This window comes from Tachypleus tridentatus, chromosome 10 (genome assembly GCF_004210375.1).
Source record: "Tachypleus tridentatus isolate NWPU-2018 chromosome 10, ASM421037v1, whole genome shotgun sequence".
Classification (NCBI taxonomy): domain Eukaryota; kingdom Metazoa; phylum Arthropoda; class Merostomata; order Xiphosura; family Limulidae; genus Tachypleus; species Tachypleus tridentatus.
The window spans coordinates 191713523-191785611 of NC_134834.1; the positions used below are offsets into that span (position 1 = coordinate 191713523).

A 72089-nucleotide genomic window follows, 5' to 3' on the forward strand; every position below is an offset into this window, starting at 1 on the left:
GGAAAGCTAAAATGTATTCTCAAGACGGCTGGTGTGGGTGTTAAAACTTTTATTAAAATAAAGTACAGGACAACGTTTCGACCTTCTTAGGTCATCTTCAGGTTAAGAAGATCGAAACGTTGTTCTGTACTTTATTTTAATTAAAGTTTTAATATCTATACCTGCCGTCTTTGGAATACATTTTTACTTCAAGTGGGTTTCTCGTCATCATGAAACGAAAGGTTAATTTTTACCGATTATGAAAAATACGATAGTTGGAGTCGCCTTCACGCCTGTAGAAATCACGTTCCATTTCAGTTAGCGTTATTTTCCTTGTTATTTGTTTTTATCCAATATTTTTAACGGAGTTTTTCACCGTCTGACATACGCGCCACCTAGATAATTATGGACTTATTTTACGTAAAAAAAAAAAGCTTGATATACTTATTCAAGTTCGATTTGACCGCCTGTTGGCAGCTTCTTAAAATGGGGTGTGGCTCGTTTCTAGGCCTTACATTTGTCCTTAAAGTGAACAAAGAAAAACGTTTTCAACAACTAATTAGTTCACAATAGCGCCATCTCAGTAGTTTAAGTGTACGGAATCGAAAACTAAAAAGAACTACTCATAAAATGAGACCTGTTTGTTGTTACACTTCATGTAATACATGCATGCATAAAGTATTCTGCAGACGGGTCCAAGGTCTCTTCGTAACTATACTAGTTTATTGTTTGGAATGCAGGCTCTAAATACGATTGCAATAAAAACTCGAAATTTATTTTTCCAATATTCAGTTTCCTTCGTACAAGTCCTTGGATGAAGAAAAATTACAAAGATTCGACTGAAAAAAAGTTTTGTTTTTGGAAAACTGGCTCATGATTGTAAAACATGTCATTTTTCGATCACGGAGACGATGGTTTGACGCATTTATTATGTTGGTTTGTTTTTTCACTAACATTAATGTTTTTATTTTTGTGAAGTAAGTGTCAGGTAATTATTTGTGTCGCCACTTCTTTCGTAAGTTCTGAGAAAACACTAGATATACAACTAAGTTTCGGAACTAAGGGTAATTAGAGTTATGGCGTAGATTCTTGTTTGCGGTTTGTTTATTTTGAATTTCGCGCAAAGCTACACGAGAGCTATCTGTTCATAATTTAGCAGCGTAAGACTAGAGGGAAGGCAGTTAGTCATCACCATCCACCGCCAACTCTTAGGCTACTCTTTTACCAACGAATACTGGGATTGGTCATCACATTATAAAGCCCTCACGGCTGAAAGGTCAGGCATATTTAGTGTGACGGGGATTCGAACCACGACCTTCAGATTAGGAGTCGAGTGCCTGAACCACCTGGGCATGCCGGGCAAATGCAGACTTTTAGAGCCACGTGTTTATTACCACCAAAACTGGTTTGGTCGTACGTTTTTCATCAAAAGAACAAAATGTATCTTTTCCTGCTCAAGGTGTTTCATAAATAGTTGTATATATATATGTGACTATCTTCTATCAGAATGAAAATACCAGACTTGAAGTTGGTGAGATGTGGTTTACGAACTAATTATTGAACTAAACTCTTAATAAACTCTAGTTCATTACAGAGTGTAGTGCACTCATTAAGTCTCATTACACAGCACTATCATATGACTGCAATTTATATTAATACGTTACTTTCCAATGGCCGCAGTTCCCATTATGTCTAATACTTTCCTGAAGTCTGGCAAGCACTATGTCTGCGGAGTTACAACCCTAGGAACCGGGTTTCGACACCCGTGTTGGGCAGAGTGTAGATAGCTCTTTGCGCTTAACCACAAACAAACAACACTTTACTGGTGCCTTCCCATCTATTTATTTTACCCTATCTGTTTGGGTCGAGCGCAAATCCTCGTTTAATGTATATAAAAATTAATAGGCCCAGCATGGCCAAGCGTGTTAAGGCGTGAGACTCGTAATCTGAGGGGCGCTGGTTCGCATCCCCGTCGCGTCAAACATGCTCCCCTTTCAGCCGTGGGGGCGTTATAATGTGACGGTCAATCCCACTATTCGTTGGTAAAAGAGTACCCGAAGAATTGGCGGTAGGTGGTGATGACTAGCTGCTTTCTCTCTAGTCCTACACCGCTAAATTAGAGACGGCTAGCGCAGATAGCCCTCGTGTAGCTTTGCGCGAAATTCCAAACAAACCAAATCAATTAATAAAGACACACAGAGTTTTTCTAGACTATGCTATTGATTTCGTATCGTAATGGATAAGTTGTGAAATTCTGTAAGTTAACAATCAGTGCACAATTTAGAGAAATCGTCTTTCAAAATCAAATGTAGAGGATGAGCGAAATTCAAAACAAAAAAAAAACACAATAAAAATTAATTCCATTTTCACTACTGTGCTGTTTTCTTTACACTTGAAGATTTTGAAGATAAGATGTCATTATTCATCCTTCTCATCATTTCCTTTTGAAATTTTCCCACGCTTTATTTGGGTAACATTGTTTTTTCCCCTCAATACAACTCTAATACATTACCTTGCAAGTGGTAAATGCAAAGTTATTATGTTTCGAGCTCCCTTGGCCAATGCCTGAATTTCTAATGAATTACAATGATAATGATAGATGATAAAGTGCTCAACCAATAGGCCTTCAAGTCGAGGAACTTAGTTTGCAGTCTTAAGCCTTATTTATGTTTCAGTAATACTCACAATATACAATAATATACAAAGGTTTGGAATATAATCTTCCCCGAAATGCACATCAACAGTATGTGCATAGGATTTTTCACTGAGTCTTGAAATTAGTAAAATGTGTTTCAAAGATTTACTATTGTAAGGTACACGGTATACTGACATTTAATGTGTGGAAGTTAAAATAAACACGTTTTCACCTCTCGGGATATATATATATATATATGTATGTATGTGTCCGTTTCTCGTTTTCTTGGCACAAATAATAATAACAATAAAATGCGTTCCGTGCTATGGGTGTGTAATAACCATGATGGTTTGTTTTTAATTTCGCGCAAAGCTGCACGAGGGCTTTCTGTGCTAGCCGCCTCTAATTTAGCAGTGTAAGACTAGAGAGAAGGCAACAAGTCATCACCACCCACCGCCAACTTTTTACCAATGAATTATGAGATTGACCGTCACATTATTATGCCCCCACAGCTGAAAGACGAAAATATTTGGTGTGATGGAGATTCGAACCAGCAAACCATAGATTGGGAGTCGGGTGCTCCCTAACCACCTAGCAATGCTGGGCCTTGTTCACCTGTAAACATTTAAAACAATGTTTAGAAGGGATATCGTCTGAAGATAAAGCCACGTACAAACATTAAAATTCAATATACAAACCAGAATAAAAAGAATACTGTTAGTTCCAGATTTTCACATTATCTTACTATAATTTCAAACTATTGCTCACATAAGAACTACCAGAATACACTACAGCGCCACCTAAGAATTTAATATTTTTCAGACGTTTACAAGTTTCTTTATTTTTGAATTCCGCGCAAATCTACACGAGGGCTATCTGCGCTAGCAGTCCTCAATTTAGCAGTGTAAGACTAGTGGGAAGGCAGCCAGTCGTTACCACTCACCGCCAACTCTTGGGCTACTCTTTTACCAATGAATAGTGGGATCGACCGTAACCTTATAACGTCCCCACTGCCGAGAGGGTGAACATGTTTGGTGTGACGGGCATTTTTATACAGCTAAATTAGGGACGGCTAGCGCAGATAGCTCCTTATAGCTTTGCGCGAAATTAAGAAAAAACAAATCTAATTCGGTTTATCCAATCAGCCAACAGATTTTTTTTGTTAATAAGTTTAGTCGAACTCTACTTCCGTTTCTCTATCACTCAACTCTATCTTGAGAAACATTTTTGGTTTTATTTTATGAGTTTTGTTTTACGGAAGTTTCAACTGCACTTGGGCCGCTCCTGTAACGAATATAAAAGATAGAGAAGAAACAAACCGCTAGGTGTCGGAGAGATCTTAACGGGACGTCACTGAATTTAAAAATAAATAATATTTAGTGGCGTTGTTTTGCTATCTGAAAATAGTATAACTTAAGGACAGTACTCTACTTTCGTGAAATACGTCACGATATCAGATTACAGATGGAATAATATCATTATAATTTTATAAATGATACTAAAAATCAGTACACGTAGTACAAAAAATGTTCTTTTATGGTAATTCTGGGAGGCTTCTTTACACAAACGAAGATAATCTTGTGTTTAAAATATATATTTGTGAAGAAAGTCTAGTAACAATATAGTTGGGAGCGCGAAGTGCCTCTGAAGAGCTCTGAATTGCTATGCTGGCAACCCTGGTTCGAACCGTTACAATACTACAGAATATTTCCCTCCCACTTTAAGCTGCGTGTGTTATAAGAGTGACAGTCAATTCCTTGGCTTGATGAAAAAAAGAAACTTCCCTAGCTTTGAAGTAACAGTCTAGAGGGAGGGCTGGTACTCAACGACGCCCACCATCCATTCTTGAGCTACTTTACCAAAGAAAAGTATAATTGACTGTCACTTTATAACGATCCCACGACCGAAAAGGCAAGCACGTTCTGTGAAACATATAAACTCTCAGAGTTGAAACATAGAGCCATAACGTGCTGGAAGACTTTGCACTGAGGAGGTTTAGGAACCACTGGCTCAATGCGCAACTAGTGGTGCTGCAAAAACAACAACAAACGAATGTGCAGTAAAATAAAATTTAGTAAAAAAAACGAAAGTTAGTTAAATAACATCCTCAGCTTCCTAAATAAAAGAAAATGTTTAAAAAATCGCCAAGTTTTTGTCTTTATTTAAAGAGGATGACGTTATACACTAGAGTTTGTTTTTGGTTTGATTTTTGCGCAAAGCTATACGAGAGCTATCTGCGCTAGCCGTCCCTAATTTAGCAGTGTAAGACTAGAGGGAAGGCAGCTAGTCATTACCATCCACCGTCAACTCTTGGGCTACTCTTTTACCAACAAATAGTGGGATTGACCGTCACATAATAACGCCCCCACGGCTGAAAGGGCGAACATGTTTGGTGCGACGGGGATTCGAACCCGCGGATTACGAGTCGACTTCCTTAACCACCTGGTTATACCGGGCCTACAAACTAGTGCTTGTCGTCAAAATTTTTGAGGACGAGAAACCCACTTGAAATAAAAATGTATCTCAGAACAGCTGGTATGGGTATTAACACTTTTAGTGATAAGCAGAGAACAACGTTGACCTGAAGATGACCTTGGAAGGTCGAAACGTTCTCTCCTTGTCAATAAAAGTGTTAATACCCATACCAGCTGTTCTGAGATACATTTTTATTTCAAATGGTTTTCCGTCATTAAGAATTACTTCACTACGGGGATCACGCGAGTGGTATAAATCATTTCGTGTTTTTTTGTGTACTGTATTATCGGTTTAAACTTCAGTACGTCTAAACTTACGCTATTGTTAACCGTACACTTTCGTGCGATCCTAACGAAACTAAGAAACTGAAACCAAAAATCACCAGTAGAACAAATAAGACTTATATCATCCAACAGTCAAAAAGGAAAAACTAATTCTTCATTTTGTGAAGATAAAACTATCTAAGAATTTTAATCAGTGTACAAACATTAACCATAATTTACAGAAAAAATCTACTAAAAGCCATGTTAAACTGGAAATACAAAGAACTAGATAACTTGCAGAAACAAAAAATGAATCAAGATCATCAACTGACCTGATACATTCAACCAGACATTCATGGACTCATACAACGCAACATCAATCATATCAATAGTAAGAACGACAAGGGAAAGAAAGTCCGCCACAACAAAAAACTACATAAACTAAGGTGTCAACAACAAGAAACTACATAAACTAAGATGACAACAACAAGAAACTACATAAATTAAGGTGTCAACAACAACAAGAAACTACATAAACTAAGGTGTCAACAACAACAACAACAATGAAGAGATACATCTTGCAAACTCTCTGTCTGTTAACCCAACCAAGCATGGGCAGGGGGGTTAAGGCGTGCGATTCGTAATCCGAGGGTTGCAGATTTGCATCCCCGTTGCACCAAACATACTCGCCTTTTCAGCCGTGGGGGCGTTATAATGTGGCTGTCAATCCCACAATTCGTTGGTAAAAGAATAGCCCAAGAGTGGGCGGTGGGTGGTGATGACTAGCTGCCTTCCCTCTAGCCTTACACTGGTAAGTTAGAGACGGCTAACGCAGATAGCCCTCGTGAAGGTTTGCGCGAAATTCAAAAACAAACAAACCAAATAATTCTCAGTCACCTGTCGGCTATAAACGTAAATAATTATTTTAATATTCACCTAATAAGATATTAAGTTTTATATCTAACTGATGAAAGCTAATTTTTTTTTACATGAAAACATTTTACTCACCTAAACCCTCAAGCATGTGAGGTAATTCTAGATACAGAAAAAAGGATATCTACAACGACTTCTACGATAAAACATTAACAGGAGGATTGGGTGAGAATGTTAGTTTTAAAATAATACTCAACAGTAGTTATTCAGCCTGGTGTTTTTAAACCGGAAAGACACTTACAGAACGTGAAATAAACTGACAGACAGACAGATAGATAAACGAAGGAAACAACAAAGTAGGAGAAATCCAGGAAAAATTTGCTCGTGTTTAGTCATATAGTAATATACTATAGTGAAGAATGCTACTCAACAGCACCCACCGCCAACACTTGAGCTGTCCGTACTTCGTCGAAGAGTGGGTTTGTTCATAATTCACACAAAGCACACACATATGGACCCAAATTGTGTAGTACGTTTTTTTTAGTTACGGACTGTGAACCGTAAATCGTCTGATTCACAGTTTGGGCAGGTTAAGTATTGGGCCACGCCAAATTCAACACAGTTTTGACGATCCATTGTTGTATAAACTATAAAAAGGGAATTTAATCCACTAAGATTAAAAGTCGTTATAAAATAGTTAAAATTAGGGTAAAGGATTTCAGAATAATGCCGGTAGGGTTTTTCCAAGTTGTTCAGTTACACCTTCCATTTCTTTTCTTCAGTATTATCGATCTTATTGGTAAAAGCAAGTAAAACTCGTGATTAACTGAAAACCGACGAAGTTACCAGTGATTAACGTGCCCTGATCTTAGATCCGGGTGTTCATTGTTCGTGTCCCGTTGCTTCAGAGAAACGCGCTTCCCAATTTGGAGCACTGTAAGGGTGCCAGTCAGATCTCACTACTAAGTCTTACACGAGTACTACAAGAGCTGGAGGTGAGAAATGTTGATTAGCTGGCTTCTGTCAAGTCTCTCATTAGAATAGCAGTTTAAAATTAAAATTGATATGCCCAGATATATTGTTTATTTGTTTTTGAATTTCGCGAAAAGCTACACGAGGGCTGTCTGCGCTAGCCGTCCCTAATTTAGCAGTGTAAGACTAGAGGGAAGGCAACTAGTCATCAATATCCATCGCCAACTCTTAGTCTACTCTATTACCAATGAATAATGGGATTGACTGACACATTATAACGCCTCCACGGCTGAAAGGACGAGCATGTTTGGTGTGACGGGGATGCGAATCTGTGACCCTCGGATTATGAGTCGAAGGCATTAAACACCTGGCCCATCCTGATAGATAGCACCAATGTGTGTGGAGTTACGAGAAATTTATCTAACCAATATAATTATTTAATTATGGAACAACACAAAACAATATTCATCATCACTATAATTGTGCAAATTTTACAATTCTTATCTTCTTTTTTTTAAAAGGTAAAACTCGCACTTTCATTGTCCTTTCTTACGCTCGCGCACTGTTAACCGCTTTGATAAGATACTCGGGTTAAACCTCTGCAAATAAAAAATAATACTTTAAGTCCAAAGTTGAAGCATAAGATTAATCCAATTTACAATTTATCAGTATCTCGGGTTCTTTTTTTTTATTTCGGAAGCTCACAGACTGCACATACGATGATGTGTGAATTATGCCAAGTCTTTACTTATAGAGTGCTGAAAGCCAGTTTTTGTACGTGAGAAATACGTTATCACCTAAGATATATCACCTATTTGCCTCAACGTCAAAACTGTGCTGACACCTAGTACTTTGTACTACGTTAAAAACGAGGACGGGACCAGTGGAATACGTCATCACTGCCTGCTCTCAAGATCATCAGCGTAATGAAGAGGAATATGGAAACGATGAAGTCATCCTTTATTAATTACCTTATTTAGATACTTAGTTGAAATTGGTGATTTGTAATTAATGGTCCATGCATAATGCAAAAAAAAAACAACGAAAAATACAGTACGTAATTAATTTTCAATTTTTTTATATGTTTTTTATCTAAACAAATCTACTAAACTTTTATGTTAAACTAGCCATAACGATGTTAGAAGTAGCATATAGAACCTAACAATATGACAGCTATATAAATATTAAAATATGTTGTATATTCAGTCCGCCATCACGAACAGACAACACGACATGAGTTCCGCCTTCTTAAGTCGGATCGTCAGTCTATTATCATATAGATGCAATCGAATGGCATTCTTTATTTTCCCGATAAGTTTCTAGGATGATTGATTTGGCTTGTTTTGAATTTCGCGCAAAGCTACACGAGGGCTATCTGCGCTAGCCGTCCCTAATTTAGCAGTGTAAGACTAGAGGGAAGGCAGCTAGTCATCACCGCTCATCGTCAACTCTTGGGCTACTATTTTACCAACGAATAGTGGGATTGACCGAACATTATAACGCCCCCACGGCTGAAAGGGTGTGCATGTTTAGTGTGACGGAGATTCGAACCAGCGACCCTCAAATTACGAGTCGAGTGCATTAACCACCTGGTTATGCCGGGCCGACATAAAAATATTAACAGCATTTGTACGAAGCTACTCGAGGGAAAACCTGTTGCTGGGTTTTCTGTGACTTTAGCTGCTGGGTTTTCTGTGGCTTTAGTGCTGAAACGTTTAGGTATATAATCGAAGTTGAGTTTTGAGGGAAATATGACAAAGACAACATATTTAGAAATAAAAAGTAAATAGAGAATTGATCAAAACCGTAATCTTGAGGAAACAAGGTCCACGTACTGTTGGTGCGTTATAAGAGTGACGGATAGATCCCAGTATTCGGTCAGATAAACTTACTTGATTTTAGCTTGATGTGGGTCTGTTGTCTACCACAATCAGTCCCTCTATTCGTGTTCCACCAGCTACATCAGCTGAGTAATGCTGATGGAGCGCCCTCTTTCCAGCTTAAATTAGGATTGGCTGTATTTTAATCATTGGAGTCATTGACCGTTTGACCTATACGTCGCATTAATATCCTTCGTACTGAAGATATTTAATGTACGAAATTAAATAAAAATTATAACTTGTCTTTTGAAAAGCATTTAACCTCGATCACAGGAAAGAGACACTACTTATCGTATAAATTTAACCTCGATCACAGGAAAGAGACACTACTTATCGTATAAAAAAGTGGAAATTGACGCCTAAGTTGAGCCTACGATTCACATGTTTTTGGTTTTTTATTATTTCATTTCTCAAAGAAGTGTGTTGCCAACAATGGTATTAAAGATCGTGGGACGGGAGTAGCCTGGTGGCTGGCGTGCTCGGATTGTGAACCTAAGGTTCTATGGTTCGCGGTCCGTTACGCAAACAAAAAAAACAAAACCGTTCTATATTTGGAGCCGTAAGTGCATTACAAGAGTGACATTCAAATCCCATAATTCAATCATACACGAGTAACTTAAGAGCGGCATTTTTTTTTATGTTGGCTAACTGTCTTTGCAGATAACCCTTGTAATAAGAAAAACCTTTTGCGCAAAATTTTAAAATAAGGGATAACTTTAGATTGTATTGGTAATTTTATTCTGTGCAGCACTTTGTGCTTAGGTTGATTAGAAACGTCTCGAGTTCACATACAGTCTAACTTAATTTGAACTGCCGATCGCAGAAAATGCAGCCATTCACAGGGGTTTTGTCCAGTTTTGAGACAAATAATTGCACTGACTGTCAAATTTACAATGCGCCCACAACTGAAAGTGCAGATCGGTTTCACCAGCGTCACATCTTGTTATAATGTGAAAGCCATTTTATAAGCTGGTAAAAACATGATTATAATTAATTATACTTGTAATAGGTCACTAGTTCGATTTTGAGTAAAATGCATCACCAGCGATGGATATGACGGACAGAGTGTGGTTGAAATACTACTGCTCTTCTTCTTAAAAGTTCCCGAAGTCTACGAATTTACAACGCTAAAATCAGAGGTTCGATCCCCCTCGGTGAATTCAGCGACATCCCAATGTGGCTTTGTTAGAAAACACACATACTCTCCTTTAAAAATACAAACTCTAAGGCATTGAATAAACAACGTAATGCTAAAAAAAGGCCTAGTGCTAATGTTAATTTGTTTTTTTTTGTTTGTTTTTAATTTCGCACAAAGCTACTCGAGGGCTATCTGTGCTAGCCGTCCCTAATTTAGCAGTGTAAGACTAGAGGGAAGGGAGCTAGTCATCACCACCCACCGCCAACTCTTGGGCTACTCTTTTACCAACGAATAGTGGGATTGACCGTAACATTATTACGCCCCCACGGCTGAAAGGGCGCGCATATTTGACGCGACGGGGATGCGAACCCGCGACCCTCAAATTACGAGTCGCATGCGCTTGGCCATGCCGGGCCATACTAATGTTAATCTACTGCTAATGTCTGGAGATAAATAATTTAATTATAAACGTGCTTACCAGCTTGTGAAAAATGCTCACACCATAACAATTGTTGTTGTAACATATGGCTTACATAAATAGTATTACTGGTTGTTGCTGTTCTTTTGTTTCTTTTAGAAAGCTCAGAGACTTCATTCACATTCTGAACCTTGAGTCTTCCGATCAGCAATCCGCGTGCGAAATGTTATACCACGTCAGGCCCTCGGTACAACAATATGGTGCTATTATGGCGTAAAGTCGCGGGTTCGAATCCCTATCACACCAAACATGCTCACCCTTTTAGTCGGGGGCGTTATAATGTGACGGTCAATCCCATTATTCGTTGGTAAAAGAGTAGCCCAAGAGTTGGTAGTGGGTTGTGATAACTAGCTGCTTTCCCTTTGGTCTTACACTTCTAAATTAGAGACAGCTGGCGCAGATAGCCCTCGTGTAGCTTTGTGCGAAATTCCAAAACAAACAAACGAACTATTATGGTTTCACTATTACATACATATATGATGTCAACACAATGTACAGGTGTAATTTCAAACATAGAAATCCCCCCAATGCTAAAAACCGAGTTTCGATACCTGTGGTGCGCAGAACACAAATATCCCATTGTGTAGCTTTGAGCTTAACTGCAATCAAATATTCAAACGTAACGAGTGCAGCGTGATTTCATACGATACTCTAACAAAAGACATTTGTATTCGAAGTGATCATTCCAGTTACATGCATAGATTTGTAGCGTTTCAGTGAAACCATTGACATTAAAGTGTTTTTTTTAAAATACAACACACTTGTACTAATGTTTTTTTTACTTACGACATCCCGCCACCAGCACCTGGTGCAGCCGATATTTCATTCCACAAAGGTCAGCGACCCTAAATACTATCAAGTAAGATACTTTTATCAAGCCAGAAATTCTATTATAAACATTTAATCTGCAGACGTGTTTTCGCTAGAAAATTTATAAAAATTAAAATTTCTAACAGTTATACCTTTGGTAAAGCGTATAATGTTTGTCAACGCTGACCATCCAAGCCTCAAAGAAGTAGTGGTGATATGAAATATGTAAGTACATATACAAAGTGAATTTCTTATTATTATGCGTCGTTAGTGCGTGTAATCGATATTATAAGGGTTATTATTTTATATTTGTATTTTAGGTATAAACTATTTATTGAAGCCTATTTTGATATAAAAATATTTTGTTTGTTTGCTTTTTGTGTTGTTTTTTTCGTTGTGTAATACACTTTTTTTGGTTCTTCTAAATAAGTTACAAACATTTGAGTTGTCTTCGCTGTCGGAGGTTCATGATTGTAAATAAATAAACAAATTATTAAATTTTGTTTAAAATGTGTATCATCATGTTATGGTGTTTAGAAACTATTGAAAAGACACTTAGTTACGTGTATATTAAATCACATTCATCTAAACTGACTATCTCTGACAGAGTTGTGTGGTATAGTCAAAGTTAGCTGTCTACAACCAACTTATACCTGGAAATCCTTCAGAATTATAGTGAAGAACAAAATCAACTGTCATGGGGGGACTGTTTTATGTTTATAAGTTTTATGTTTATATGTTTTACGTTTATATGTTTATAAGTTTTATGTTTATATGTTTATATATTTTATGTTTATATGTTTTATATTTCATGTTTCATATTTTATATTTATATGTTTTATGTTTTTATGTTTTATGTTTTATGTTTTATATTTCATGTTTCATATTTTATGTTTATATGTTTTATGTTTATATGATTTATGTTTTATCCAAGTGCAAACGAACGAAAAATCAGAAGCTGAAGGGAAGATATATTATTTGTATGAGAAACAGTTTACTTCTATAGTGATAAGCACGTTACAAGGTTGTCAGCGTTAAAATCTAACGGAAAGAGACGACTCATTTCAACTACTTGTGGGACTGTTATTTCTCTGAGTCTTAAAAATGACTTTACCATTTGAGGATGATGGTTAATGCCTTTTCAAACACATATAAAGGGGACATTCTGCTGACGTGTCTCAAATTTTTGGGTAAAAAAATGGTTACTTTTCGTAGTTCGCGACAACTGATACTAGATGGTGTTTATGTCTGTTACACTGAATTTTGAATTTCGAGCAAAGCTACACGAGAGCTATCTGCGCTGGCCATTCCTAATTTAGCACTGTAAGACTAGAGGGAAAGTAGCTAGTCATCACCACTCACCGTCAACTCTTGGGCTACTCTTTTACCAACGAATAGTGGGATTGACCATACTTTATAAGATTACGAGTCGAGTGCCTTAACCAACTGGTGATGCTGGGCCAGATAAGAATGAGATATTTATAAATTATTATAATATGAAAGTCATTACAAAATATATAATTATACTGCAGGCATACAATAATATCCTTGTTTCTTACATAGATATAGGCACTTGGAAGTAACGTCATCGATTTCTGCAGATTATCCACTTTATTTATTTCCATATTTCGCTTCGCAGTTTTTAGTATTTATTCTCAGGTCTAAATAAAGCAACGACCTTTCTTATATCAATCCGTATGCGTAAAAAATAGCTTCATTTATTGTTTTATAAGTCCATATGTTGCACAGCAGGGTTTTTTAATTAGACACAATAGACACAGTCCCTAGGACTTACGAAAATTATGGATCCATATAAAATCTTCCTCAATAGTTAATCTCTGGTTTAACTTATACAGCTGGTAAGGCCTATGAACAGAAGGTTCCTTAAGCACTACATCGTCCTTATGTGGCACTGGTTGCTGTTGACTGACGCCATTAATATCCAAAAGCTTCATATGTTCATGTCGGACATATTCCTTTGGAAATCTTATTAAAATATTACACTGTAGTTTTCATTCAAACCGCTTGTCGAAATGATTTTATTAAGCATTAAAAACATAGTTTTTCATATTAAAAGTTTGATACATATGTTTAAATGAACCCAGCTGTCTGAGATATTGGGCAATTCGTATTCTATGCTTTTAGTTATCAAGTATCAACGAAAACAGGCTTAGCGAAGTATTGATGTAAAAATTCCTAAGCATTTTCTAAAAATGTTAAAATCGGCTGCTTACCACCTACTACGGTGTCTCTAGCTGTCTGAATCGAAATGTAATGTTGCAAGTTTTGTACGTTGATGCTGTCAACAGTAATGAAATTCTTCTTACAGAAACAGGCACTCATTTTTATCATAATTCTAGCTGTCCATTGTCCTGGGTCATAATTCTAGCTGTCCAATGTCCTGGGTCATAATTCTAGCTGTCCACTATCCTGGGTCATAATTCTAGCTGTCCACTGTTCTGTGTCAGAATTCTAGCTGTCCATTGTCCTGGGTCAGAATTCTAGCTGTCCACTGTCCTGGGTCAGAATTTTAGCTGTCCACTGTCCTGGGTCAGAATTCTAGCTGTCCACTATCCTGGGTCATACTCTTTTGGTATCTCATGTACTTTCTCGTTGGAAAGCTCACTTCAAAGTACCATATTTTAAAATAGACAGCGAACTTTTCCACTGGCGAAACAGGTAGTACTTGGGGGGGGGGGGTATTATTACCTCCCTTTTATCGGTGGCTCTTCACACGCACAATTCAGATTGAAGTGCAAAGAAATACAATAAATAACGGAACCTGGTACTGGCTTCCTTAAAAGAAGACGCGGTACACCATTTGGGTTTAAAACAAAAACAACAAAAAACGAACCGGTAGCTGGTTCGGAAAGAATTTCATACTTCGCCACCAGCGAACATAAGTGTCGTGCATAATTCTTCTGTTAAACATTTCGACCAGTTTTCCAAGCCCAGCTGTTTTTAAATATGCTAATCGAATACAAAGGCAGTTTCTGTCTTACAGTTATAGGCCTTCTAATTAAGCTCAACTATTTTTATCTCCACCTTTGAAGTTACAAGATGTAAATCTGTAGTGTATATGTTTATATATAATAAGTATATGATATGTTAAGAACGTTCGAAGTATGTATTTCTTATGCGCCTGGTACTCGAACATATAGACTATATGTAGATGTGTTGTTTTCTCTCTTTCAAGAACAGTTTTTTTTGTACTTGGAATTAATTAGAATACTTAAACAACTGAATTATAAATTTCCATACTAATTGCCCGGCATGACCAGGTGGTTAAGGCACTCGACTCGTAATCTACGGGTTCGAGTCCCCGTCACACCAAACATGCTCGCCCTTTCAGTCGTGGTTGCGTTATAAAGTCACGGTCAATCACACTATTCGTTGGTAAAAGAGCAGCCCAAGAGTTCGCGGCGGGTGGTGATGACTAGCTGACTTCTCTATAATCTTACACTGCTAAATTAGGGACGGCTAGCGCAGATAGCCCTCATGTAGCTTTGCGCGAAATTCAAAACAAATCAACCCATACTAATACATACACGTATGCATGCCAACGACAGATTGGAACATTTTGAGTTCCAGATGACATAAGTTAAGGAAATTAAAAAAAGTAATACAACTTGTAATTTCCCGTTTTGTGTGCATGTGTACTTCGTGTGCATCACGTCCACTAGTATAAATCATATTTATTCTGGGAATCATTATTTCTTTACTAGCGATGAAATATTCTAATTTAATTTTTCGTGAAATTTAAGATAGGTGATTGGACGTTTTTATTTCGGTCTCTTTTTTTTATTGGTTTACATAAATGAACAAAACATCAATGAAAAGGAGGAAGTCGAAAAGACTCGGAAATAATTATAAATTAATTATAAGGAACTTTAATTAATTAATAATAATTAACAAATCCACGTACATTTAATGATGTGATTTTTAGTGACGTTAAACAACATATATCAGTGCTTGTGCTGTGGTATTACTATTACTCTGGGAAACTGAGCTACTGTTTCATTGTCTCTATACGGCAACAGTGGCTTGTTTAATACTTTTAAACGCCTTCAAAGATTTGTTTTTTCCAAGTCTTTATTAAATTACCTACACTTATGAACAAAATGACAACTTTGATAATTCTAATAAGCAGTTTTAATTAATGTTAAAGGAACTGCCTTAAAGAGTGTAGTAAGACGAGATTGTCACTACATTAGGTTTTCTTAGACTTGTTTAATTTAAGATACAACTGTAAGGAAACTAATAGAATTTCAATAACTCTTAGTGACTATCTAAAAGTACCTTTCAATTTAAACTGTTTGTTAGCTAGCCATTGGCTCATCGGTAACCGTGACGTAGTGAACACTACACAAATAGCCCATTATATAACTTTGAGCGCGACATCAAACAAACAAAAACAAGAGTGTTCATTGGTTATTTGTGGTTAACAATGCAGATTGTAGTACCGTCTTTGATTTTAAGGTATTTCAGAGTCTGTTTTGAAAATGGATTTTGTTCTAACGAGAAGTAAGACGTAAATAGAATCCACTCCTATACACTAGTGCTAAAGAAGAGAATAATTCCTACTTAAATATTCGTTTGTAATTGCTAGGAGAGTGTCAGAACCTAAATCTATGGATGTAAGCTGGCTAATAACATGACATTCAGTAAGGATTATTCTAGCATAGTTAATATAGAAATATTCAAAACACTGCCAAACTCGAATTATCTTTTTTGTTTTACTAAATTTAAGATTTAGAATGAATCATAAGATTCATATTCAAGAGTCCATTAAGATATTCAGAAACAGGGCTGTTGCTAGTATGTGGGGGGAGGGCAAGAAACGCCCTTGCTATCCCAAATTAGTGTTTTCTATTAATCTAAGTTTAGATTTATTTTAGTTCTGGTCCCATCATTATATGTCTCGTTGTTCCCCCCCCCTCTCCCCTGGTTAAGGAAACCTAAAACCGGGTCTGTGTGAAACGTTAATTCAATGGCCCTCGTGTAGTTTTGCGCGTATTTCAAAACAAATTGTTTTTATTTATTATTTTATAATAATCAGTAAAACAGTATTTAATGAGAGTTGTTTTTTTTAAGAACTTTGAATTTAACATTTATAATTTGTGGATTATTAAAGTTTTTAAAATTATGTTTTATTGTTTGGAAGCTTTAATTTTTATGAATTCTATGTAATATATAACCATTATTTATTTATTTTTTGATTATTGTTTATCATTAAAGAGTTTTTTGTGATACTTTTCAAGTAGTTCGGGGTGAGCCCGGCATGGCCAGGTGGGTTAAGGCGTTCGACTCGCCATCTGAGGATAGCGGGTTCGAATCCCTATCACACCAAACATGCTCACCCTTTTAGTCGGGGGCGTTATAATGTGACGGTCAATCCCATTATTCGTTGGTAAAAGAGTAGCCCAAGAGTTGGTAGTGGGTTGTGATAACTAGCTGCTTTCCCTTTGGTCTTACACTTCTAAATTAGAGACGGCTGGCGCAGATAGCCCTCGTGTAGCTTTGTGCGAAATTCAAAACAAACAATGAACTAGTTTGGCTTTGGGTAGTCTTATAGATACGACAGCACTAGCAATCAACCAGAAACTTAAAACACTAAAAATCGAATTTCGATACCTGACGTGTGTAGAACAGTGATAATCCATCGTGTATCTTTGCATTTAACAACTGACAAGCAACGAGTCAAACCAACCAAGAGCCTGAAAATAGAAGATGCTTTGAATACAGTAATGTTTTAAACGAGAAAGACACGTAGTGGAGTTAGTTGAAATAGACGTCGCCACTTTCAGTATTCAAATTACTTACTAATTCTGTTCTCACGGTTTCTCTTTATTTTAGTTTATTCATTTTTTTATCGTCTGTTTCTCTCTCGCTCTTTGCCTCAAAGAAGTCACATTACTACGTTCCACTTTCATCACCTGAGCAACTGCCAACGTTCCCTTTTTGGTATTTAAGTAAACTCAAAGTAGGTCACCATCCTGCATCCACGAGATATTTTATTAGACACTATTATATCTTACTCCTCCCATAGTTTTTATAAGTACGTTGACATGAAACCTGTTTCGGTTTCGGATGAAAGCGGACGAGGAGGGGTTGTATGTGGCCTATTTTATATTCGAGTAATAAAAACGTAAAGCTTTGAAGGGCAAAGAGGAAAAACTACAGCCTTGCTCTTTCGGTCTTAAAGATGTTAATCCAAGCAGTAATTTAAATGTTATTTTTCTTTATCGTGTACAAAAGACTGTAGGAAGGTTATATCTAAACTTTCCCTTTTTAAAAAACTTAAATTGAGCCCCAGCATGGTCACGTGGTTAAGGCACTCGACTCGTAATTTGAGGGTCGTGAGTTCGAATCCCCGTCACACCAAAAATGCTCGCCCTTTCAGCCGTTGGGGCGTTATAAAGTGACGGTTAATCCCACTATTCGTTGGTTTTGTTTGTTTGTTTGTTTTGGAATTTCGCACAAAGCTACTCGAGGGCTATCTGTGCTAGCCGTCCCTAATTTAGCAGTGTAAGACTAGAGGGAAGGCAGCTAGTCATCACCACCCACCGCCAACTCTTGGGCTACTCTTTTACCAACGAATAGTGGGATTGACCGTCACATTATAACGCCCCCACGGCTGGGAGGGCGAGCATGTTTAGCGCGACGCAGGCGCGAACCCGCGACCCTCGGATTACGAATCGCGCGCCTTACGCGCTTGGCCATGCCGGGCCCTATTCGTTGGTAAAAGAGTAGCCCAAGAATTGGCGGTAAGGTGTTGATGACTGACTGTTTTCACTCTAGTCTTACACTGTTAAATTAAGGACAGCTAGGACAGATAATCCTTGTGTAGCTTTGCACGAAATTCAAAACAAACAAATAAAGACGCGATCGTCAGGCCGGACTGTCAGCCCCATAACTTATGGCTAATTAGTAAGCTTTAGGGGGTTTAATACTGACGTCCAAGGTTTGGTTCAGGTGGTGGCACAGCTAGTACTTTGTAGCTTCGCGAATAAATAAGGTAAATTCGAATGTATGCATGGTTGCAGCTTCGAATTCCCGTCTCACAAAATATGCTTGCCATTTAAGCGTGGGGGCATTATAATGTTACAGTCAATCCCACCATTCATTGATAAAAGAGTAGCCCAAGAGTTGGCGGTGGGTGGTGATGACTAACTGCCTTCTTTCTAGCGTTACACTACTAAATTAGAGACGATTAGCGTCGATAGTCGTAGTGTAGCTTTGCGCGAGATTTAAAACAAACTAATCGAAAGAATGCTGTTAAAAACATATGATGGGTTATGTTAGCACAAAACTTTATTAATACCAGCGATAGATAACCCAAACATAACATGCACTGTAACAGTAAATATCTTCTTAATGTACCAACTCGCTATCGGGAAAGTTTATAAAGCTGTCTTACACACCAATAAAATTTTTATCTTCGTTGTAATCGACCCCTTCACATACAGTGTTACGAAGGACGAACCCCCTTCCGCCTCAATAGTTGCACAAATTGTAGAGTATGATGCGCGGTACCGTGGCCCCATGTGACTCGATTTTCTTTGACAACCCTATTGGACGAAATACAGAACAACAAAAACTCGTATTGATATTGCTGCGTCATCTGCCCAACCAAGACTCGAAATTACAAAAAAAAACAACAATTGCGTGCGTTATGTTACTTCTTGAATCTCTGATAAGTTAATGTATCACAAACTTAAACATATCTTTATCTTTTCATTGATTGAACGAATGAAAAAGTCTGTTTTTGTACAGACCCCGCTGGCAAAATAAAAAAAAAACAGTTAGATATTTAAGTATTGTTTGTTTTTTGAATTTCGCACAAAGCTACTCGAGGGCTATCTGTGCTAGCCGTCCCTAATTTAGCAGTGTAAGACTAGAGGGAAGGCAGCTAGTCATCACCACCCACCGCTAACTCTTGGGCTATTCTTTTAACAACGAATAGGGGGATTGACCGTCACATTATAACGCCCCACGGCTAAAGGGCGAGCATGTTTGGCACGACGGGGATGCGAACCCGCGACCCTCAGATTGCGAGTCGTACGCCCTTAACACGCTTGGCCATACCGGTCCACAGATATTTAAGTAAGGACACACGTTATGTTAATATACTAATACGTAGGCATGCGATGATTTATAAACAATAGGAAGTCAGGATTTTCGTTTTTGCAGATGCCCGGAAGAAAAGACGAAAAAAGTAAGATATCCCACAATTCTCAGAGAAGATTTCGAGGAAAAAAGTTAGATTTTTCTTATTTGTCGGAACAGATGAAAAGTGGAGGAAGTATAATCGGAACAGATGAAAAGTGGAGGAAGTATAATCGGAACAGATGAAAAGTGGAGGAAGTATAATTTTTCTCACTACAGATTTCATAAGAAAGTCTTAAAACGTTGAATTTCCCTTGGTAGAGAAATAAAAAGAAAAGAGAGAAAGATGGAATTTTCTATGTGTAACTCCTTGTGTACGGTGCTAATGTTTCCTTGTGTACGGTGCTAACGTTTCCTTGTGTACGGTGCTAGCGTTTCCCTTTTACTACCTATTAATTAAACAAGCCACAACAACAAAACACATACTGTGATTTCAGGGTGATAATTGCTTTTCTTAGTAGCTTAGTGAAATGAACTCACCCTAGCGCTCGGCATGGCCAGGTAGTTTAGGGCACTCGACTAGCAGTCTAAGGGTTGTGGGTTCGAATCCACGTCACACCAAACTATCCCGCCCTTTCAGCCGTGGGGGCGTTATAATGTTACGGTCAATCCCGCTATTCGTTGGTAAAAGAGTAGCCCAAGAGTTGGCGGTGGGTGGTAATGACTAGCTGACTTTTGTCTAGTCTTACACTTCTAAATTAGGGACGGCTAGCGCAGATCGTCCTCGTGTAGCCTTGCGCGAAATTCAAAACAAACAAACAATCAACGTAGTATTCATTTTTCATTTTAAATGACAAACATAAACGAACTGGTTGCTTGCTCTTAATACGTCTTCCTGCCCCACTTGTAGTAAAACGTAATCTATAATTGGACTAAACAGTAGAAGAGACGAATTACGTCAATGTGGACAATGTATTAGGGTACTTAATAGAGAGTTAGTGTATTTGTGTGCTCTTTTACAAATTACAAAACAAGGAGAATCCCATGACAAGTCAAATAACAAAATTCATCCAGTGGATTTCATGCTCTTTATTATCGATTGTGTTTTGATCTAATGTTCGTACGCTTTGCGGAACCTGCGATGCGAAACCAGAGGTTATTAGAGTTTTGAAGTCACTGCTTGTTTGTTTTGGATTTTCGTACAAAGCTACACGAGGGACATCTAAGCTAGCCATTCCTAATTTAGTAATGTAAGTTTAGAGAGAAGTCAGCTAGTCATCACCACCCACTGCCAACTCTTGGGCTACTCTTTTACCAACGAATAGTGGGATTGACTGTCACATTATAATGTCCCCACGCCTGAAAGAGCGACCATGTTTGAGTTGAGGGGGATTCGAACCCGCGACCTTTGGAGTACGAGTGAAGCGCCCTAACCACCTTGTCAAACCGTGAGATCATTCCTGTTTTTTCCACATTCAAATCTATGTGTCCGTGGGCCAGAACAACAAAAAATAAAAACCCAGCAGAATAAATAAGTATCGACTCTAGTGTTTAAAAATGTTCACATTAAGATTATATAGAAAACATAAAAAGCATACCTATGGGCGTCCACATATTTTTTTTTCCAGTGTAGTAGTGTTAAATTGTGAAGTGATAAAAAACACGTGTAAAGTACATAAGCCAAATAAATAAAGAAATAATTATTTTTCTCATTTTCAGAGTAGTGGGGGGCAAGTGTGGATGAATACTATCAAATATTCAATAAGACTCCATATGCGTGTAGCCCCATAATATTCAAGTAATCTATTTATAATATAACTTTTATTATGTGTCACTTTTCAGACTCGTCGACCGTTTCAACTTTTTCGTTGCCATAAACACGGTATGCAAGTATATAGATATTAATTTTCCTTTGTTATAAACACGGTATATCAAGTATCTAGATATTAATTTTACTTTGTTATACGAAGGCTGTTCAAAAAATACGCGGACTGACGTCATAAAACAAAATGTACTTTATTTAGAAGTTACAGATCTGGGACCCCTTCAAAGTACTCTCCTCCCCAACGCACACACTTATCCCAACGGTGTTTCCACTTGTTGAAACAGTCCTGGTACGCTTCTTTTGTAATGTCCTCCAGCTCCTTCGTCGCATTTGCCTTAATCTCGAGAATCGTCTCAAATCTTCTTCCTTTCAAGGGTCTTTTGAGTTTGGGGAACAAGAAAAAAATCGTAAGGAGCAAGGTCAGGTGAGTAGGGGGGTGGGGAAGAACAGTGATCGAGTGTTTGGCCAAAAACTCACGAGTTCTGAGGCACAAATTTCTCAGCAACGCGGTACATCTTCACTTTTTCGGTCAAAATCTCATAACAAGATCCAACTGATATCCCACACTCTTCAGCAAGCTCCCTGACAATCAGACGTCGATTTGCCCGCACCAGGGTGTTGATTTTGTCGACGTGTGGGTCGTCAGTTGACGTGGAAGGACGTCCAGGACGCTCATCATCTTCAATGGACTGTCGACCATTCTTAAAACGTTCATGCCACTTGAAACATGCCGTACGCTTCATAGCAACATCACCGTAAGCCGTGTTAAGCATAGCAAAAGTTTCAGTCGCAGATTTTCCAAGTTTAACACAAAATTTCACAGCAAGTCGTTGCTCCTTCAGGTCATTCATTCTGAAATCCGCCAAACGAAAAAATCGCACTTCACTTAAAACCGCGTAGCTAATACACAAATGAAGATATCTGCAATCGGGAAATGGCGTCGTACTTAACTTATCTGTGCGAAACTAGCGACACCAAGCGGATTCCCCTGGAACCAACTGGAGCCGCGCAATTCAAACAGTCCGCGTATTTTTTGAACAGCCCTCGTAAACACGGTATACCAAGTATCTAGATATTAATTTTACTTTGTTATAAACACGGTATACAAAGTATCTAGATGCTAATTTTACTTTGTTACAAACACGGTATACCAAGTATCTAGATATTAATTTTACTTTGTTACAAACACGGTATACCAAGTATCTAGATATTAATTTTACTTTGTTGTAAACGTGCTATACAAGTATCTAGATACTCATTTTACTTTGTTATAAACACGGTATACAAGTGTCTAGATATTAACTTTACTTTGTTATAAACATGGTATACCAAGTATCTAGATATTAATTTTACTTTGTTATAAACACGGTATACCAAGTATCTAGATATTAATTTTACTTTGTTATAAACACGGTATACCAAGTATCTAGATATTAATTTTACTTTGTTATAAACACGGTATACCAAGTATCTAGATATTAATTTTACTTTGTTATAAACACGGTATACCAAGTATCTAGATATTAATTTTACTTTGTTATAAACACGGTATACCAAGTATCTAGATATTAATTTTACTTTGTTATAAACACGGTATACCAAGTATCTAGATATTAATTTTACTTTGTTATAAACACGGTATACCAAGTATCTAGATATTAATTTTACTTTGTTATAAACACGGTATACCAAGTATCTAGATATTAATTTTACTTTGTTATAAACACGGTATACCAAGTATCTAGATATTAATTTTACTTTGTTATAAACACGGTATACCAAGTATCTAGATATTAATTTTACTTTGTTATAAACACGGTATACCAAGTATCTAGATATTAATTTTACTTTGTTATAAACACGGTATACAAGTATCTAGATATTAATTTTACTTTGTTATAAACACGGTATACCAAGTATCTAGATATTAACTTTACTTTGTTATAATCATGTTATACAAGTATCTAGATATTAATTTTACTTTGTTATAAACACGGTATACAAGTATCTAGATATTAATTTTACTTTGTTATAAACACGGTATACAAGTATCTAGATATTAATTTTACTTTGTTATAAACACGGTATACAAGTATCTAGATATTAATTTTACTTTGTTATAATCATGTTATACAAGTATCTAGATATTAATTTTACTTTGTTATAATCATGTTATACAAGTATCTAGATATTAATTTTACTTTGTTATAATCATGTTATACAAGTATCTAGATATTAATTTTACTTTGTTATAATCATGTTATACAAGTATCTAGATATTAATTTTACTTTGTTATAATCATGTTATACAAGTATCTAGATATTAATTTTACTTTGTTATAATCATGTTATACAAGTATCTAGATATTAATTTTACTTTGTTATAATCATGTTATACAAGTATCTAGATATTAATTTTACTTTGTTATAATCATGTTATACAAGTATCTAGATATTAATTTTACTTTGTTATAATCATGTTATACAAGTATCTAGATATTAATTTTACTTTGTTATAATCATGTTATACAAGTATCTAGATATTAATTTTACTTTGTTATAATCATGTTATACAAGTATCTAGATATTAATTTTACTTTGTTATAATCATGTTATACAAGTATCTAGATATTAATTTTACTTTGTTATAATCATGTTATACAAGTATCTAGATATTAATTTTACTTTGTTATAATCATGTTATACAAGTATCTAGATATTAATTTTACTTTGTTATAATCATGTTATACAAGTATCTAGATATTAATTTTACTTTGTTATAATCATGTTATACAAGTATCTAGATATTAATTTTACTTTGTTATAATCATGTTATACAAGTATCTAGATATTAATTTTACTTTGTTATAATCATGTTATACAAGTATCTAGATATTAATTTTACTTTGTTATAATCATGTTATACAAGTATCTAGATATTAATTTTACTTTGTTATAATCATGTTATACAAGTATCTAGATATTAATTTTACTTTGTTATAATCATGTTATACAAGTATCTAGATATTAATTTTACTTTGTTATAATCATGTTATACAAGTATCTAGATATTAATTTTACTTTGTTATAATCATGTTATACAAGTATCTAGATATTAATTTTACTTTGTTATAATCATGTTATACAAGTATCTAGATATTAATTTTACTTTGTTATAATCATGTTATACAAGTATCTAGATATTAATTTTACTTTGTTATAATCATGTTATACAAGTATCTAGATATTAATTTTACTTTGTTATAATCATGTTATACAAGTATCTAGATATTAATTTTACTTTGTTATAATCATGTTATACAAGTATCTAGATATTAATTTTACTTTGTTATAATCATGTTATACAAGTATCTAGATATTAATTTTACTTTGTTATAATCATGTTATACAAGTATCTAGATATTAATTTTACTTTGTTATAATCATGTTATACAAGTATCTAGATATTAATTTTACTTTGTTATAATCATGTTATACAAGTATCTAGATATTAATTTTACTTTGTTATAATCATGTTATACAAGTATCTAGATATTAATTTTACTTTGTTATAATCATGTTATACAAGTATCTAGATATTAATTTTACTTTGTTATAATCATGTTATACAAGTATCTAGATATTAATTTTACTTTGTTATAATCATGTTATACAAGTATCTAGATATTAATTTTACTTTGTTATAATCATGTTATACAAGTATCTAGATATTAATTTTACTTTGTTATAATCATGTTATACAAGTATCTAGATATTAATTTTACTTTGTTATAATCATGTTATACAAGTATCTAGATATTAATTTTACTTTGTTATAATCATGTTATACAAGTATCTAGATATTAATTTTACTTTGTTATAATCATGTTATACAAGTATCTAGATATTAATTTTACTTTGTTATAATCATGTTATACAAGTATCTAGATATTAATTTTACTTTGTTATAATCATGTTATACAAGTATCTAGATATTAATTTTACTTTGTTATAATCATGTTATACAAGTATCTAGATATTAATTTTACTTTGTTATAATCATGTTATACAAGTATCTAGATATTAATTTTACTTTGTTATAATCATGTTATACAAGTATCTAGATATTAATTTTACTTTGTTATAATCATGTTATACAAGTATCTAGATATTAATTTTACTTTGTTATAATCATGTTATACAAGTATCTAGATATTAATTTTACTTTGTTATAATCATGTTATACAAGTATCTAGATATTAATTTTACTTTGTTATAATCATGTTATACAAGTATCTAGATATTAATTTTACTTTGTTATAATCATGTTATACAAGTATCTAGATATTAATTTTACTTTGTTATAATCATGTTATACAAGTATCTAGATATTAATTTTACTTTGTTATAATCATGTTATACAAGTATCTAGATATTAATTTTACTTTGTTATAATCATGTTATACAAGTATCTAGATATTAATTTTACTTTGTTATAATCATGTTATACAAGTATCTAGATATTAATTTTACTTTGTTATAATCATGTTATACAAGTATCTAGATATTAATTTTACTTTGTTATAATCATGTTATACAAGTATCTAGATATTAATTTTACTTTGTTATAATCATGTTATACAAGTATCTAGATATTAATTTTACTTTGTTATAATCATGTTATACAAGTATCTAGATATTAATTTTACTTTGTTATAATCATGTTATACAAGTATCTAGATATTAATTTTACTTTGTTATAATCATGTTATACAAGTATCTAGATATTAATTTTACTTTGTTATAATCATGTTATACAAGTATCTAGATATTAATTTTACTTTGTTATAATCATGTTATACAAGTATCTAGATATTAATTTTACTTTGTTATAATCATGTTATACAAGTATCTAGATATTAATTTTACTTTGTTATAATCATGTTATACAAGTATCTAGATATTAATTTTACTTTGTTATAATCATGTTATACAAGTATCTAGATATTAATTTTACTTTGTTATAATCATGTTATACAAGTATCTAGATATTAATTTTACTTTGTTATAATCATGTTATACAAGTATCATAGATATTAATTTTACTTTGTTATAATCATGTTATACAAGTATCTAGATATTAATTTTACTTTGTTATAATCATGTTATACAAGTATCTAGATATTAATTTTACTTTGTTATAATCATGTTATACAAGTATCTAGATATTAATTTTACTTTGTTATAATCATGTTATACAAGTATCTAGATATTAATTTTACTTTGTTATAATCATGTTATACAAGTATCTAGATATTAATTTTACTTTGTTATAATCATGTTATATTAACAAGTATCTAGATATTAATTTTACTTTGTTATAATCATGTTATACAAGTATCTAGATATTTACTTTGTTATAATCATGTTATACAAGTATCTAGATATTAATTTTACTTTGTTATAATCATGTTATACAAGTATCTAGATATTAATTTTACTTTGTTATAATCATGTTATACAAGTATCTAGATATTAATTTTACTTTGTTATAATCATGTTATACAAGTATCTAGATATTAATTTTACTTTGTTATAATCATGTTATACAAGTATCTAGATATTAATTTTACTTTACATGTTATACAAGTATCTAGATATTAATTTTACTTTGTTATAATCATGTTATACAAGTATCTAGATATTAATTTTACTTTGTTATAATCATGTTATACAAGTATCTAGATATTAATTTTACTTTGTTATAATCATGTTATACAAGTATCTAGATATTAATTTTACTTTGTTATAATCATGTTATACAAGTATCTAGATACTTAATTTTACTTTGTTATAATCATGTTATACAAGTATCTAGATATTAATTTTACTTTGTTATAATCATGTTATACAAGTATCTAGATATTAATTTTACTTTGTTATAATCATGTTATACAAGTATCTAGATATTAATTTTACTTTGTTATAATCATGTTATACAAGTATCTAGATATTAAATACTCAAATCAGAAACAAGAAACTTCGAGATTTTGACAGAAACCTTAATTTAGCACTAAACATGCGTCATGTAATGAACTTGCAAGGTAATTGTAACAAAGGAATCAGTCTGTCAGATTCCAACTCTTTTTATCAGGAAAACCATAGAGACATGACGATGACATTACGACATTTTCTCTTGGGTATAGCAAGTCATTTTTGGGTAATCAATCATCAAATTTAGGTCGAAAATTATTTGCTTACTAAATATTGATGTATTTTTATCCCGACCACACCACTTTTTACCTTCCCGAGGTCCACGTGTCATCATATTGCTGGGAAGAAAATGCTTGAGTTGGCGACTTACTATTGAGTTGTATACAAACTGCCATCGCGTATCGTAACATACACATGTATAACATGGTCCTACAAGGAAAGTAACATTTATATATGTGTATGTGGTGGGCTTTGAGAGTCTGTCTCCGCACTCTAACCTTTTATTTTGTCTTCTACAACAAATATCGTCTCCCGATGGGACAGCGGTAAATTAATGAACCTACAACGCTGAAATCCGGTGATCGATTCCTTGCAGTGAACACAGAAGGTTGCCAACCCATAGTGGCTATGCTTTAAAATAAACAGAAGAGCAGTCTATGCACGTACACACACACTTTATTCGTCAAACTCAGATGCCCTGCTCGACCGATTTGGTGTCCTTCTGTGACCTAGTAAGGTGACCCATATGTCTTAAAACCTGTTCGATCTGCTCGATAGTGTTGTAATCATTAAAGTTTATATTTTTATGGATACGTTCACTAGTGGAACAAAAGTGTGGGTTATCGTTAAAACACGACACATTCAACCTTCCACCCATAGTGTATGTTTGTTCACTCCGTGTTTGTTCACAAACATGAACTACGATTTTGAAATAACTCTATCTAATATTAATATCCTTCGCCGAAGGACTACTTTTCGAAGCATCAAAAACTTTATTTTTTGTTGATACTTAACCTACGTAACTTTAACGTACCACCTGTACTCTGTCCATCGAGTTTCGAACTCCAAGTCTTAGAGTTATAAGCCCCAAGGTTTCGCTCTGAGCCACTGCTTGGAGGGGAAAGCAGTATCCATATGGTTAGAATGTGCCCAAGATTTGCGATTCGTAACTAACTTTTAAAACAAAACAAAAGGTTAAAAACTTCCTCATACAGTCTGTTGCTAAGAGAGAGTAAGTAACAGCTATGACACCTGGCTTTGAAAGCACAGTGAGTGATTATGATTTGTATATATACGTAACCACGTTCGATTAAACTGAGAGAAACATCAGTCTATGTTAGTTACAACGACGTTGTAAGGTGTGGTGTGTTTTTTTTTAATTTCAAGATTCAGTGATGGCTTCGACACTATTGGAGACGAGAGAAATCGTAGAACTTAAAATTATCAAATCAGTCAACTTACATAACTATATAACAGTGTATATTAACACACTCTGAAACTACATTATGAAAACTAGTGGTTAAGAAGTGTGATCCCGGTGGTTAGTGTGCTAGACTTTGGATCTGCGGATCCCTGTTCGCATACCGTTACTGCCAAAATAAATAAAAAAGAAGAGATTCTATATACAGATCGTTTTGTGGATATATATGCTTTATATGGGTGACGGTCAAGTCCTATTATTGGGTAAGACAACAGTAGCACTCTAGTTTATTCTTTCAAAACTAGAAACGCATAAGACAGGAAGAACGTTATTATCTTTCAATGAACGCCCGGAAACAAACACAGTATTATCTTCAAGATGCGCCATCTCTTGGCAAAATGTTACAATAATCATTACTGTAAATATATTGAAACGAGTAAAAAAAAAGAAGAAAGTGGGTTGGCGATTAGTTTACGAACTTTAAAGGGCAAAATCCAGGTTTCGATTCTGCGCGATGCAGGTAACCTATTGTGTAGCTTTACACTAAGAAAAACAACAATAAAACAATATTAAAAGGTAAGCCAATGATATTCTAAAGGGAAGCAAACTCACAAACATTTAGAAAGTTTGAATCATTTATGAAAAAAAAATATATATAGAGATTAACAAATTTATTATTTTTTCATTTACTCACCAGGTGTAGATATGAAGTATGAATGTCACCATCATGGGAGAACGATTTAAATGCACGAATAAAACAATAAGATTTCTGGTGCTCCTGGTGATGGTTCTATTCGTTAGTAAAAGAGTAGCCCAATAGTTGGCAGTGGGTGGTGATGACTAGCTGCCTTCCCTCTAGTCTTACACTACTAAATTAGGGACGTGTAGCTTTGCGCGAAATTCAGAAAACAAAACAAACACATAGTGACACTTAATGTTAAAAAACAAATTTGGAAGGATTTTAAATGCGTATTAATATGAATATTTCTCCACAAAGAATAACATATGTTTTAATTGTTTTTTTTTTTTTTTGTTTCACTGGATAATTCTGTCGACTAACAGTTGGTTGTTGTCGTAATTTCATGCGAAAGCTGCTAGGGAGATAAATGTGCTATCCCTCTTAATATTGAAGAGATAGATTAGAGGGAAGGTAACTAATCAACACTACACTAGAGTGCTTTCGTGTAGATTTGCGCGAAATTCAAAACAAACCAAATAGAATTGGCTAGTTTTGATGAACCTACCACTTGTGAACTAACACCAAATTCAGTATGATAGCAATTTCGTATAAGTTAAAATAAAAATTAATTATTAGCGAATACTTTAGTATTGAAGATGTTCACTAGATTCAAATAATTTTTACGGACATAAAATAAATGAATTCCTAATGTTTCTCGTAGTAACTTAGAAAGGTTTTTGGTAAAATATATTCGCCACTTCTCCTTTTAGGAATTTTTTAGACTGAATTCCAATGTAAGTGTGTAAATATATCATTAACCTGATATATTGAACAAATTACGAGATAAGTAAAATTTGAATTTAATTACAGAACTATCTCTTTCTAAGGAGTTGTTTGTTTTGTTTTTGAATTTCGCGCAAAGCTACTCGTGGGGCTATCTGCACTAGCCGTCCCTAATTTAGCAGTGTAAGACTAGAGAGAAGGCAGCTAGTCATCACCATCCACCATCAACTCTTAGGCAACTCTTTTACCAACGAATAGTGGGATTGACACTCACATTATAACGCTCCCACAGCTGAAAGGGCGAGCATGTTTAGTGTGAGAGGGATTCGAACCCGCGACCCACAGATTACGAGTCGAACGCCTTAACCCACCTGACCATGCCGGGCCTTTTCTAAAGAGACATTTGTTGATTGGATGTGAAATTTGCAAATCTCTTCAACAAATTGTTTAAAATGTTTGCAGATCTGTTGGGTTAAGATATTGTTTTTGTTAAAGACACTTTTATAGAAACTTGTGTGGTTTAGTCTAATATCATTCTGCAATATTAGAAAAAAAACATTGAAAATGTAGCATTTTCCATCCACAGCGTCCCCTGACGAGGAAGTAGTGAACAATTTTTATAGAATTGAAATTTCCAACCTGAAAGACACATTACAAGAACGCAGATTGTAAGAACTTTTGGATTAAGGAACAATCGTCCCTTCTTTTGAAAGGCAGCCAACAACACCTGCCGCCACAAGGACTTTGTCCAGCTCTTTGAACATGAAATGGGGTTGAATGTCACTTTTGTAGCAAGTTCAGAGCGTGCCCAATAATATGATGTCACTAACTTTGGTCTGACGACCCATAGTCCAATACGACAATCAATGACCCCAGCTCATTTCATTTTATGAAGTCTTCAGCTTTGTATACGTTTAAAAGTTATATTACATGCTGAAACCAATGATATATATATATATATATAATCCTCAGTTGGAAATATAAAGTTATTTCATTATCCTTATTATATTCCAAAGTTTATTTATCTGACCAAGATCATCTTAAGGTATAAATTACAAACTCGTCTGAGAAACCCGTATCAGTTGGTGTTAATTTTGAGTAATAGCCTAATTATAAAGTACGCCACTTGAATGCCGCCTTGACATTAATGTATACAACGTAAGCTTATTTCCCACTGTTTTTGTCTACTGCTACTAAAACACGATACATGGTAGAATGTTATTTAAAACGCTATGAAAAGATCATGTTTAAACAGCTGTCCCTAATTTTGAACTGATCCAATGCAGCGCTGGTTGCTACTAAATTAGTAGCCCTTACCTACAACCCGTGGGCTATATTCGTCTGATCGAATAGTAAATATTTGAACGACATTTTAATACTGTACCCATAGTCACAAAATGTGAAGAGCGTTTTGGAATCAAGAGATTGGGAATCATGAATCGTAGGATTCACAGTCCGGCCACGCTTTGTTCGGTCACACCCGAACCATGCAGAGAAAGAGCTCGTGCTTCGATGATGTAGTGGTTCAACTCATAACACGTGTAGTTCACGTTCTGCTTTCCTCAGGTAAGAAAAATGTTTATTGCACCTTGTGTATCATTTGGAGCATTTCAGATTATTAAAACTATTAATAATGCACTAATTTAAGGGTTAGGGATAATTATAACCTTTTTAAATGCTATAATAATTATGGAAAAACTTGTAGTTCTGTGGTTTAAATGTTTTATAAAGTAGCGATATGTCTCCAGTGTTATCCTACCAATGGCATTAATATATTGGATATAATAATATATTGGGTGATATTTTATCAGTGTTAATGATATAGTTGGACCACTGTAAGTCCAAGAACACTACGAGGTGCATCGTGTTTTGTTTTTGTATCATGGTATCAATAAACGTAATAAAGATATGTAAAAAAACAATTAAGTATCTTCTTATTGGACAGAGAATTTCACTTTTAAAATAAGAACCGATGATTTCAACAAGTACTTACAAGTTGAAACAGAGTTCGATAAGGAACACGTAAGTAGTTTTTTTCAATGTATATAAAAACCTCAAACCAGGTTTTGCACGTGTTAAAAATTTAACTGAATGGATTTTATGGTAGAAACAGAAAACTGTTACCGTTATAACCAGGTGTCTCACGGAGTTGATTAACTGTTTTTACTTTTATTGTGCCCCGCTAGTACAGCGGTGAGTCTACGGTTTTACAACGCTAAAACCAGGTATTCGATTCCTGTCGGTGGACTCAGCAGATATCCCGATGTGGCTTTGCTAAATGAAACCACACACACACTCTACTTTTATTTTTTAGTTTATATAAATGATACTGATTACAACACTGGCTGTGTATTACCTATATTTGATGGAAGAAACTTCGTTCTGAGGTTGCATGGTTTCGTTAGGTTTTGTCTCGAGTTCGACCATAATTACCTAATGGTCATCTGTTCTAGTTATGCCTAAGTTTGAGGAGATAAGCTAGAAAGAAGGCAGGGTAGCTAGTCAACAACACCCACTGCTACCTCTTGGGCTACTGTAATTTAAAACTGGGATTTGACCATCACTTTTGTAATGTAGAGCGCGATTTTATAGCAACGGGTCGCGAACTTTAATATTCGTAATCTGGGGGTCGCAGGTTCGAATCCCAATCACTCCAAACATGTTCGCCCTTTCAGCCATGGGGGCGTCATAATGTAACGGTCAGTCGCACTATTTGTTGATAAAAGAGTAGCCCAAGAGTTGGCGGTGGGTGATGATGATTAGCTGCCTTCCCTCTAATTTTACACTGCTAACTTGGTACGGTTAGCGCAGATTGCCCTCGTGTAGCTTTGCGCGGAATTCAGAAACAAACAAACAATCTTCGGATTCACAGTGCTTAACACTTGGATACATCCGGCTACAGGCCAAATGTATCGTTAAGGAGAGAGAGACCGCCTAAATTAAAGTAAACTAGAAAAAAAAATCTTATATTTATAGAATAGTCATTTGATATGGTCGATAAAAAACTTGAAAAGAAACCAGGGAATAGTTTGGTTTGAATAGTGGGATTGACCGTCACATTATAACGCCCCCACGGCTGGGAGGGCGAGCACGTTTGGCGCGACGCGGGCGCGTACCCGCGGATTATGAGTCGCACGCCTTACGCGCTAGGCCATGCCAGGCCACAATTTCCTTGGAAGTGTGGGAAACAACGCTAACACAGCTAAAACTAGGTTTAGTTTACTTGTGGTCTTTGATGTTGAAGTTTAGTTCATAATTTTAAAAGGTTTAGCAGCACAAAATAAAAGAATAATTTAACATCTCTCTGATTTTTATTATTGAAATCTGTTCTACAAGTGAAAATGATTTACTTACACGAACCTAGAAATTAGTTTAACATTTATGTACTTTAATATACAACTTTTTTTTTAAACTAATTAACTAAACTTTGGTCAATGACTTTTGGGTTTCTTGACCTTTAAAACACAAGTAGTTCTTCTATAAAGCATAACGAAAATGCTGTAGTTAGCTAACTATTTCGATGTCCGTGTGACCTTTACCTGTAAGTTGTTGTTGTTTTGTATTAAGTCCAAAGCTACACAATGGGCTATCTGTGCTCTGCCCACCACGGTACTCGAAACCTGGTTTTTAGCGTTGCAAGTCCGCAGACATTCTGCTGAGCCACTGGGGGGCACCTGTAGGTAAGAATAAGCCAAGTTTCTTGAACATTGCGAAAGTACTGTAAATAAGAAGTGTAGCAAATGATTGAGGAAAGTGAACAAATGTCCTTTGAGAAATACAGAGATGGGTTAAAAAGATAAAAATGACAAATCCGACTCATTGATCGATGTTTTTATTTAATGCGCATGGAAAAGTATCGTATATTCTTGTGCCATTACATGGAAACAGTAAACTAATCTGCTTACAAAAAGTATACGTCATCTCAGAATCTTGTAATTATTAAACAGAAACAAGCACGCAACAAGCCCACGCGCCCACGTAATGATAACATTGCGTATGTAGTGGGTTGTATGACAACCGTGAATTCTTCTGTGAAGCTAAGTTGCCGTTTCACTATATGTTCTACTCCGCAATGAAAAGTAATCAGTTATTTCCAGGTGATAAGGAAACGTGTGTGTGTGTGTGCCTATAACTTTTGTTTTGCCAGGAAATCACGCTCATAAGCACGTATTCATAAGCGTGACTAGCAAAAACTACATATATAAAACAAGTATATGCTCTTATAAATTTTATGACCAATGGGAATGTAAACGTTTATCCATATTATGGCAGTTCGGATCCTCGACCACTTTCCTTTGTTTATTATTTTCCAATATGACAATCCAGTTTTATATCTTTAACTATCGTATAGCCCGTCAAAAATGACGGGGCAACTACTGCGTCTCCACAGTTTACCTTAGCCTTGCATTTTATAGCTAACTGAAATAAATAATTTTTTTCGAAATCATGTTTGACCAGATTAAATTCGTTTGTTTTTTTTAGTAAAAACGTTGGTAATATTACACAAAATAATTTAATTCAGAAACGCTTTAATTTAAAATTGAATCGGTATTTCTATTTTCATGATAAATTTTATACACTTGGCTCTAGACCAGGTGATCCCACACTACGTCTTTACTTTAGGCTTATAATACTAACACTCACCACACTTATAAGGTTTCAAAGCACAAATATGCATACACGGCACTCTTTCACTTTCGTCACTAAAATTGTAATGGGCATACAGTTAGCGAACTATTATATCTGGATAAATGCATTATGGGTTTATGACTCCTTTTGCGAGAAATCAAGTGTCACGTGACATACATTGGCTTTTATATAGGTTACTTATCTTTCAAATATTTTTTTACTTTTGTAATACCAGTTACATTAGAGTAATTTGCTTTATGTTTAACTGTTTTCTTGAGGTATAGCTGTGCGCTTACAATTAAATAAAATATTCCAAAATTGTAAGCTTCTTTGGGTTATTTGCACTGTGCTCATCGCGAGGATTCGTACCCTGAATTTTAAAGTTAAAAATCTTCTTGCTTATCGCTATGCTAACAACATGCCTTAAAAGTTATTCAATAAAACTGAAATGAAAACGAAAATTCTGTACAGGTATGAAACACAACAACTTTTCAGTAAAATATTATATGATCCGGCATGGCCAGGTGGTTAATATTATATGATCCGGCATGGCCAGGTGGTTAATATTATATGATCCGGCATGGCCAGGTGGTTAATATTGTATGATCCGGCATGGCCAGGTGGTTAATATTATATGATCCGGCATGGCCAGGTAGTTAATATTATATGACCCAGCATGGTCAGGTGGTTAATATTATATGATCTGGCATGGCCAGGTGGTTAATATTGTATGATCCAGCATGGCCAGGTGATTAATATTATATGATCCGGCATGGCCAGGTGGTTAATATTATATGATCCGGCATGGCCAGGTGGTTAATATTATATGATCCGGCATGGCCAGGTGGTTAATATTATATGATCCGGCATGGACAGGTGGTTAATATTGTATGATCCGGCATGGCCAGGTGGTTAATATTGTATGATCCGGCATGGCCAGGTGGTTAATATTATATGATCCGGCATGGCCAGGTAGTTAATATTATATGACCCGGCATGGTCAGGTGGTTAATATTATATGATCTGGCATGGCCAGGTGGTTAATATTGTATGATCCAGCATGGCCAGGTGGTTAATATTATATGATCCGGCATGTCCAGGTGGTTAATATTATATGATCCGGCATGGCCAGGTGGTTAAGGCACTCGACTCGTCACATTGTGACGAGAGCATGATGTGCATGCTCTCGTTTTCAGCTGTGGGGACGTTATAATATGACGATCAATCCCACTATTCGTTGGTAAAAGAGTAGCTCAAGAGTTGGCGGTGGGTGGTGATGACTAGTTGCCTTCCCTCTAGTCTTACACTGCTAAATTATGGACGGCTAGCGTAGATAACCCTCGTTTAGCTTTGCGGGAAATTCAAAAAAACAAACAAAACATTACTTAAAGAACTCAGCGATAAGTTCATGGGTTAAAACCTTAGCATACAGGGTCCGTTTTCCCACGGTGGACAAGGCGCATATCGACCATCGTATAAGCTCTGTACTAACATAGAAAAAACATACTTTTGTTTAAATATTTACTTGCATAAAAAAGGTATAATAACAATTATCTAAGAAAGTGATGTGCCAAAGAAAACATTAATATTAGCACTAAAAGAACTATCGGTGAATTAACTTACCAGAATTTGTGGCTGTTTTTGTAAATATAGCTGCTACATCGTAGTTAAGCACAAAATTACACAATTTGCTATTTGTGCTGTGGCCACTATTGGTATCGAAACCCTGTTTCTAGAGTTACAAACCTTTAGAATTACTTATGAGTCACTGTAGGGGGGGAGGTAATATAGGTTCTAGATATGTTTTATTAACACACGCCCTATCAAAGTTATATATGAAGTATGTGTAGACAGAGATGGGGAATTTCGTTATATTCAATATTGTACGTTGTTCGAAGAGTTAATTTGTGTAAGTCGTACAAATAATAAGTTCGACCAATGGAAAATCCAAAGAAAAAAAACACAATAAAGATAATGCCACAACACTGTTGATATTTAAAACATATACTATACTTTATGTGCAAATGTTCTAAACGGCTGTGCCAGAAATCCTTAAGGTTCAGGTATAGCCTACTTTTTAACTTTTGATCACAGAATCCCCCTAATGGCACAGCGATATGATTACAAACTCGAATTCGATATCCGTGGTAGGCAGAGCACGGATACCCAATCGTCCAGCTTTGTGCTTAATTACAAATAAACTGACCACAGCAAGGAAAGTTATTCAGTCAGTAGGTCTCGGCGTCACAAGGGCTTTGACTAGCTACAAATAGAATGAGAGTACTGACTTTCACTCTTTTAATACACCCTCAGCTGAAACTGTGAAGGGTAGCGCATTAAGTGGTATCGAGTGGCGAACCTTGGATCTTTTCGGAAGCCTCATACGCTAACGAGAATAGGTCACGAGCGGTCCAGATAATCAACTATTTATTAAAGTAAATCAAAGTTTAGTTATATAGTAAATAGACCGAACTATTCGACAAACGTGTCCGTGAGTAAACCTGATAACCACACAAACGAACGTTTTTAATTTCTTGGTGTAATTGTCTTCTAACGAATTTCACTGCGAACAGTTATTGTCTCTCTAATTGTACTGTTCAGTTTCACGCCAGGATACTCGAAGGCTATCTGCACTATCGATCCATAATTTTGAAGTGAAAGAATAAAAGGAAGATGGCTGGTCAACACCACCCGCGTCAACCCTCCAGTTACTCTTTACCAACGAATGAATTCCCGTCACACCAAGCATGATCGCCCTTTCAGCCGTGGTGGCGTTATAATGTTACGGTCAATCCCACTATTTGTTGGTAAAAGAGTAATCTAAGAGTTGACGGTGAGCGGTGATGACTAGCTGCCTTCCCTCTAGTCTTACACTGCAAAATTATGAAAGGTTAGCGCAGATAGCCCTCGTGAAGCTTTGCGCGAAATTCAAAAGAAACCAACGAATGATGGGATTGACCGTTCCATTATAATGCTCCACCCACTGAAAGAGCAAGCATATTCTATGACGATACGCTATTTCGCGTTCCTCTGATTGCAGGTCCAGTTCTCTTAACCACTAGGCCGTTAACAGTGAAATAGACACAGACCACAAGTAGGATAGAGACTCGTCCATTTTGTCTTATATATTAATATGTCAAATACGATATTGTGCATTATTGTGGTATTCAATATTATGAAAATATTTTCTTTGATGAATATTCATAAATGATGTGCAAAATCGTAACGTAAAACTATCTCAAACTTTGGACAGAATTATTAGTGATGACAACAAAAAAGTAAAAGTACTTTTGACAGACTTCTCGTCACATAAAATAGTGTTTTAACCTGAACGACACTTTATACGTCACATGCACTAGATAGCTAGTTTAAGACCTTCCATTTATGGTTCATGCCTGGAAATTCCCAATTTAGAACTGATGATCAGATAGAGAGATCAGTTAGCATCACGTGCCATCTATGAGACTACTGTTAACCAAAAAAACGATATTGACTGATATTTTGATAACTTCGCTACTTCCGGAAATAGTAATTCGTTTAAAAAGACATATCGCGGGTCGAACTCTGGGTCTTCCAGGTGATAGCCTGGCGCGCTAACCACCTGGTTACACCCGGCCCATGTAGCGAGAAAACAATAAATTTGCACTTGGTGAAATACTAGTTTTAGCGACGTGTTGTCAGCAGAACCCAAGAGAGGCGAGTGTTGCTCTCACGTGTCGCTGCTACGGGTGACCTTGTTTACAGTGTTACAGAGTGGATAAAGAAGTGTAATTGGCCGAAACTAGGGCAGCATCCCTATATGCTAACGAACTTGAGGTTTCAATTGGTTATTTGACTGCCAGCTTCTATGGATAGGACTGTATACAGTTCTAGGTGTACTCGACGAATTGTATAGCCTTCGTCTCATGACGTCACTTTCCGAACGGGGACGCACCCCATCAGTATTGTGCCTGACACGTTCCTTCCGCCGCGGGTAAAGGTTTGAAGGGAGGAGACAAAATAGTACGAACAAGCTACTGTAGTACATGTGACGAAGGGCCACCACTGGGCGTTTTCCGAACCATACAGTTCTATACGCATTTCGGACGTTAAAAGCAAGTCACTACGGGGAAATCAGTATATTGTCTGCCTCGTAACCAGATTAGAGAGGTGCGAACAGCTGAGAATCGTCAAAACAGTAAAGAGTGTGCGAGGAAGTTAGTTGGGAAGCACGTGGCGCGCTCAGCACCCTGCCGACTTATTGATACACGCGCGATCACGTTCAATTTCAAATTGTTGCAAACCTGTTCATCATATCGCATCAAACACTTTCAAGAAGGAAGGTGAGTTTTTGTTTGTTTTGTTAGCTGTGCACTTTTGATCGTATTCAAAGATAGCCTTCTCTCCTTTGTTGTGATGTGGTTTTCTGAACATAAAACACGAATTATTATTATTTTTCTGCATAATTCTTCGTTATTTCATGAAAAAAAAAGTCCCCCGCTCGTACAGCGATGAGTATATGGATTTATAACGCTAAAATCAGGGGTTCGATTCCTCTCCGTGGACTCAGCAGATAGCCCTATGTGGCTTTGCTATATTAAAAACACTCAGAGAAAAAAAAGGAGAACACAGATGTCACACGTTTCTCCATTTAACCAGTTCGCTTTATTATTTGAACTACAAGGTTGTTCTCATGTTGATATTTATTAGTAATTTGCTAATAACTAAAAGTTATTTTGCATAAAAAAATATATATATTACTAAAGTAATCATCCTTTTCTGCTCAACTGGTGAATTTTCTAAGGTCAGAGCATTCTGGTCACAAATCATTGGATATGTTATCGAATATTCCTAATTAAAATTAAATTTTGCTTGGTTTCTCGGACTTCGCAGCACAAATTCATGAACTACTCTTGTCATACCGAATACTGGGATTTGACTGTCAGTCTTATCACGCATCCTTGGCCTCAAAACGCAGAGAGCGAATTTGTGTGTGTGTGACACAGCGGAATGTCTGCGGACTCGCACCATTAAAAACCGGGTTTCGATACCCATGCTGGTCAGAGCACAGATGAATCATTGTGTAGCTTTGTGCTTATTTCCAAACAAACAAAGTATGTGTGTTTTGTTTCTTATTGTTTTTTTGTCACGTTAGCCATATCTCCATAGCAACACTGGGCTCCGCACAGCCCACGAACTTGAGAAAAATATATTCTCCTATGCAAGTAAAGTTTAAAGAAAGGAAACTGCTAATAGAAAAGATTCGATCATGATAAAAAAGATAAGCGTCAACGTAGTGAAGTTTAACAGCTGTTAATTAACATGATAAGACATCCGTAGTAAACACGTTTACATTGAACTTGTCTTCTAGATATTAATAAATAATTCGCAATTGTTATTCAAAAGCGTTTGAAACATTTTGACTCCTGCCTACGACAGTAATTATTAAAACGAATAATAGAGGTTTCGTGCAAAATTTTCTGAGACGACTCTGTACCTTTAGAATATGAAATAAAGAGCTAATATAAATAACAAAAGACAGTTAGTGGTGACGTTTCAGTTAGAATAATTTTCCGGGCTTTTATGTTTCCGCTAATCAGGTCTTTTCATCGCGATCAGTCAGAAAAATTCCATACTTTCCCTGACTAGCCTCAAACAATAGAATTGGTTTAGCGGGGAAGCAAACAACTGGGTAAAGAGTTCAGTTTATTTGGTTTGTTTTTGAATTTTCGCACACAGCTACACGAGGACCATCTGCGCGAGCCGTTTCTAATTTAGCAGTATAAGGTTAGAGAGGAGGCAGCTAGCCATCACCACCTATCGCTAACTCTTGGGCTACTCTTTTACGAAAGTCACATTATAACGTTCCCACGGCTGCTAGAGCGAGCATATTTGGTGTGATGGGGATTCGAATTCGTGACCCTCAGATTACGAGCGCCCCTAACCACCTGGCCATGCCGGTCCATAAAGAGTTCAGTCTGGATTACGTTCACTACTTCTATCTATTTTAATAATATTATTATTAAACTGTACATGTTAGTACAAGGTAAACCACCATTGAAACAGCAATGAATTGTTTGTTTGTTTTGGAATTTCGCGCAAAGCAACACGAGGACTATTTTCGCTAACCATCCCTAATTTAACAGTGTAAGACTAAAGAGAAGGCAGCTAGTCATCACCACTCAGCGCCAGCTCTTGAGCTACTCTTTTACCAACGAAGAGTGGGATTGACTGTCACATTATAACGCCCCCAAGGCTGAAAGAGCAAGCATGTTTAGTGCGACGGAGATTCGAACAAGCCTCCCTCGGATTACGAGTCGAGTGCCTTAACCCAGCTGACCGTGCCAAACCAAATAGCAATGAAAAAGAAAAAAGCATCACGTCATTGGAAAAAATCCTTGAATCTTGACCTAATAAATCTCGTCTTTAACAGCAACAAAAAATGGAAAGAGAGAGAGACGATCTTCCAAACAGTATGAAGTTTTGAAGTCTAATATGTCTGGTTTTGGTGTAGTAGCGTAACCAACAGAATACCGATGACACTACCAGCGGTAAGTTTATGGACTTACAACGCTAAAAACCAGGTTGGGTTACCCTCGGTGGACACAACAGATAGCCTAATGTGGCGTTACCCGGAAACAAACAGATATTACCAAATATATGTCTCAAATAAAATGTAGTTTGAGGAGAGAGAAGCATAATAGATAGAAAAGTTGCCCCAGAGGCCAACCTCATAAAGTTGTAACTCATGAAGGATTCACTTTTGAGATTAATGTTTTTATGCTATGGGTCCTCGTCTGATGACATCAAGACCCAACTTTCACAGTCCTGCTTTCTCGTAAAATTAACACTTTTGGAAGCTTAAATTTGCAATTCGACGTCTAACCCTTAAACAGGGCTGTCGGGCTAATCTTTGAGGCGTAATATTGCTCAAAACAATAACAAACATGATTTTATGTATGTTACAAACTAGTATATTGTTTTACTTACGTAACATTGAATGGTTGGGCTGAAGAGTTTGGCAAACTACGCTATTGACAAGTAGTTTTATAAGAAGTTAGTTTTATAGTTAGTTTTCAACAAGCAAAGATTATTATACGTTATCTGATATCTGCTACACTTGTTTTCAGATATCTGCACAAACAAAAATATATGTGTAATAAACAGTAAATTGTCAACTTATGTATAGAGGTTACAAAATCGATCCAATATCAGCAGTTGTGAACTTGTCTTCCTCATTAATATAAACAGAAAAATATGTTTAATAAACAGTAAACTGTCAAGTTTATTTTCTTATAATCCATATTCTTCACATGAAAACTATACGTGTTAATTATTGGTCCTGGACGATCATTTTGTTCACAATGTTCACAATAACAACATCAGAATCAGTTTCAGTTTTGTTTCGTATGTTAGCTTTTTTTAAAGTATATGTTGTTAATAATATCTATATGTGTACATTATTATTTCTCTGTAAAGGTTTTTTATTTCTTCGTTATTTTCACAAGTGCTTCCAGCTATTGTACTGTTATCTTTACCATAGTAATGAGTTCAATTTTTTACACTAACATTATTTCTTGAAAAAGGTAATTTCTTTCTTCCCCTACCGTGTTATCTACACAATAAACCATACTTAGTATATTTTTAGCTAAAAAATAACTTCATTTTTTTCAACTTTTAATATTTCGGTATTAGTTTTGTTACTTTAATTCCAAATTGTATGGAATTTTAGTCCTAACAACAACACTACTTCTCAGTGTCTTAATATTATCTTTCAGCGCTATAACAAAGTTATCCTAACACTAAAATTGTGTCTCAACACTGTAAAAAAGCCCGGCGGACAGGTGGTCAAGGCACTCAATTTAATATGAGGGTCGCGGGTTCGAATTCCCGTCACACCAAATATGCTCGCCCTTTCAGCCGTGGGGGCGTTATAATGTGACGGTCAATCCCACTCTTCGTTAGCAAAAGAGTAGTCCAAGAGTTGGCGGTGGGTGGTGATGACTAGCTGCCTTCCCTCTAGTCTTACACTGCTAAATTAGGTATGGCTAGCGCAGATAGCCCTCGTGTAGCTTTGCGCGAAATTCTAAAACAAACAAATAAGCAACACTGTAAAATATTGTCACAAAAATATTCTTCAACACCATAAAACAACAGTGTTGTTATAGAAACGTCACAACACGAAGATCATTTCCCAGCGTTGAACAAACCTTATATTAACAACATTGTTTATCAATACAGTAGCAAATTGTCCGAACAACAGCATTGTTTTCCAACACTACAGAAACGTTGTATTAGCTATAACATCGTTTCTCACCACAATAAAACGTTGTCGTAACAACAGCATTGTTTCCCAACACTACAGTAACCTTATCCTAAATCAATATTGTTTCTGCATATTATAAAACGTTGTCCTGACAGAACATTGTTTACTTAACACCATAAGACGTCCTAAAACATATATTTTCCTAACACTAGAGCAGGATTGTATAACGTTTTCCAGCCCTTATTATCATGTTATGCCCTGATTTTTAAGTTGGGCGCCACTTCAAATTCCATATTGAAAGGAAGAGAGTGGAAGTTAAAGCAGTTAAATTAAAATGGATTGAATTAATAATATGACATATTTTAATAACATGCCTTTTCTTAACAAACTTTCTGTTAAGTGCCACGAGATGGCGTATTATCTAAATGCTTGTAACACCACTAGTTTTTGCCTCTTGTGTCATAGACGAGTACGGTTTACAACAACGCGATTTTTTCTAACCATAGCATAATGCAGCGGGACTTTCTCGAACTAGTAAAACGTAAAACAACAGTTCGGGAAAATCGTTAACTTTCGTATAAAATACAGTAACCTTGATACGACTTTAACCGACCTTTGATGTTGGGAAAAGTGTGTTCAAACCTGGCGTATCGAGAACAGGTTAACGTGAGGTTACAACTGGGAACAAACGAAAGCTTTCACAAAAACCGCAATAAAAACAAAAATAGATCAATAATAATTACGTAATATAGAAACTTTATTTCTAGAATTTTTAAACGCTGGGATTAACGACTGCTGTTTCTCTCTTGAGAGAGTGACGTTGAAGACGCACGTAGAAAACAAACAAACAAAAAAGTTTGTTCCAAATTACTTCGTATTGAAACCCGTCTTGTGCTTTCGTTGTTTTTTGTTTCAATTCTGGTATATTTGCCTCGGGAATCAGTAACGTATTTTAGGCTTAAAATATTTGTATCTTTATGCCAAAGGCTGATTTCATTTTTTTTTTCCAAGTGTCTTCGCCTATAAATAAAATGCAAGTTTAAACAACAAAAAAGATTACGAATAGAGTGTATAGCATTATATGAAATATTTATTTTGCTATAGGTAATAATTTTAAACTTTTCTTTTTTAAATGTTCGTATTCTGTCCTATAAACTTTCCTTCTTTTCTTCTTTGCTTTCTTACATTATTTCAACATTGAGATTAGTGTCACGAAAGAAATAATTTACTTATATTTTTAAGTTGTTGTTTTTTTCTCTGTTAAAGGTTTTTCTTCTGTGGTAGTAGTTCAGTCTTAGAAAGCTTATTTTAAAACTCAAAAATTCCTTCGGGGGTTCGATGGTAAGGTTGAGGACCTTTTTTTCCCTTGGTTCGCCATGGCTAAATGGTTAAGGCGCTCGACTCGTAAAATGAGGGTCGCAGGTTTGAATCCCCGTTGCACCAAATATGCTTGCTCTTCCAGCAGGAGGGACGTTATAATGTTACGATCAATCCCACTATTCGTTGGTAAAAGAGTAGCTCAAGAGTTGGCGGTGAGTGGTGATGACTGGCTGCCTTCCCTCTAGTCTTACACTGCGAAATCAGGGACGGCTAGCGAAGATAGCCCTTGTGTAGCTTTCCGCGAAATTCAAGAAATAAACAAACTTTTTTTATCTCAAAATTTGGGGTTCTATCTCCATGGTGGGTATAGTAAGTATTTTCCAGATAAAATAAACAAAGTAAAAAAAAAAAAACAGCATCAAAGCCAAACATTTAGTGACTCACTAATAATTTGATAGGATCAGGAGTGACCTATTGGTTACTGTGCCAAACTGTGAACTAATGGTCCATGGTTCAGGTCTCGTTGTCTCAATATCACACTCAGAATTTTTGGATACATAATAAGAGTAACAATCAAGATCAGTGTTCCTTCTAAGCTGCGCAGCCGCACAGCAATCGATCAAGTGCCGCGCACTTTAGTATTCAAGTTGCGCACATCCTCAGAAATGGTGAGGAGACTCAACACGTTGACAATCTTAATGGTCCTGGCAGTCGATAGACCTAAAGCCTGAATAACCAACTGACAGCATTGCAAAGAGGCCTAATGATCCAGTAGGATCGATGGTCTGAAAAATAACCCGCCCCTAAATAACAATTGTAGCGCAACATCCGCAAGTTACCTTGATACTGGTCACATGAAACACTTCATTCTGTACATAGTTTGAAACAATTAGAAGGAACATTGGTAAAGATCAACTATTTAGTTAAAGTAATTCAACAGATGGAGAAGAGTGCTTTTCACTCAATGCTTTCCTTTTAGCAGACCCGAAATGGCTAGGTGGTTAAGGCACTCGTCTGGCAATCTGAGGGTCGCGAGTTCGAATCCCCGTTACACCAAACATGCTTGCCCTTTCAACCGTGGGAACTTTATAATGGAACGATCAATTTTATTCGTTGATAAAAGAGTAGCCCAAGAGTTGGCGGTGGGTAGTGATGACTAGCTGCCTTCCCTCTAGTTTTACACTGCAAAACTAGGGACGGCTAGCGCAGATAGTCCTCGTGTAGCTTTGCGCGAAATTCAAAAAAACAAGCAAGCATGTACAACATCATTACAAAACTCTACACAAAATCGCACATGCTCCACAAGTTCGCCCCTACAGAGCCTGGAACAGGATCGACACGATTAAATTAAAACAGGAAATTGGTAACTGAATATGTATGCCTGGTTCGGTTAAATAGGGTGTAAAAACACGTGGGCTTTTTTTTTTTTTTTTTGCACTCGTGAGGCAAAATCTATAACATCCAAGTTTGATTCGACTATACGAGTTTCTGATAGCGCCATCTTCTGTGAGCGGACAACAGTAAACAGATTGAAAGTGCTAAATTAAATATTCTATTAATTAAACTCAGTGAGTATGTAATACCTTAAAGCACACACACACACATAGAAAATGAAACGAGACAATATTATTTCCATTAGTTGTATTTCCGTAGAGTACGCGAAGTCTTTAAGGGCGGAGTGGACTAGTGGTTAATATTTGTATTTATGGCAAAACTACCTATGTTATCTTCCGATACAGGAAAGGCTGCCAGCCAGTGAAGTTCACCCTACCACCATCGATAAAAGATTGACTGTCAGTCTTATAATGTACTCATAGCTTAAAATGAATTGGGTGTGTGGTTATTTTGGGGTATCGCACAGATTCAAACCCGGCTCACCAACTCTGATATCCACAACTCTATTTCAGGTCTAACTTTGAACTTGTAGTCGAAAGTTTACAGGTTCGAGGATAGTCCAATTCGTATTGTTGTGTCCAGAGGGTAAACGCCTTACTTCAGTCATTGTTACGCCCCAGTTTTTCAGTCTGTCCTGCTGTGTAATGGGTAACAGCTGATATAGCTGAGGGTTAACATGCGACGGACTGGCACCCCTTCCAAGGTGATGTGTCAACGTTCTATTCCACTTGTGTCACATGAAACCAGCGGTAAGCACCAGCTTTAGTTACTTGAAGCCCATAAAGTTGTTGATGTTATTTTGAATTAAGCACAAAGCTACACAATGGGCGATCTGTGCTTTGCCCACCACGGGTATCGAAACTCGGTTTTTAACGTTGTAAGTCCGCAGACATATCGCTGAGTCACTGGGGGGCAAAGCCCATAGGATTGACTGTATTTTAAGAGGCGTAATCAATGAACATAAGACTGGAGTAATAATATCGAGCACGACGTTCGTAAAATGTTAATATTACAAAACATATTTAATGCTTCGTGACAAATAACAAAAGAAATAACTACTAGATATCTCACACCCCATGGCACAGATAGCCTAGCTGCTTTGTGCCATAAAACACCAAATAACAAAAGAAATAACTACTAGATATCTCACACCCCATGGCACAGATAGCCTAGCTGCTTTGTGCCATAAAACACCAAATAACAAAAGAAATAACTACTAGATATCTCACACCCCATGGCACAGATAGCCTAGCTGCTTTGTGCCATAAAACACCAAATAACAAAAGAAATAACTACTAGATATCTCACACCCCATGGCACAGATAGCCTAGCTAGCTGCATAAAACACCAAATAACAAAGAAATAACTACTAGATATCTCACACCCCATGGCACAGATAGCCTAGCTGCTTTGTGCCATAAAACACCAAATAACAAAAGAAATAACTACTAGATATCTCACACCCCATGGCACAGATAGCCTAGCTGCTTTGTGCCATAAAACACCATAAACCAACCAACCAATCACACCTCACCCCTTCTTTATTAAATACTCTGTGTAGTTCATGGTTTTGAACTCTTATTATACAAATTACAGTTGGCTGTTTGTAAAGTACTGTTTTCTACTAACTTTTTGTCCTTGATTTTCTTTAGCGTAAAGCTTCATAATGGGCTGTCTGCGCTCAGTATACCGCGTGGAATAGAATCCCAAATTTTACCGTTTAAGTCTGTAAACTTATCGCTAATCTATCCAGGAACTTTTTTTTCTCCCCCTCAAATGTGTCAGTTATGAACACGAGTTCCTACACTTCCTCAACACATGAACCTCATAATGTTCCATGTCCGACTGAACCTTCGACCCAACGAACCTGAGGAAACTGAGTGTTAATAACAGTGTTATGTTCTTCCTACGGCCCCACTGATACATTCCTGTGGCCCCCACTTTAGGAACCTCTGGATTAAAACATATGTTTCATGGCTATGGAGAAACACACACACGATATAAAATGTGTATATTTCAAGTTTTATGGTTATAAACATTTCAACTTGTGTTTTGTAACCTAATTTATATAGCTGTTTTCTTCCACATTTTTAGTTGTAAAATAGGATACTGGTGACCAATACAAGTAGTTGAGTGTGAAATATTCGTAGTTTACATCCACAGATGTAAAGACACTCTAAATTAAATAAATAGCCAGAGTACGTGTTTCTTTGATGTTCTATAATCTATATAATATATAGTAACGTATTACTATTTTTATTTCAGACAAATATATGAAAGAAAACAGTCACAAGCAACCAAGAAAAAGATTCATATAACCCCTCTTTGAAAGGAATCCCGTTGGAATTATATTCTAAGTGATTATTTTTTGTTGGTTTCGTCGGTTTCCATTACTCTTAACAAGATTTATACTTGAGGACATTTTCGTCTTGACACACGAAACTGAATGATTCATCAAGATGCTTGCTTACCATCAGAGACCGAGTTCCCCAATACAAGCATTAGTGTGTACTGCGTCTCCTACTGTCCTAACTCCTTTTAATGTCAGAGAAAGAACGTGGTCCACGCCCCTTAATTACTCGTTCTCTTCCGAGTCTGAACTACCTTTTGATCTTTCTCAGAAAAAAAGTACTCGGGAAAATAAGATCTTTTCAGAGCTTCAGTCAAAAGTAAAAGACGACAGTCAAGCACAAATAAAGGACGAAATTCCAGGTAACGAGCCTCTAGACCTTCGTGTTTCGTACAAGAAAAACGTTTTATTTGTGGACCAGGAAATCCAAAAGGCGCACATATTTGGACACGTCGAAAGGTCTAGGCCGTGGGACCTTTCATTTGGCCTTCGGAAAACCCATTCTCCGTCCACGCCACCTGGTATTGATATGGATTATGCACGATCTTTTGATCCACTATTGTTCGATAAGAAGTTTCGAATCCAGAAAGACAAGGCATCCTACAGAGACCATCAGGACAGAATTCTATCTTCCTTCCTGCCTCGGTATCCCATTTTGGGATCTCTGTTTAACAGTCCTTCCTCTCTTGAATTTGTAAGAGTACACTTGGAGAAACTTGGGAGCGCCATCCCAGACCTGATGCAGCCTCGCTCCCATAAATCTAAAGATAGATATTCTTGTAAATTTTGCGGAAAGATATTTCCTCGCTCAGCAAACCTGACCCGGCACCTTCGGACTCATACAGGAGAACAACCGTACAAGTGTAAATACTGCGAGCGATCATTCAGTATTTCATCCAATCTTCAGCGTCACGTGCGGAACATTCACAACAAAGAAAAACCTTTCAAGTGTTCTTTGTGTGATCGTTGTTTTGGACAACAGACCAATCTGGACCGTCACTTAAAAAAACACGAATCGGTGGATCGAAACGTCCTTGATAAATTTCCGAAGAGATTTAGTGTTCAAGATAAATCTGAAAGATATTTCGTAGGAGTTCACGATTCTACTGAAGAAGTAAGCGAAAAGTCTTCTGGAGAGGTTAAAAGGGTTTTTGGTTCTTCACAATCTAATTTTCACCTACTCAGCCAATTAAACAGAAAACTGGTATCACCAGTAAATAACCAACCAGACTTTGAACAGCAGTGACAGCCAGATGAATTCGCACTGAAAGTCTGTCCAGAAAGAAGAGTAGAATTCAGGTCCTCCATTCTTTCAAACGTTTTCGTCATTGAAAAGTTCCAGATGAAGAGTCCAGATTAACAGCCGTGTGTTAAAGAGGAAGAAATGCGATGATGGTCACTGACCTAACTCTAAAATGGTAAAAATCCGTCTTAGAAGAACAAAGTTAAAAGTCAATGATGCGCTTTTTCCTTTCATTTGAAAAATTATCCATCCGTTGTCCAGAATGGATTGCAAGATCAAAGAATAGTACCTGGGACCAAGAGAATCAACAAGATAATCGGTAACTTTATGTTGACTGATTTTGCTCAGTTTTGTATTATTTTGTGCTCAGAAACAGCCATAGAGACTAGTCAGGTAATTGTTATGAAAACAAAAACCGAAAATATGTGTAATGAGTGAAATCTTCAAATGTGCCGACATGGGAGAAAGAGGCTTTGTCAAAGAAGAACGAGATCAGAACACGTGCTCTAACTTTATGATTCGTGAATGGAATCTGAAATGTGAACTTAAAACCATGTGGTCTAGTCAGAAGAACTTGAAACTATGCATGTCCTTTACTTTAGCACGGATTGAAAAATAAACACGAGTTTATTCTATTAACTTACGTAAACACATTATTTTCTTGAAATTTAAATTTTGTATCTGAAAGCTATTTAGAATTTAAGTGCACATTTTTATTTTTTACCCTTCTATGACATAAGCAGAAATAAAACGATATGCCTTTTAGAACATAAATGTATAGTATAATAGTTTGCACTGCTTTGAATTGTACTTAGATAAAAGCGTCGGTGACAAAGAATTTAAATCGCGTTTTATCTGTATTATATTATATTTATTATATATTATATTTATGTGTCAGATAGATGGAGCTCGTAAATAATAAGGTCTATCGAATATCTCTCTTTAAAAGGTGGATTATGGTGTTATTTGATACACGTGTTTCTGTAAATTAACGTAACCACCAACTTTTCATTTAGGCTAAGTTCAGCTGCACAAAATAAGGTTCATTTTTCAACCCTATGCTACAACAAAGCTCTGGCGTTGTCATGCGATCAAAGTAGCTTCCACGAGTTTTCCAGACTTGTTTTTACTAAAACTAAGATGTGGTGTCCGCGACATTCGTCAAGCACAGTACCATGACATTGATAATGATGGCGAAGAAAAGGTTGTAGCACTGAACTATGTCCAGTAAAAACGTTAATAAGATGACATTTTATGAACGCTATTAACCGTGCTTATAAGTGACTTATATGTTACCAAACTAGTTGAATTTTTTTAAAACAGAAACAGATAAACCATACATAGATATGTATGTATATAGGACAGGAGATTGGCAACAGATCAGCGGTTCTTAAAGTGTGATTCGTGATCCACGAGCGGCTTTAGAGTGGGTTGGGGCTGGTCCAAAACGAAAGTGATTGACGCGCAACGCCATGGCGTGACCATATAGGAGACAACAGAACAGGGGTGAGGGAGGACTAGTAGGTGGATCGGGGGGTCTTTTGACCCTTCAAAATGGTCTGCAGACACAAAAATAAGAGAACCACTGTAGCAGAGTATATAGATATAGATATAAATTTGAAGCATATCATAAAGGGATAGAAACTTAAATTGAAAATATAAACAGGGATAAAAAGAGATGGACTCTGAGCAAATCTGAGAATAAACTATAGACAACGAGAGAAATGTGCTTCAGACGAAAATCAAATCCAAGACGATAGTGAATGCAGAATACAAGTGGACTGAAGTGTGGACATGCATGAACTTGAGGATAATGTGGAGAGGTTTCTCTATGTCAGAGGAAATAGAATAACCACAGTTCTCTGAGGTGTAGTACCACAGTTCTCTGAGGTGTAGTACCACTGTTCTCTGAGGTGTAGTACCACAGTTCTCTGAGGTGTAGTTATAGTTTCCATGATCAAAATCATTTTTAACAGGAAATATTTTTCACTGTTTTTCTTCGTCTAATTGCGTGTGATAAAACAGGGGATAAAACAAAGGTTTAAGAAGTTACTTTGCACATAATCCTTCAGGTACACAAATAAATCCAGTTCTTAAGTCAACCAAACTATCAAATTTAATATTTTAAAGGAGTGACGTAAAAGAGCTCAGCGACGACTTTATTACTTCCAAACATAGGGCAAACATTTTTAGGAAAACCGTCTTTCTAGTTTTTATTGTTTGTACTAGTATTGTAAACGATTAAAAAGTTGGAATTTTCAAGGTGATCGGCGTTTTATGCGCGCCCATCCATGGACTGATAAGACACCCCTAGGATCTAAGTTTTGAACTACTTACACAAAGATTAGACACAGTACCCGCCACCATAACAACTTTCCGAAAAGCAGGATTAATTACCACAGCTTGAAACGTGTGTCACGTCTCGAAGCTTGAATTTTCTCATTACCAGCCCAGCGTACTAACGAATAAGCAACACCCATCCAGTAAGTCACTTTACAAGAACAAAAGAGTCAATATTTTAAAAACCTTACAGAGTGTAGTAGTGAATGAATTTTGTCTACGAATATTTTTATTACTCGTCTTCAAATAGTGATATAAGTTATTTTTCTATTCATGTATTTGTAAGAGAATCTACTGACCAAACATCGCTGTTATATTCTTTGTGTGGAATAAACTTTACATAACATTTTTCGGACACAACGTGAAATTATGGCTACATTCCACTCACGATTATATACACCTCGTGTCTTATATAATACTGTCCTGGAAAGCGATTACATTTCTTGGAAGCCAGCTTTCCTTTTTTTAAGTAGAGAACAAAATCACAGGAGTGTCGTTTTTAACGTGATTGTCCGTCCGTCCGTTTATTCTGAAATAACTGCATTTCTTGTCATGTTTTTGTAACCAAAGAAATGAATATATTTGGTTTCGTTAATGGGCACAGTTGTCGAGATCCGGAACTCTCTCAGTAGTACAGTAGTTGGTTTCAAGTTCATGTTTCAGTTTTATGAAGCTTTAGCTTTGCATTGACAATCAAATTTCGCTCAAAATTCATTTCGGAAGATCTCCGTGTACTTTCAATGAAAGAATATAAACACATATGGCCATGATAATGTGTTTCAGAAGGAACTACATTTATAATTTAGGAAATATTTCTTTTTTGTTAATGAAAAACCAACAAACCAACCGTCTGATCACAGTCCACCGAGAGATCTAACTCCGGATTTTAGCGTGGTATGTTCGTAAGCCTACTGCCGACTCACAAGGAGGGGAGGAATTTTATGAAAGAAGGTGTCTTTGGTGTATATTGTACTCGGGTGATATAAAGTCCAATTACGTGATTACTCACACCACTAACCATCATTCAGTTGATTGCCTGGGTGTATGTTGTACTCGGGTGATATAAAGTCTAATTACATGATTACTCACACCACTAACCATCATTCAGTTGATTGCCTGGGTGACTTTAACACCATTACAAGCACCACTTCGTTAAAGATTGGTTCCACCATCACCGTAAACATTTTCTGGAAAATAATTTTGTAATATTGTATGTAAATAACGTAAACAGGTTACAAGCTTCCAAAATGTTAAGACAGTGACTGTAATAAAATATTTTTTTTCTGATAAAAATACTGCATCGTTTCTTACGAATCGAAACGTGAGATAAATATATTTCATTTTTTTTTATACAATGGCTATATTTTTGGTTTTTGGTGTCTCGTTTTGTATATGACTTAATTTTGTATCAGGTAGACTATAATTTGATATTGGTGTTTCTTTTTTTTATAATCAAGTGTTTTATATATCTTATATGTCATCAAATTTCCTAGAAATAAAAGTATTCAAGAAAATCATGTATTTTCTATATAACTTCTATTCGAACCTCACATTTTTAACACTAACGGTCAAATAATTTTCCTTCAAATCCCCGTCACACCAAAAATGCTCGCCCTTTCAGTTGTTGGTGTGTTATAAGGTTACGGTCAATCCCACTCTTCGTTGGTAAAAGAGTTGGCGGTGAATAGTGATGACTAGCTGCCTTCCCTTTGGTGAACTTCCATTCACGTATCACGAACTTTACCCATAGTTTCCACTTTCTTTCATAATGTGTTTGTTACACAATCGTTCTTACTTTTCGCTTTAAGATTTGGTTTTCAGGCTTAAATAAATACAATTCTTTAAAAATCTGTGCTAGCCGTCCCTAATTTAGCAGTTTGAAACTAAAGGGAAGGCAGCTAGTCATCACTACCCAACGCCAACTCTTGGGCTACTCTTTTACCAACGAATGGTGGTATTAACCGTCACATTATAACGCCCACTAGGCTGAAAGGGCGAATATGATTGGTGTGACCTTTAGATTACGAGTCGCGTAACTTAACCACCTCTCCATGTTCGGACTTCGCTTTAAAGAGTAAACAAAATAATAATAATAGTTCTGTTTACATGCGTTGCTCAAATTTCACATGAATCAGATAACTTATAAAATGATCGTCTATCCCTCCTTTTTCTTACTTCCTCAACATTCAGATTACGAAGTATATTTAAAAAAGGAGTTATTTAATTTGTGAAATCATGATATATGTGTATAATGTTCCAAAGAAACTCAACGACCTAATTTTATTCATTTATCTTTAAAACTAATGAATATACTTGAAATTGTGGTACTTATAATCAAAGGCGTAGATCCTGAGGAGATGGGGGTTTACATCCCCCTTTCATTTTAGGTGGAGGGTGTGGTGCATACAATCATCCCCCCCTACAGTTTGGCCTGTTGAATTGTTTTATTGCATCACAGGCCTACAAATTATGTGTTTGTTCTTGTGATTCTCGTGTCTTACCAATCGAATTACATAATTAGGTCTAGATGTAGGCTTTTTTCAGTAGCCGAAATGTACATCTTTAATATAGGCGTGTTTCTAAGCTTTTCGATCTAAGCGATAGTTCGTAAGTATCAGTCAGTAGGCATAAGTATACATGCGAGTATCGTGGCAACAAGATTACTCGGTGACTGCATGTTTACAGCTTTCAGGTTCACGTAATCAGAGATTACCAGTTTGCAAATTGAACAGTCCACATAAGTGGTTTCAAAAATCATTCCCCCCATTGGGTGTAAATAATCCACACCCCTGGTTATATTCCAATGGTGTGACATACTAGAATAAAGCATGTACATAACTTAGTATTTAGGCCTAATAGTTACAATGTTTCACAATACCCCCCATAACATTATTTAATAACTTTAGTTATTATACTGACCATTTTATCAGTCTCGTTATTATGACATAGCGGTATGCCTGCGAGTTTTTGCTTAACTAAAGGGAAAAAAAAAACAATTGACAATAGCTCTAGATGATAAAGCTAAGTTATTGGTCCAACTTTCATTTATATAAGATACATTGAAGTTTAATTTCCGTTGCAAATTTGATGTTTGTTTAAACAACGGTTAACCGTTGTGTTTGACAACGTGTTACCATGGACATCACAACATCTACAAGTAGCACTTGAACTACATCCATGGATATCACAACACTTACAAGTAGCAGTTGAACTACATCCATGGATATCACAACACCTACAAGTAGCAATTGAACAACATCCATGGATATCACAACACCTACAAGTAGCACTTGAACTACATCCATGGATATCACAACACCTACAAGTAGCACTTGAACTACATCCATGGATATCACAACACCTACAAGTAGCACTTGAACTACATCCATGGATATCACAACACCTACAAGTAGCACTTGAACTACATCCATGGATATCACAACACCTATAAGTAGCACTTGAACTACATCCATGGATATCACAACACCTATAAGTAGCACTTGAACTACATCCATGGATATCACAACACCTATAAGTAGCACTTGAACTACATCCATGGATATCACAACACCTACAAGTAGCACTTGAACTACATCCATGGACATCACAACATCTACAAGTAGCACTTGAACTACATCCATGGATATCACAACACCTACAAGTAGCACTTGAACTACATCCATGGATATCACAACATCTACAAGTAGCACTTGAACTACATCCATGGATATCACAACACCTACAAGTAGCACTTGAACTACATCCATGGATATCACAACACCTATAAGTAGCACTTGAACTACATCTTATTTCGGGAATTCGAATAATGAGTTAGAAAAATATGAAGTGACACAGAAAAAAGTTGCTAAAAACTGCCAGACACGTTTACACAGAACTATAGTGGATTTACTAATATATAAATCACCAGACACGTTTACATAGAACTATAGTGGATTTACTAATATATAAATCACCAGACACGTTTACATAGAACTATAGTGGATTTACTAATATATAAATCACCAGACACGTTTACATAGAACTATAGTGGATTTACTAATATATAAATCACCAGACACGTTTACATAAAACTATAGTGGATTTACTAATATATAAATCACCAGACACGTTTACATAGAACTATAGTGGATTTACTAATATATAAATCACCAGACACGTTTACATAGAACTATAGTGGATTTACTAATATATAAATCACCAGACACGTTTACATAGAACTATAGTGGATTTACTAATATATAAATCACCAGACACGTTTACATAGAACTATAGTGGATTTACTAATATATAAATCACCAGACACGTTTACATAGAACTATAGTGGATTTACTAATATATAAATCACCAGACACGTTTACATAGAACTATAGTGGATTTACTAATATATAAATCACCAGACACGTTTACATAAAACTATAGTGGATTTACTAATATATAAATCACCAGACACGTTTACATAGAACTATAGTGGATTTACTAATATATAAATCACCAGACACGTTTACATAAAACTATAGTGGATTTACTAATATATAAATCACCAGACACGTTTACATAGAACTATAGTGGATTTACTAATATATAAATCACCAGACACGTTTACATAGAACTATAGTGGTTTTACTAATATATAAATCACCAGACTCGTTTACACAGAACTATAGTGGATTTACTAATATATAAATCACCAGACACGTTTACATAGCACTATAGTGGATTTACTAATATATAAATCACCAGACACGTTTACATAGAACTATAGTGGATTTACTAATATATAAATCACCAGACACGTTTACATAAAACTATAGTGGATTTACTAATATATAAATCACCAGACACGTTTACATAGAACTATAGTGGATTTACTAATATATAAATCACCAGACACGTTTACATAAAACTATAGTGGATTTACTAATATATAAATCACCAGACACGTTTACATAGAACTATAGTGGATTTACTAATATATAAATCACCAGACACGTTTACATAGAACTATAGTGGTTTTACTAATATATAAATCACCAGACTCGTTTACACAGAACTATAGTGGATTTACTAATATATAAATCACCAGACTCGTTTACACAGAACTATAGTGGATTTACTAATATATAAATCACCAGACACGTTTACACAGAACTATAGTGGATTTACTAATATATAAATCACCATACACGTTTACACAGAACTATAGTGGATTTACTAATATATAAGTCACCAGACACGTTTACATAGAACTATAGTGGATTTACTAATATATAAATCACCAGACACGTTTACATAGAACTATAGTGGATTTACTAATATATAAATCACCAGACACGTTTACATAGAACTATAGTGGATTTACTAATATATAAATCACCAGACACGTTTACACAGAACTATAGTGGATTTACTAATATATAAATCACCAGACACGTTTACATAGAACTATAGTGGATTTACTAATATATAAATCACCAGACACGTTTACATAGAACTATAGTGGATTTACTAATATATAAATCACCAGACACGTTTACATAGAACTATAGTGGATTTACTAATATATAAATCACCAGACACGTTTACATAGAACTATAGTGGATTTACTAATATATAAATCACCAGACACGTTTACATAGAACTATAGTGGATTTACTAATATATAAATCACCAGACACGTTTACATAGAACTATAGTGGATTTACTAATATATAAATCACCAGACACGTTTACATAGAACTATAGTGGATTTACTAATATATAAATCACCAGACACGTTTACATAGAACTATAGTGGATTTACTAATATATAAATCACCAGACACGTTTACATAAAACTATAGTGGATTTACTAATATATAAATCACCAGACACGTTTACATAGAACTATAGTGGATTGACTAACATATAAATCAGAGGTTTAAGTTCCCCTGTAGGTCAACGGTAGGAGGACACAGTCGATAGCTGAATGCGGCTTTGTTAAAAAACAACTCTAAAATCAGGGGTTCGTTTCCACTCGGTGGACTTAGCAGATAGCCTGATGTGGCTTTGTTATAAGAAAACACACACACACAAACCCATAGGTTTAATCAGGTAAAAATACTAAAGCAGTTTGGACAAAAAATAAAGAAAAAACGGTTAAAAAGTACTTGTGTTTGTTTGTTTGTTTTTGTGGTAGCATTTAACCATAGAAGGTTGCAATATTTTTGGTGGTAAATACGGTGGTATCTGTGTTTTGCTCCTCATTGTTTTTTGGTGGTGCATACGGTAGTATCTGTGTTTTGCTCCTCACTGTTTTTTGGTGGTTCATACGGTGGTATCTGTGTTTTGCTCCTCACTGTTTTTTGTTGGTAAATACGGTGGTATCTGTGTTTTGCTCCTCACTGTTTTTTGGTGGTGCATACGGTGGTATCTGTGTTTTGCTCCTCACTGTTTTTTGGTGGTGCATACGGTTGTATCTGTGTTTTGCTCCTCACTGTTTTTTGTTGGTAAATACGGTGGTATCTGTGTTTTGCTCCTCACTGTTTTTTGGTGGTGCATACGGTGGTATCTGTGTTTTGCTCCTCACTGTTTTTTGGTGGTGCATACGGTTGTATCTGTGTTTTGCTCCTCACTGTTTTTTGGTGGTGCATACGGTGGTATCTGTGTTTTGCTCCTCACTGTTTTTTGTTGGTGCATACGGTGGTATCTGTGTTTTGCTCCTCACTGTTTTTTGTTGGTAAATACGGTGGTATCTGTGTTTTGCTCCTCACTGTTTTTTGGTGGTGCATACGGTGGTATCTGTGTTTTGCTCCTCACTGTTTTTTGGTGGTGCATACGGTGGTATCTGTGTTTTGCTCGTCACTGTTGTCGAAACCAGATTTTAGCATTATAAGCCATCAAACTTATCGAAAACCACTGTGGGAGAGATGCCTACTAAATTCTATTTAAAATAAAAATCTGGTTCAAAGATTTCAGCCAGAATCTCTTCTCTAACGTACAGCGTTCACAACACCATTATTAATAATACAAAAACCAGTATGGCCATTACAGCAGATGTGACCTCAGACAGATATTAGTCACACGTGTCACACCATGCAGTCAATATACTCATAAAGTCAGCCATAGTGGAATCCAAGACACAATTTTAGGTAGTCAACCATCTTGGAAGCCAAGACGAGATCTTCGGATAATCAACTATCGTAGATCCGTGATGACGAGAAAAACCCACTTGTAGAGAAAATCATAACGTAAAAACGTTTTTACATATATAACATAGAATTCGAGACAGGACTTCAGGAAGACAGGCATCGCGGAAACCAAGACAGACTAAGTGGGAAATTGTATGTTGCCTACCCATTATTTAACAAAAAACGAATGAAATGTAGAACAATAGAAATTGAGATGGCAGGAGGGGAAAGTCGTCCGAAGACAAACGGACGGGGCGGAGAACTCAACTAGATCTAGGTCACTATTTCAACTGTCTTTAGAAAATGTGTACCTGTCCGTGACTAGGCACCAAGGATTTACCCTTAGATGCACATGTTAACTAAAGTACAGGTTACAATATTGTTCTGGTTATTTTCCAAGGATGTGTTTACATTATTTTAGTACAACGAGTGTGTGTACTAAATTGTTCCGATGGAAATACAAACAAAACCTTCGACAGACATAACTTCGGTGTGGCAAATTTATAGCATCAAAACTATACTAATTAACGATTCATGTTTTCTTAATTAACTGTATAACCACTCCTTATTGTACCACAATTTTAGTACCATAGAGCATAGAATAAAATTTGGCAAAGTACACTGCATTATTTATTGGCCCGGCATGGCCAAGCGCGTAAGGCGTGCGACTCGTAATCCGAGGGTCGCGGGTTCGCGCCCGCGTCGCGCTAAACATGCTCGCCCTCCCAGCCGTGGGGGCGTATAATGTGACGGTCAATCCCACTTTTCGTTGGTAAAAGAGTAGCCCAAGAGTTGGCGGTGGGTGGTGATGACTAGCTGCCTTCCCTCTAGTCTTACACTGCTAAATTAGGGACGGCTAGCACAGATAGCCCTCGAGTAGCTTTGTGCGAAATTCCAAACAAACAAAGCATTATTTATTACATTAGCAGAGAGGAGAAAACATGTTAGCTACAAACTCTGACTTAGAGCGACATACAGTTTGTTTTTCCAGAACTATAAAAATAATATAAAATAAAGGGATTCTCTCATTAGCATAGCATTCGCGAAAAATATATAATACAGTTTTACCCTTAGTATTTATACCGTTAAATAATTTTTATTCGAAATTAAAAATAATCTCGTTCCCAGTGGTCAACACTCACAAATAGTCTAAAACATTTTATGTGCATTTGTCATGGATCCAACCACTTGATTTCTGAATAACCTTGGCCCGATTGATTTATGGGTGTGACTTTGGCCCAACCAGTTTCTGGGTATGAGTTTGGACCAATTTATTGCAGACGTGATCAAATGATGTGTGGATGTGGTTTTTTAGCCGATAAATTTCTGGATATATTTTTGTCTCAAATGATTCCTGTATGTGCACTTCTCCTGGCTGATCTTTAGGTATAACCTTCGCCCGATTGGTTTCTTGGTGTGACCAAGGTACGACAAAACCCCAGATGTGGATTTCGTTGGTGTGATCTTCGCTCGATTGGTCTAAGCCTTCTTTCTCTCTTTCTTTTAAATAAAACACTTACTTCAAACTTCTAACTACCAACAACCAAAATGTTTGTGTCAGTTATTAGTATATTCATTAACAGTCCCACTATATTCAGCCCAGTTTTAATAGAACATTAAGTAAAAAAAAAGTTTCATATCCTAGAAACAAAATTTAAATTAGTTCAAAGATAACCTCGAGTATTCAATATCATAACCAAATCGATGATCTACGAATGACTATTAGCTAATCTGTAAATTTCAGATAAATGAATACTTTTTATAATTTATAATCCACAGACAGCAAACCTAACCCACAGACCTAACCCACAGGGTATAGTATAAAATATTCCCAACGTTGCTTGGCAGAAAAATCATAAACTTATTTAAATGATTAACCAAACATAAGTACATTAAGTTTATCAAAAAAATCAGTCTAACTGTCTATTAATCTACCATCAGTCGTCGTATATTCATTCACCCATGTTCCTATCAATACAAACCAGTTTAATAATTTCACAACTGATGTCTGGTATTTATATAAAAACCATTTCTTTACAACTGGAATGGAACATAGCGAAAGTGCCTAAAAACAAACAAACTCGAATTTCTATAACATATACCCACTAACAACTCTTTCATTGGTCTCCACCCCTCAACTTACCTTCTAACGCGCTGGAACATTGTATTATAATTCGCACAATATGCATTCATATACGGTAGATTTGTTGTTGTCCACGGGATTGGCGAAACGCCAGGGAAATTCCTCGGGTTGTGAAACGAAAGATAAGAGAATTGAACAGAATTTTAACCAAGGATCAGGTTTCGGACAAGCCAACGTGACCTTTGTTTAATCTGTTGTCGCATTACCACATCACAATTAGGAAATGCGGTACGAGATCAAAGACAGAAGGTTTTACCAGTGGACATGAAACGCAACAACGGGTTATTCTTTGCATACTTTGTTAAACCATAACAAGGTGAGTTGAAGAAATTTCACACGTCCGTGATAAAAGCATGTTGCGTACACTTGAGTGGTTCCCTAGACGAAGGATATAGAAAAAACAACGTTGATACAAATGTTTTAACTGCAGTAGGTGGTAGTTTAACGGTATAAATGCTTTAACTGCAGTAGGTGGTAGTTTAACTGTATACATTTTTTAACTGCAGTAGGTGGTAGTTTAACTGTATAAATGTTTTAACTGCAGTAGGTGGTAGTTTAACTATATAAATGTTTTAACTGCAGTAGGTGATAGTTTAATTATATAAATGTTTTAACTGCAGTAGGTGGTAGTTTAACTATATGAATGTTTTAACTGCAGTAGGTGGTAGTTTAACGGTATAAATGCTTTAACTGCAGTAGGTGGTAGTTTAACTGTATAAATGTTTTAACTGCAGTAGGTGGTAGTTTAACTGTATAAATGTTTTAACTGCTGTAGGTGGTAGTTTAACTGTATAAATGTTTTAACTGCTGTAGGTGGTAGTTTAACTTTATGAATGTTTTAATTGCAGTAGGTGGTAGTTTAACTGAATAAATGTTTTAACTGTATGAATGTTTTAGCTGCAGTAGATGGTAGTTTAACTGGATGAATGTTTTAACCTCAGTAGGTGGTAGTTTAACTGTATATATATTTTAGCTGCGGCAGGTGGTAGTTTAACTGTATTAATGTTTTAACTGAGGTAGGCGGTAGTTTAACTGTATACATTTTTTAACTGCAGTAGGTGGTAGTTTAAGTGTGTAAATGTTTTAACTGCGGTAGTTTAACTGTATACATTTTTTAACTGCAGTAGGTGGTAGTTTAAGTGTGTAAATGTTTTAATTGCGGTAGTTTAACTTTCTTGTTGGAGAAAAGGTTCAATAAATTGATTATTTCGTCTATTAGACGTTTTTTCAATAACAGATTTGTGTTCAAAAATCAGCAATAAGCATTAATACATAAACAGTTTGATAAAATGTATTTGACTGGGATTTAATATAGCAAACCATCGCTATAAAAGTTATATTCGTGAAAATATTTTAATTATATTTAATACAGTACCACAAGAGAAATAAAATACATTACGTAACTCGTGTTACTTGAGAACTCTGCACAATCATTGTTCTGGTTAGGTAAAGTTCATCAGATGAAAAATTCAATGAACGAAACAATAACAGTTACTTTATATGTGACAATAACAGTCGTCAGGTACAATACGTAAGTTTACAGCTAAGAAACAATGACAGTTACTTTATATGTGACAATAACAGTCGTCAGGTACAATACGTAAGTTTACAGCTAAGAAACAATGACAGTTACTTTATATGTGACAATAACAGTCGTCAGGTACAATATGTAACTTTACAGCTAAGAAACAATGACAGTTACTTTATGTGACAATAACAGTCGTCAGGTACAATACGTAAGTTTACAGCTAAGTAACAATGACAGTTACTTTATATGTGACAATAACAGTCGTCAGGTCCAATACGTAAGTTTACAGCTAAGAAACAATAGCTGCTACCGTTTACTTGACAATTATTTTTGGCTTTTACCTATTAGACGAGAAAATCGCGTTTGATGTTTGTCCAAATGTATTGAAATATTGTTTGTAGAATTAAATCTTAGGATTTCGATTTGACGAGTTATGAGACATGACATTTTTAAGACTTTGCAGATATATATACCTATCAAAAGCCATATCTTTTATCAAGATTGTTTCACTACGTTGTAAAGCATGCCTTTATTAAGACATTTCAGAATGTTGTTTTTGAATACCGCGCAAAGCTACACGAGGGCTCTCCGTGCTAGCCGTCCCTAATATAGCAGTGTAAGAATAGAGGGAAGGCAGATAGTCATCACCACCCACCGCCAACTCTTTGGCTACTCTTTTACCAACGAATAGTGGGATTGATCGTTACATTATAACGCCCCAACTGCTGAAAGGGCAAGCATGTTTGGTGCGACCGGAATTTGAACCCTCCACTCTCATATTACGAGTCAAACGCCTTAACCCACCTGGCCATGCCGGGGCCCATATTTCAGAATGATATGAAGCATAAGACACTGGCCATTCTACATGTTGTCGATGTGAGCTCAATCAGGTGATTGACGGTGAAGTAACCGTCACGTGAAGTTAGTTTCTAATATGCACTCTTTCTCGATGTCAAGCAGCTACATATCATGAAGAGAAGAGAAATGTTCAACAGTAAATGTAACTCCAACTTTTCACTTACAGGAAATTTAACACCGTCTACCGTTTGTATTACTACCTCTTCTTTCATCATTTATAGAGACAACTTTCCAAGTTTCATTACAAAATCGAATCGAATTATTTTACCTCTTTAACCAGTATTAATCAACATAATTCAATACTTTCCATCAATAAATCCATGAAGTGGTTTCTTCAATTACTGAACTTTTTATCTCATTTGAAGCTGGTGAAATATTCTCATACTAGCTTTGTCCTTGAAGTCCACTATGGGTCCGGCATGGCCAAGCGTGTTAAGGCGTGCGACTCGTAATCTCAGGGTCACAGGTTCGCATCCCCGTCGCGCCAAACATGCTCGCCCTTTCAGCCGTGGGAGCGTTATAATGTGACGGTGAATCCCACTATTCGTTGGTAAAAGAGTAGCCTAAGAGTTGGCGGTGGGTGGTGATGACTAGCTGCCTTTCCTCTAGCCTTACATTGCTAAATTAGGGACGGCTAGCACATCTAGCCCTCGAGTAGCTTTGCGCGAAATTCAAAACAAACAAACAAACAAGTCCAGCTAAGTTTTGTTTCCTGAGTTCTGGTTAGATTTTTACTCTTTTGTTTGATCTCGTCCTTAGTGCACTAAAAGCTGTTGGTTCCTCACATGGCCATGTTTCACACATTTATAACCATTTCTTTTATTAACATTCTTTTGGTAGAGCTTCTATACCTTCCAGTTTGTTTTTTATCAGCATTTCCTGGCAATATATCCTTTTAAAATACACTTGACACACCTATTTTCTTGTGGCATATTTCCTGCATTCTATCTAATCAGTTATCCAATTAATCCTCACAAGAGACTGTTGTCAGATGGGGTTGAAGTTTTACTACAACTTGTGACAATCCTGTGAATCTAGATAGTGCCTTTAGTTGCTTTTTCGCGACTTTAACGTTCCATCGACAACTCAAAAGATTCGTTTAGAGATGTACATCTGTTTGATTCAGCCCACTTTGCATATTTTCTTCTGTTATAGTATCTATAAGTTGATGTAGTGCCTATTACTCCATCAGTACTTGTTGTACATCTGGATAAGATAATTGTGCAAAAATTTCCAAATCTATAAGTTCAGCTAAGGTTTGTACTTTCCTACATACACTTTTATGGTGTGTCACTCCGAACCTGCTGGAGAAAGCAGCTTGATATTTGTCTCAGTCTTCAGCTCACTTCATCTAAAAATTACTTTAAACGGGCAGCAAAACAAAAACTTTGTTGTTCTCTGCTCTAGCCATTCAAAAAGAATAGTTTGTTGTTCCCACCTCTAGCCATTCAGAAAGAATAATTTGTTGTTCACTGCTCTAGTCATTCAGAAAGAATAGCTTGTTGTTCCCTGCTCTAGCCATTCAGAAAGAATAGCTTGTTGTTCCCTGCTCTAGTCATTCAGAAAGAATAGCTTGTTGTTCCCTGCTCTAGCCATTCAGAAAGAATAGCTTGTTGTTCCTTGCTCTAGCCATTCAGAAAGAATAGCTTGTTGTTCCCTGCTCTAGCCATTCAGAAAGAATAGCTTGTTGTTCCTTGCTCTAGCCATTCAGAAAGAATAGCTTGTCGTTCCTTGCTCTAGCCATTCAAAAATAATTGTTTGTTGTTCCTTGCTCTAGCCAATTAAAAAAGAATAGTTTTTGTTTCCTGCTCTACCCATTCAAAAAAAGTTTGTTGTTCCCTGCTCTAGTCATACAGAAAGAATAGCTTGTTGTGCCCTGCTCTAGTCATACAGAAAGAATAGCTTGTTGTGCCCTGCTCTAGCCATTCAGAAAGAATAGCTCTACCCATTTTTGTTCCCCCTGCAGAAAGAATAGTTTGTTTTCCCTGCTCTAGCAATTCAGAAAGAATAGTTTGTTGTTCCCTTCATAAATAGTTTGTTGTTCCCTGCTCTAGCCATACAGAAAGAATAGTTTGTTGTTCAGAAAGAATTGTTTGTTGTTCCCTGCTCTAGCCATACAGAAAGAATAGTTTGTTGTTCCCTGCTCTAGCGATACAGAAAGAATTGTTTGTTGTTCCTTGCTCTAGCCAATTAAATAAAAAAAGTTTGTTGTGCCCTGCTCTAGCCATTCAGAAAGAATAGTTTTTGTTCCCTGCTTTACCCCTTCATAAATAGTTTTTGTTCCCTGCTCTACCCATTCAGAAAGAATAGTTTGTTGTTCACTGCTCTAGCCATTCAGAAAGAATAGCTTGTTGTTCCCTGCTCTAGCCAATCAGAAAGAATAGCTTGTTGTTCCCTGCTCTAGCCATTCAGAAAGAATAGTTTGTTGTTCACTGCTCTAGCCATTCAGAAAGAATAGTTTGTTGTTCACTGCTCTAGCCATTCACCCAGTAAATAGTTTTGTACTGAGTCTAGTATACCTCCAATTGGGTTATTGACTGGACACGTTGTTGAACTTGTAAACTAAATTATGGAACTTAATTTTATAACGACATAATGACGTATCTGAGAAAGAATCCTGCTGTCATAGATGACATAGTGGTAATGACAACATGTGTAGACTAAATATATTATCTTCTTCCATCTTTCATTGTACATGGTGTTTTAGGTTTCTGTTTTTCTTATCGAAAAAGAATAGTCAGCTATTTGAAGGCTCTCGAATTTGGGGTCTATTTTATTTATAATTTATTTCATCTTTTATATAAACGTTTCTGTGCTAAACCTTTTATCAGAGTTAGTTATTAGGTTGGAATTATTGGTTCAATACATAAATTCTTGTGGCTGGCTTGATATTTGCATTTGATAGTAATTTTTGAGATGTTCCCTCTGTTATTGTAGTTATCTTCTGTTTCATTGTTCGTCCGGCATGGCCAGGCGGTTAAGGCACTCGACTCGTAATCCGTGGGTTCGAATCCCAATCACCCCAAACATGCTCGCCCTTTCAGCCGTGGGGGCGTTATAATGTAACGGTCAATCCAACTATTCGTTGGTAAAAGAATAGCCCAAGAGTTGGCGGTGGGTGGTGGTGTCTAACTGCCTTTCCTCTATTCTTACACTGCTAAATTAGGGACAGCTAGCGCAGATAGCCCTCGTGTAGCTTTGCGCGAAATTCAAAACAAACAAACTGTTTCATTGATATTACAATATTTTCGTAATTTTTTCAAACTTGTTTCTGTAATTTTTCTGCACATTTCCAATAACTTCACTAATCTTGTCTTCAGTTAGACGTAACTTGTTCTTAATTTTTCTTATGTTTTGCTCTTTTAACTCATCTCTTTAACTCGTATCTTTAACTCATCTCTTTGACTCGTATCTTTAACTCATCTCTGTAACTCGTATCTTTAACTCATCTCTGTAACTCGTATCTTTAACTCATCTCTGTAACTCGTATCTTTAGCTCATCTCTTTAACTCGTCTCTTTAATTCATCTTTTTATCTCGTCTCTTTAACTCGTCTCTTTAACTCGTATCTTTAACTCGTCTCTTTAATTCATCTTTTTAACTCGTCTCTTTAACTCATCTCTGTAACTCGTATCTTTAACTCATCTGTTTTTCTTCTTCTCTTTTTTCTAATTTTCAGTAACTCCTCTCTTGATTTACTTTCTATTTTCTGTCTATTTGTTTTTGAACTTTCTTTAACTACTTCTTCAATTCTCTTAGAGTTTAGGTCTCATCATGCTGTCTTCTTGAAATTTATTTAAATTATCAATTCTCGCCAAAATAATCCTACTTCTGTGACCAGTGTTGTAACGTTTTCTATCATTAGATGTGTTATTCCGGATCATTTGGTAAAAATGCTAAGTTCAGTCAGTGTAACACGAACAAATTAATTTATTAAACCAATAAACATTTGCTGCAGTCACTTTCACTTGCAAGTTTGGTTTCGTAAATATACTTTTCAACACAAAATACGAAACTAATGTCGGATTAACTTCAAACATAGCATTTTAGCTCAAATTCCGAAACCGGTGGAACATACATATTCCAGACTTACCTAAGCAAACAAAAAACACCTTACCTCGCGGAGTAATTCAACAGCAGAATGGATAAGACAATTTCCACTTCTAACACTGAATTATTTTGTCTGACAGTGAAGTGAATTAGTCATTGAATAATTACTAATTCAGTAATTACTAAATATTCGGTTTATATCTTATATCGTACCCATATTTTCACATACTGCTCGAGCTTCCTCTAGCAATGAAGATAGAGCTCATATTAATAATTTAAAGTTGTACATATGTAAAGGCAAACATGCAGTAAAAATACTAAAATATGTAAAAAAATCAGTTTCTGGAGCGATACTTCTGGAAAAATTAATTATACTCGTGTGGTAAGTACAAAATATAGAACATTTGGCGAGTGTATGATTACTGTAATTCTACAATAAAATATTATAAACCTTACGACCGTGTAAGATGAATAGATGTATAATTTCAATAAACGGGTGACAACTAACTTTAATTACACGTTTTGTCGATGTAGAAACCTATGCTGTCAACTTAATGGCGACAAGCTAGTGACAGTGGGGTTGGACAAAGAAAAGTCACGTTTACGTTCTCTATGTGTTGTAGATAATTATGCAAGAATTCTCTAGAAACCTGTTTAACCGTGTCTTTTTTTTTTTTATTAATCGATATGGATTAAGAGATTAGGTGCATAAGAACTAATGCCATTGAAACGGAAATAATATAAAAGACAGAACAAGCAACATTTCCTACTTAAGCCACATATTAAAACTTTGTGAATAAAGTTTGTTCAACTTATGTATTAGGCAAGAATACGCGAACATACGAGTTAAGAGTGGACTTAATATATTACTATTAATGTTAATTAAGTTTTTCAAGTCATTGCCCTCAAAAAGTGAAATTAAGGCAGGAAAAGAGTTCATCCATCCTCAACCTATCTCCATTTCTTTTCATGAAAACATGAATGACTTAATACTAATTAATAATAAGTCACGTATGGCTTATTTAAAACTGTTTCAGTCGTACCTTTGTTAGGGACAACTCTAAGGGATGTCTCAATAGGGCTCAATATAGGTCTTGTGTTTACCACACAAATGGCGATGGCTGTTTAATATTTATAATAACCTAATAAGCCGCAAAAATAGCACTGTTGTATGTTTTATTTTCAGTGTTTTAATTTGAATATTTGCTAGAGGGCGTATTAGGTCTGGATAATTCCTGTTGTACCTTGAGTAAGGGGTAAGCACAGCGTGAATACAATTAAAGAGAAACAGTGAATCAATAAGTAATTGATAAGCAGATATTGTTATTAGTGAAAGTTATCACTTCTATTCAGTTTCATCAATTAGCGAAGAAAATCTGTAAGTTTGAGTTACATATATCATTAGTCTCAGAATATCAGTTCAACCGCTGTTTGTGAACGTAGGCCTTAAACTTGGGTCAAAATGAACCTATACTTAGGAGGGTTGTGACGTATAGGTTATAATTCCAGGATGAATCTGATAAACCAGTTTGGCGTATATATTTTATTAAAAATGCATCCCCAGATGGCGTAATGGAGATGAAGGTATGAATATTTAAGTCCATTCTCATACAATAATTGTAAGAAACGTGACAACTACATAACTACTGCTTTTTCATTTTTCAAGAATTTGCTTTAAAATTAATAACAACCCTTGTTCTTACACTAAGTTGTCACCCAAAGTTATAATATACTAATGGTGATTAATTCACATATCTTGTTGTATTCTAGGCGTAAAGTTACACAATAGGCTATCTGTATTCTGCTCACCGCGAGGAATCGAAACCCGGATTCTTCTTTTGTACGTCTACAGACTTAACGCTGATTCTCCAGGGGCTACACTTACCCATCTGTTCTGTATGTAGTGAAACCGAAGAAGAGACCGAAAGGGATATATATATATATTCAGACTCGATTCTTTCGAATTAGATACAAATATTTTTCACAATATTTTCAGACGTAGAACAGCTAAATTAAGAACACTCTAGCACGTGTATAATACCAACGTATATTACACTTCTCTGCATCAGAGGACAGGTTGTATCAAAACGTTTACATGAGATAATAAAACAAAAAAGAACGCTCCTTGCAGTTCTGAACAGCATAACTTTGATCTGTCATGTTTTGTTATTTTATTCTTTAATGAAGAAATCGTTGTGTAAATAAACGATATTTATAAATTTAAAAAAACAACTGAGAGTTTGTTTGTTTTGAATTTCGCACAAAGCTACTCGAGGGCTATCTGTGCTAGCCGTTCTTAATTTAGCAGTGTAAGACTAGAGGGAAGGCAGCTAGTCATCACCACCCACCGCCAACTCTTGGGATACTCTTTTACCAACGAATAGTGGGATTGACCGTCACATTATAACGCCCCTACGGCTGAAAGGGCGAGCATGTTTAGCGCGACGGGGATGCGAACCCGCGACCCTCGGATTACGAGTCGAGTGCCTTAACACGCTTGGCCATGCACAACTGAGAGACGAAAGAAGTTTAATATTCAGTTCTAATACTCCACTTTCGTAGTGGTAGACTAGTTTACATATAGATGTTACCTATTTCTTTACAGAAATAACGTTATATGTACAGGGTGTCCATAAAGTTCTTGGGCAGTTTAACTCTTTAATAACTTTACTACTGTATTCGATATAAACAATCTGTAAAATCAAATTAAAAGGGAATTTATTCAACATTTAAATAAAATTTTTAATATTTTCATTTGTTCTAATTTATTTATTTTATTTTCTAGATAATAAACCTTTTGTTACAACTGAATTGGTTTAACTGAAGCAAAGGCTAATTGTGTTCTCTGGCTAGCTAAGATAAAGTTATGTATCAGCCGTCAGATGAAAATTTAGGTCTCATTACAAGGAAGCGCCCCCACAGAAATCATTTCAAAACTGGATGACAAAAATTAAGGAGGCTGGTTCCATTAATTTTAAGCCACGAACTGGAAGACCGAGGGTAAACGACGATGCTGTGTTATCTGTAAAGCAAGAGTTTAAACAACTGCTGTATTTGGGCAACATGAAAATACCTAAAGTGGATGCCTGGAGTACTCCAGGAAAATCACGCATAATTGGTCATTTCTTTTTTGAAAGAACTGTCACGAATGGTGAGGCTTATTTAGAGATGCTTCAGATTTAACAATCTCACAATTAAATGTGCTAAATCTTGAGTAATTCTCCTCTTTGTTTCATTGTACAGATTGCTTATATCTTATATAGAAGTGAAGCTATTTAAGATTCAAACTGCACAGGGACTTTATGGGCATCCTGTATAATACGATTCAATAAAGAAACTGATGTCAACTTAGCTACAGGGAAAATTGTCAATTGTTCAGAGTAATATTGTTACAACAATAATAAAAAGTGATGACAAATATTTACAGTGGAAATAACAAGAGCTGACAGCAGCAACATTATGTTGCAACAATAATAAAAAAAGTTATTTCAATTTGTATTAACTACGGTGAAAGCAAACCTATTCATACATTATTGTTTAAATGAGTGATACATAAAATTATTACGTAAAATAAACCAGTTCGTACATCATTACATCTATACGTGGTACGCACGTTATTAAGTAAAATCAACCATTTTATACATCATTAAAAACCTGGTTCATAACATTATTAAGTAAAATAAGTTTGTTCGAATACTGTTACTGAGACACATAGTATACGCACTATTAAGTTTGTTTTGAATTTCGGTCAAAGCTACACGAGGGCTATCTGCACTAGCCGTCCCTAATTTTGCAGTGTAAGGCTAGAAGGAAGGCAGCTAGTCATCACTACCCACTCTTGGGCTACTCTTTTACCATCGAATAGTGGGATTGACCGTGACTTATAACACCCCCACGGATGAAAAGGCGAGCATGTTTGGTGTGACGGAGATTCGATTCCGCGACCTTCGGATTATGAGTCGAACGCCTTAACCCACCTGGCCATGCCGGGCCTACATTATTAAGAAAAATAAACCTATTAATACCTGTAGATACTTTAAAGATGTAGTTCTGAAGTTGCCGCAGCGCAGACTGCTCATTGTGCACCTTTGCACTTAAACAAGAACAGAGAAGCAAACAAATCCAGACAAATTGGAAAGGATAATATAAATAAGTGGTTATCCGACGGATGGACCATTGGAATTAAGCGCCTTCCTGTTTAATGTTAAATAATATATGATCATTACTCGTCTAGGTTTGTCTTGTCACAACAAACTTCATTCTTTATTTAGCTCGTTAAGTGCACGAGCTTATACGATAAAACCTCGAAATCCTGCTCCGTGCTGTAGATACAGCGCAAGTAACAAACTCACTGCATGATCTTAAGCCTAAATAATCCTTTTGTTTACATTATTTACGTTTACCTTTAAAACGCTATATGTCTAATGCTCTTAGATTGATTTGGCTTTAAGGGTTTCTAAATCTAACGATTAATCAACACAAATGAAAG

At 35.8% G+C, this 72089-nt stretch overlaps 1 protein-coding gene across 1 annotated transcript; it reads left to right on the forward strand.

The window, feature by feature from the left end:
* The first annotated feature begins 38993 nt into the window (after window positions 1-38993).
* Window positions 38994-53247, forward strand: LOC143227848 (MDS1 and EVI1 complex locus protein EVI1-A-like). The gene is made up of 2 exons (XM_076459171.1): window positions 38994-39264; window positions 48168-53247. Exon 2 carries the CDS (start codon window positions 48362-48364, stop codon window positions 49496-49498), a length of 1137 nt encoding a protein of 378 aa, XP_076315286.1. The 5' UTR covers window positions 38994-39264; window positions 48168-48361; the 3' UTR covers window positions 49499-53247.
* The last annotated feature ends 18842 nt before the right edge of the window (window positions 53248-72089 follow it).

Coding starts and splice junctions, on each gene's coding strand:
- LOC143227848 (XM_076459171.1), top strand. CDS start 48,362: ATGCTTGCTTACCATCAGAGACCGAGTTCCCCAATACAAGCATTAGTG.